The sequence below is a fragment of the Vicugna pacos genome, chromosome X, assembly GCF_048564905.1.
Source record: "Vicugna pacos chromosome X, VicPac4, whole genome shotgun sequence".
Taxonomy (NCBI): domain Eukaryota; kingdom Metazoa; phylum Chordata; class Mammalia; order Artiodactyla; family Camelidae; genus Vicugna; species Vicugna pacos.
In genome coordinates, this window is record NC_133023.1 from 28,885,415 (window position 1) to 28,957,503 (window position 72,089).

The 72,089-nt window shown below is 41.3% G+C and overlaps 1 protein-coding gene across 1 annotated transcript; it reads left to right on the plus strand.

Moving 5' to 3' along the window:
* Nucleotides 1-8,568: 8,568 nt before the first annotated feature.
* Nucleotides 8,569-51,673, plus strand: XK (X-linked Kx blood group antigen, Kell and VPS13A binding protein). Its single transcript, XM_006211840.4, has 3 exons — nucleotides 8,569-8,906; nucleotides 16,180-16,442; nucleotides 47,842-51,673. The coding sequence occupies exons 1-3, from the start codon at nucleotides 8,662-8,664 to the stop codon at nucleotides 48,666-48,668; spliced, it is 1,335 nt and encodes a 444-aa protein (XP_006211902.1). The 5' UTR covers nucleotides 8,569-8,661; the 3' UTR covers nucleotides 48,669-51,673.
* The last annotated feature ends 20,416 nt before the right edge of the window (nucleotides 51,674-72,089 follow it).

Here is a 72,089-nt window from a genome sequence, read left to right on the forward strand (position 1 = left end):
AAGTATCTGTGGCTAAAGAAAGGTAAGAACTGTCTTTGTATATTTTATGACTCTGTTTATGTTTGCACACATCAGAACAAACTAGGGCAAAATGGTTTTGAAAAGCTTGTACCTTTTTAGCTCATTGTTTCATTTTCACATCCTCAGATTCAAATATGTAAAGTTGGCCTCGGTTGTTCATCTTTGAACATACTCAGGTTGAATCAGTACCATGTATATAAACAGCTTTCAGGTGACTCCCAAAGTTGGGTTCCAGAAGTTCTTTTGTGAATGGTCAAGGACCTCTCAGAAAGCCTTAAGACAAAATGCCTTCTCCAAAGTAGTCTCCTTTTGAAATGATAGTGGGACCTGGTTTTCACCATCTGGTTTTAAATTCATGGCACCTGTCCCCTGTAGGGCTGAGGGTAATAAGCATTCAATGTATCGGGCTTTATAGAAGGCATGTTTTTTTTAATCATCCAGCAACCCTTCGAGGTGATTTACATAATTGAGCCAAAGTCTCACAGTTGGGAAGGGGCAGAATGAGGAGCCAAACCCAAGGTTTCACTTCCCAAGTGTATTCATTCAGTATTCTAGGCTAGAACCTGAGGATCCAGCAGTGAACAAAATCACCTCCAGAAGTTAGCTTCTGTTTCTGTTTGCTGACCCTTCCGGCCATTCATCCTGAAGACCTAAAACCTAAAGCACTAAGAAGTGATAATCTAGCTCAACATAGCAGTTTCATTTCTAGGAACTTCAGAAAAACTGAATTAATTGCTGCTCGCCCACCCTTTTAAGGTCCAGTAGGCTAACTGTGATGTTGTTGTGCTGACTATTGTGAAAAGGCAACCATTTTGTGTGTTACATCCAAGAAAAGGCCATGTTGGTGTCCTTTTGAATTGACACCGCGGTAAATTAGAAGCAAGGGTAAGCTTGTCTCGCACTTAAACATGTTGAGAGTTTTCATTTTTGTGAAAGAGTGGAATTAAAGGTTTGGGAAGGCTCTCATCTATCTTGTTTTCCCAAGAAAAAGGAAAGAGACCTTTTTAGTGTTGTTGTAGAAAAGTGTGGCATGTCACTTCTTAAGTTACGAACTTGTTCCCTTCTGTGTAATAACATTCTTTTTTGAATAGTGCTGAAGTGTGTTGCCTTTTGAAGGCTATGAGGATATTTTCACCATCACTAGTTTAACTTTAATATTATTTACTTTATGTGACACGAAAATTATAAACCCTGAGGTGACAGTGGAAATATTTGAGGATAGATTGAAATAATCTCTCAACAATGGGGAAGACTGCCTTATACTTGGAGAACAGGGAGTTTTGGAAAATATTACAACCCTGTGTATTTTGTTTCATTAACACAATTATGCACCTTCCCTTTCACCCCGCCCCCCAAAAAACTGTTATGTATCTTTATTTTGTCCAATCCCATTTCAGTCATCAGGTATTTCTTTCTTTCTTTCTTTCTTTCTTTCTTTTTTTTTTTTATTTGTAACCTGGTAACTGAGAATAGAGGTTTGACACCATATGTTCCCCTGTGCTTCTTCAGGTAATTGACTCCCCTGTGACAATAACAGTACTCACTTTCTGATAACTTGAGAAACAGAGTCATTTTCTTGGTCTGTGCTAAATTGAAACTCTTCCATGGCAATTTGTATCTTTAACTTTCTGTGACACACTTGAGACATTAATCAAGGTAGTGCTCAAAGTGCTTCAATGTCTGTAATGAGCACATCTCACTAATTTCAACGCAACATGCAAGTTTGTGATTTATACCCATGTTAAGGGAAAACATGATTAAAAGAAAAAACAGTACTGCAAAGAGCCCTGTTTTGGAAATCTCAAATCCTTGCTCAGCAACTTCCATGAGCCATTATCATCATCGTCGTCGTCGTCACCATCACCCTCTCCATGTCTCGGGGTGGTCAATGATAAAATGGATATAAGAGTTTTATAATATGTAGGTCCTTTATGTGCTTAAAGGGGAAGCTATATTTTAATTTCTACCACATGCATAGAAAATCATGCTCAACTATGACTTGAAATTAGCATTTCAGCCAAATGAAATCTCCATGTGTGGATGCAGTGTCCGGGGTCTGACTCATTTGATGGGTGAAAACAAAGTATGTGTTTTATATTCTAGAACCAATCCTGGCTGTAGCATTTGTGCCTCAGAAAGTTCTGATTCACTGGGGCTGAGTCCATAGGAATAGGCTGGTTTACTCGGGAGCTCCTTTCAATGCAAATATTTATTTTGCTTGCTGGAAACAAAGGATTGCAGTACCAGTCACTAAAGAAAAGCAGCTAGCTACAGGCTTGGCCTGCAGAGCAAAAAACAAACAAACAAACAAAAACTGGGAAATAAAGTCATTTGGGGTTGAGTTTGGTGTGCACTTTAATTTGGGCCTCAGAACTGCATGCATTGTAGTGATAGAAATATACTGTCAATGGCATATAAGGCCTCCCTTTGGGGACCTGGGTTATTTATTCAACTGTCCCAAATTAATAGCGAAATGACTAAGCCTTATATTCGCCAAGGCCGGGTGATTCTGGCATAAACTTGGCAAGGAAAGCAAATAAGAGGCAGGCCAAGGGGTGTGTGGGGGAAAGCTTACATGAGCTCAGCACCCTCATGTAAGTTGTGGAGGCACATTTAATGCCGCTAAAAGCCAGCCATCTTACTCGTTGGTTTTATTGCTTCCTGGGACCACTAATCCCAAACCACCCCTGATTCAGCAACTTCTTGGCCTCCTTCTCATCTTTAAATAGTACATTCTGATATGGATTTTTTTTTCCTGTCTGCTGAATCATGTGACCTCCTTTCGCCTGGGAGGGCAGGTTTTCTCCTTATCTCTTCCATCCATGCCAGCTAAGAGCTCCAGGCTCAGGAAGGCTGGACTCCCCTCTGGACAGAAGGGCTGACCTCACAGTCAGCAGCAGCAGGAGTTGGGCCCTTTTTGCAGTCAGATCACAGGTCCCAGACAGCCCACCCCGGCTAGGGGCAGCTCTTCATGAGAGTCAAACAGCGGCCACGTTTATCTGGCTTCTCCTCTGTAAAGAAACCAGTTATTTTATTGGTAGTTGTGAAAACAAAAACAAAGTTCATGCTACATTAAATACCTGGGCATAAATCTCATACTAGGGGTACCCCCTCTCTCCTTGTCTCTTTAATTGAAAGTGCTAATGAATGGAAGCCTGAAGGATGATGCCTTTGGGCTTGAAAATGTATTTGTTTTTATTTTCTTAAAGCATTGAACCTTGTCATTTCCACCTGGACTTCTCCACAAACGGCAGAGTCCCTTATCTGCAGAATTTCCTGTTCCTTTTTTGGCCTTTGTGTACCTGTTACCCCTCTGAACTGAATTTGAAAAAAAAATTTAAAATCAAAACCAAATCATCGATATTTTTATTCTTGGGGTTGGGGGTAGGGAGCAGCAAGGTTAAAGGAGCAGAGAACCCTTTCTTTTCTTCCCTTTCTCCTCCATGAATAATAGTCAGGAAAGAGAAGGAGGGTGGGAGAAAGGATACATGAGGCTTCACTGTTGGAGACTTGTGAAAACACAGTTTGCAAGAACTTCCTGTTTGTTTCCTGTTTGGTTTTTCTTAGTCCCTTGTGTGCATCTGTGTACTTGTGTATGTGTGTGTGAGAGAGAAAGAGAGAGAGACTGCCTGACTTATTACAGTCAGCATCACATATGAAATAAAACCGAGCATTTAGCTATTAGATATATCCGAGTGAACAGATATATGCACGCGTAAACGGATTTAGTGGGTCTTCGTGGTGTGTTAACTGCTCTCTAATAAATTAGTACATAATTAATGAGGGCCCTAGTTACACTTCTAGTTGTCTAGCTTAAAGTATCCATTTTCATTAAAACTTCTGCCAGGTTAAAGCCAATAGTAGCTATCTGGAAAAGTTAACAGATGTGAGTTTCACAAATAGAGCCGCAATGTGCGCCACATACGTAATTTTTACATTTTCCAGTAGTTGCATTAAAAAAAAGTTAAAAAAAAGCGAAATTCATTTTAGTAATGTAGTTGATTTAACTGTCTATCCAAAATATTGTCATCTCAAAATGTAATCAATATAAAATTAACAATGAGATATTTTACATTTTTTTGTTACTGACTCTTCAAAGTCTGGTGTGTACTTTACACTTACTGCACATCTCCAGTCGGACTAGCCACAATTTCAAGTGCTCGAGAGCCCCGTGTGGGTTGGCTACTGCACTGGACAGCAGGGCTAGCATCTCACAGCTGTTTTCAGTTTTGATAAGGTCTCCCTACGGTTTCTGTATGTTTTCGTTGTAACAGGAGAAAATGGAAACCAAACACTGCATGTCATTTGAGGACTGCGGTGTTTCCCCAAACTCGGAACAGTGGGACCCAGAGCTGCCCTGTGGAAAAATAGATTCGGTGATGAAATGAGTTAGGAAAGTTCTATTCTTTTACCCCTTTGGGAAATTTACATGGTGTACTAACATATCACAGATTCTGAGAAAACTCTCCTGCATAAAGGAAGCTGACTGAAGTTGCTGAGTTCTGTGTCTGGAAGGTTCAACCTCCTGATTGCGGCTGTAACCCAGCTACCCCTCTAAAAACACGGTCAGGCTGGCATGGTATGCTTATTTGATTTTTTCTACACAGGTGTTTTAACACCCCTTCCCCCACCCCTCACCCCCAGGCCCATTAAAGATACCAGAACAATGGTTGTGTCCCTGAGTATTAATCCCTACTAATTATCTTGTCATCACAAAGACCTGAGGTCATTCTTTACTCGACTTTTGGGGACAAGAATTCTGGAAATTGCCACAAGTGTCTCTACATAAGAAAAACTGTGTGTCTTCCCCTCCTTCACTCTTTTTGGAGCCAATCTCTACTTATTCAGAATCACCCAAGAGCCAAGATATGTCTTCTCATTCTAGAACCACCTACTAAATTGAAACCAGCAGATGGCTTTAATATCTTGCATGGGGACACAGACCTTCAGAAACTACCCAAATACACAGCTTCCTCTCATTCTTTGAGAAATTAGGAGCACTCTAAAAAGATTAGGGGAGAAACACTGAATGTGTATATGTATAAACAGAATACAGTTTCTTAAGTAGAGTAATACCGTTCCCGCTAATGCTTTTTAAAAAATAGTTTGTGTGTGGTGTTAATTTACATGCTTTAATGTGCACTGTTCTTGTAAAGTGTGTAAAGTAGCTGTGACTTAGCAATCAGTTTAAAGAAGCTATACACTATATTTGACAAGTGTCAGTCTTTAGCAAATGAGCTTTTTGCCTTTGTTTTAGTGGGGCTTCTGATGCTGCCCCGATAAGTTTTGTTTTATGATCTGTGCTTAAGTGGCAATTACCAATTAAGTAGCTTCTGTCACCGAATTTGGTCCAAGTTGACTATAGTAACCCTTATATATGGACGTATTCAAATAAGATTGATTAAAAAGATCAGTTTTGTCTCTGTTTTTTAGGACTTTAGTCTTTCAATATTAGAGAAGTCTTCTGAAGACTATAGCGGTAGTAGTATCCCTTTGCTCTTGAAAATGCCAAGTATACCATGAGTTTTATATAGACTTTACAGAAGTAGGAGTGAAACATTCTAAGTGCCGAAGTTTGGGTTTTAGAATCCGTCTGATTTGGAAGGGCAGTCCATTCTCTAAAAAGGTAAGAGCCTTCCCAACTTTGAATATCTAGCAGAGCTCTGCTTGGAACAGAAGTCTGAATTTTAACCTCGTGGATTTCATGGAGCTAAATTAACACAATGGGTTTTGTAGAATCCAATTATTGGGGAATCACTTCGCAAAGCCATATACTGGGGAATAGTTAAGCACCACATGTTAGTTTTGGAGTGTGCATTTCCCAAGTGAATAAAATTTACTTCACCAAAAAGACTTTTTACACAATCCACAATACTTAAACAGAAATATGATTGTATCATTGGAGGGAAAAAAATTTCACCTTCCTAATGATACATTTCACATTCACTGGTAAACTAGTGCAATTCCTTAATTATTTTGGGATGATACAAAAATAATCTGTCAATAGAATATAGTTGCTTATTCCTATCTAGGAATGAATACATGCTATTATTTAAAGTACTGTTGGATTTTAAAGAACTGCTTAATAAATTAGTATTATTAATAAAATTGTACTCTTTGCAATACATTAGCCTCAGCACAAACGCAGTTAAAGACAAAATTATTTAAAGATACATCAAATAATAGAGATTAGTTATTATTACTCTAAAATCTTAATTTATAGTAGCATTAAATCCAACACCAGTTATCTGCTGTATATAACTAAAATTTTGAAAGTCTTGCACACAAAATGAAAGGCTTCTTGAAAAATGCCTTTTTGCCAAAAACAGGTTCTATGACCTTTTGCTAATTATTATATTTCTTTAGGGGTACTTTCAGGCGCTTTGAAAGACATACCTGTAGCAGCTAGGTCTAAATTAAGAGCAGAACATTCTGTCAGATATTTTACTATTATCACAAAATGTTGTAGTACTGTATTTTATAATAAAACCAAATTCTCAAGTATCCTAGTATATTACATATTATTATACCAAAAAAGCCACTTTCTAGGAGTGTATTCTTGTGTACATAATTTTTTTAAAATAATGTTTATTTCAGTCCTAGCAAGAAAGTATAATGCAATACGTGACATTTAATTGATCTTTAGTCAAAATCCATTTAGGTATTTGACAGGAAAACTGGCAATCATAAGCTCTAATGTATAGATTATTCTCAAAGACAAAATGGCAAACGATAAGACATAAAAGACACGGTCACTGGGACAAGTTAGCTAGTATGCACACCGAGAAGGGTCAGTTTGCCAGTGCTTAATCAGATTTTAGCTTTTGTTATTGTTGTTCCTGGCGGGGGAAGTGCTACAGTCAGTTGGTGTGGCCTCCTTTTCATGTGGGGGATTTGCTCACAGCCAGTGCATGGTATAATGAAATCTCTTTGGAAGCAGGATTGAGTCAGAAGCTGAGAGATGCACCTTACTGTTTTTAAAACTGCTGTTAACAATGTTCTAAACACTGTGATCTTTCCAAATGTGTTTTCTGTATTAGTTTTGTACTGTAGACAATAATACGCCATAAACTGGACTCTATAGTGTTTAAAGCAATGTTACTTATTGGCTTATCACCTCCCGCATATTTATGTACAGTCTACTTAATCATAGAAAACCTGTGATAATCCTTTGCCTTAAAATAAAATCTAATGCTAAATATTGAGTGTGCTCTAATTAATCATTTTAAGCTACAAATTAATTTTGCCATTAAAGCTTAAGACAGTGTCAAATAAAATATTACACAAATACTCTGTGAAGTGTTGCTGCCTATTCTGTGTTTGTGACAGTGTGTGTATCTTGATCTAGGACATGATGACCTGCTGGGTTCTATAAATAGATATTAGTAATCCTTTTAGAGAATGGGCCTGGCACTTCTCAGCTGTGGGCTGAATCCTCTCCTTAACCCTTATAAATAGATTTTCCCAGGCCACCCAATAATGAAGAAAAACAGCCCTCCTCTACAATTTTTGTCTTGATTCCTACTGAATCTTCACATTCTATTTGTGTTGCCATCCTCTTCATAAATAGAAAAATGCCAGAGATGCCTGAAGATGAAATCACCTAATTTCAAAAGGGAAAGGGATCTTGTCATTATTAAAGTCAAATCTCTTATGGAACAAGTTAGAACCTGAGTTGTAGAGAGATTTAGTGACTTGCTCAAGCTGAGTGACAAAAGTGGGCTGAGCCCATCCTGATGTCCAAAAGATTGTCACAAGTCCAGTGAGTGAAAAGGAACTGTGTTAGTCTTGGGGCTGGCACACAGAAGCAAGCAGAGGGAGGTATGGCTTGGGCTAGAAAACTATTTCCTTATTAGGTCCTGATCTTCGCTCTGCGTTAGTCAGTTATAGAGGAATACATTTTGAAGGCAGTTGTTTTGAGAAAGAAAGCGTTGGCTCCTAAGGATTACCACTGATGCTCTTTCACCTTGGAAGCAATGCTTCAAAGAACTGTATTTGGGAGACGGGCAAGCTTACCTGGCCCCGTGAAAAGGTACATCCTGGGTGCATGACAATAAATACACTTGTACTTTGAAAAGCATCTGTGTGGTCTGGTTATTTTTAAGTGACCGGAAACGCTGGCCCTTTGAGGAATTAAGCGTCTCCTAGGCCCGAAAACTAGAGACTGGGCTGGAAAGGCATCCAGACCCTAATTCGGGACCCCGCGGGCTGCAGGTTCTCTAAGGGACGTGACGGTTTCGAACGCGAGCGCCGGCCAAGGGGTTTTAGGACCCAGCGGCTGCGTGCGGGGCCGGCGGGGCCCGCCGCCTCCAGTGGGGCTCGGTGCGGGCTATCTCCCGGCGCGGGTTCGCGGCCCGCCGGCGGATCGTCACCTCAGAGACGCGACGGGCATTGAGGCGCGCGGGCGGCGCACCGTGCGTGTGGGCGTGTCCTGACCGGGCCGCGCGCCCCGCCCCAGCCCCGCCGGGTCGCTCGCCCCCAGGCCCCGCTCCAGCGCTCCGGCCCCGCGCCCTCGGCGGGCGGCGCAGAGCGCGGGAGCTGTTGGGGCCGGGCATGCCGGGAGCCCCTGGAGCCGCCGCCGCCGCCCCCGCGTCCGCCGCCACCGCGTCCGCCGCCGGTGCGCGCCGCTGACGCGCGGAGATGAAATTCCCGGGCTCCGTGCTGGCGTCCGTGTTCCTGTTCGTGGCCGAGACGACGGCGGCGCTCTACCTGAGCAGCACCTACCGCTCGGGCGGGGACGGCATGTGGCAGGCGCTGACGCTGCTCTTCTCGCTGCTGCCCTGCGCGCTCGTGCAGCTCACGCTCCTCTTCGTGCACCGCGACTTCAGCCGCGACCGGCCGCTCGTCCTGCTGCTGCACCTGCTGCAGCTCGGGCCCCTCTTCAGGTGGGTGCGGGACCCCCGGCGGCGGGGGGCGGCCCTCCTGGGGAAGGCAGCGGTGGCCGGAGCCGGGGACCGGGCCCAGGCCGGCCCGGCCGCCTCCTCAGCCCCACCGTCCCTGTCACAGGAATGCGGCAGGATCCTGGGAGAGTGGGACTCAAGCCGGGGCGTACCGCCTTCCTGTTAGGGTCTAGCGCAGGAAACTGCCAGTAGTCCATTGAATTTGACCAACAGAAGGGTCAAGCTTTCCCTGAGATCAGGTGGGCAGGATGGGCTTGTGTCGTGACAGACCCTTGGGAAGTGGCTTCTAAATGGCCGTTAGAGCGGAAGCCTGTACAAGTGATTGAATTTAATTTAAATTGATCAAACACGTGGAGTTGACTTTGTGCCAGGCCCTGTTCTGAGCGCGTTACAAACATTAACTTATATAATTCTCAGACATGACCCTAGAAATCCACGCATCATTCTTTCCTCTGGGATGGTGGAACATACAGGGTTGTAGAGATGTCTTCGGGGCCCTGCCTGACTTCCACACGCACCCAGAGAAGCTGGAACACGGGTGCCGTGAAGACCAACACTTGGGGCGGTGTCAAGAAAAGAAAAACTATTAGTGACATTTCTGGAAATTTAGATTTATTAACACAAAGCAAGTAGAAAAATAACTTGCTGGTAATGAAGTAGAGTTTGGCTTATCTAAAGCCATGAAGAGAGTTTGAAATGTGTTGTTTTGATAGCTTTCATCTTTGTAGGAAAAGCAAAACAGAGGGTTTCTAACTGGATTAAGAACAAATTTATAATACTGATCTTTAGACCTAGATGGTACAGGAATTGGAAGAGGTAGAAAGGCCAGAGATGCACCCAGCTGCCAGAAAATTCAGCTAACCAGGAACCTTTCCTACCAGGAAATATCTAACCCCCACCCCAACACACCACACAAACACACAGACGCACAGACACAGTCATGCAGCAAGATAGATTTTACAGAGCCCTATTATAAAACTTTGCACTTCATGTTAGAGACAGTTGTCCCAGCTGACACTCAGAATACTGATTTGTAGTTTACACATAGTCAGGACAAACTTGGTGAACAAGTTTCCCAGCCTCCAGAAGCCACAGAATCCTAGAAAGAAAGAGGAAGAGGTGCACTGGCAGGAGTAAGAAGTTGCTACTGACATCCTGAGAGCAAGGGAAGAGTTAGGGGGAAAAGAGAGTGAGAGCAAGAGTGAAGGGAATTTTTAAAGTCCTGCAACCTGGGACCATAGAGGGAGAAGTTAGTTCTCCCTGGCCAAGTAGGCCACAGCTCCTGATCATATTCCCACTCAGTAAAATCATTGTGCTCTGACTTTGAACAAGACACACATCGTTTCTTAAGTTCATCTTGAGAAAAGAAAACTCATTGCTCACGATACTGAAGTAAAGTGACAGTGCGAGGGCAACCGGCTTTTCTCAAATGCTTCTTGTGCCATATGGTTTGGTAGGTAGGTGTTTCTGTCCCTCAGTTCGTTGAAGCCTCATCATGAAGTAGATGTAATTGTCCCCATTTTATAGATGAGGAAAATGAGACCCCCAACCACATTTGGAAGGCTTCTCAGAAATGGAGTTGGCTTCATTATGTGGAAGAAGGCAGAGGAGCATGGGGTATATTTAATCAGTAGTTCTATCTTAAATTAAGACAGTTTGATCACCTTGGCGAAATTAAAAAACACAGCCTAAGTAAGCATCTGGGTAAATGATAATATCCCATCAGTATTGCCATTGAAAGTGTATCTAAGTACTGATAGTGATTCAAAACAAAGCTAAGGACATAACAGTATGTATAAAAACAGAATGGCACACAGAGACCTCAGTTCAAGGAAATATACCAAGTTGTTAAGAGGGATAATTTCTAGATGGTGGAGTTACGGGTGATTTGCATTTTCTCCTGAAAAATATAGAAAAGTGCATCCTTTTCTCCTTTATTATGTGTCTCTACATTTTTTAGTTTTTACAGTAAAATATTTTAACTTTAAAGAAAGAAAAAGTCTGGTGCATTGGAGAGAGAACTTCTCGGCCATATATAAAGTTTCAACACCATAAAGAGACCTATTTCCAGAAAAATCTGAATGGGTCATTGTCTTCTGGGGGGAAAACAAAATAAAACATAAAAAACAAAGGAACAAAACACCCGCTTCCCGCTTCCGTCACATTCTAAGGCAGCTGATTCATTTCAAGAAGATGTTGGACCCATGTTGAGATACACAAAATGCAGTTCCAAGCCTCTTAGCTTCCAGATGAAAAGAAAAGCAGTTTGATGTTGTGTATTAGCATGGCTTTGATATCTTATTGGAAGTTCTTCCTGCTGACTGTTTCTGTTTTAACTCTTAAGATATCAGCTTTACATAAAGATCAAAATTATTTCCCCCAAAGGAGAGTCTCTTTTCCTTTCTTATCAATTGGACTTTGTAATATGTTGAAAATGTTTTTGGAAAATTTAGCTCTATTCAATTTTGGGTGTATACTAACTAGCCAAACTCCTGTTCTTTTCAGGTGAGATTTTTTTTTTTACATTACATTGTAATGATTATGGGCTGAACAGGACAAACTAGGCCCCGCTCCTTTTTTCCTTCAGGGAAGCATTGGGAGAGCATCATATTTCATTTCAATCAGTCTCCTGTTTAAAACAGTAGTTGCAGTTTGAAGGCTTGTTTCGTCATTAAGGGTAGGTTGGAATGACACGAACATTGAATAATGTCTTGAGTTAATTTTTTTTCTATTTTAAAGACAGTCTTACTGTGAATGATATTAGATATTCTGGAGAACCAGAGGGGGAAGAGCACCTCTTAACAACAATAACAAAATTTGTCATTTTTTTAGAATTATTATAAACTAATTGGGAGAAGGGAGAAGAATGAGTTACAGGTTCAAGGAATTTTCCTCCATTCTTATTCACTGATCTAAGGAGGAAAAAATGGTACATAAAAATCTGGCTTTATAAAATAAATGCTAAGAAGTTCTAGTAATTTTTAAATTGAAGTATAGTTGATATACAATATTATAGAAGTTACAGGTGTACAATATAGTGATTCACAATTTTTAAGGATATACTCCATTTATAATTATTATAAAATATTGGCTATATTCCCCATGTTGTACAATATATCCTCGTAGTTTATTGTATGCCTAATAGTTTGTACCTCTTAATCTCCTACCCCTATATTGCCCCCCTCACTGGTGACCGTGAATTTGTTCTCTATATCTGTGAATCTAGTAATTTTTTCTAGGACATTGCAAAATGATTCACCATAGTATTTCTTTCTATAGTAAACTTTCAAAAGACTTTAAAATAATAATAGCCTAAATTTGAAGAGCTTTTTTGTTGTTTGCAAAGTGCTTTTACATACAGTATTTAATTCCATCCACTGTAAAACCTTGTGAGCTGTCATTATCTTTTTTTCACAGTTGAGAATTGAGGCTCAGTAAGATTATGCAAGTGGCCTTTCAAAGGTCACATGGCACTTTCTATTTAACCAGTTTGGTTCTTTTTTTTTTTTAACCAGTTTGGTTCTTGTGTAGCTTCACAGAGCATGTGTGTCATATGAAGATAACGTGGCGTATAGGAAATCATAATCAGTATTCCTCTTGAAAACGTTTTTATTAATTACCTTAGAGGGTCTCTGGTACTGCAGATTATTTGTGCTGACACCAACATGCATGGTTTCAGCTAAAGGATAAACTTCCACTTTGGTACTTGAAAACAGGATAAAGTGAAAAAAAAAAAAAAAAGGATCAACCTGCTGATTACCTGCATAAGAGATCAGCAAACTATGCCCCACAGGCAAAAATCTCCCCGCTGCCTGTTTTTGTAAATAAAGTTTTGTTAGAACACAGCCATGCTCATTCATTTATGCATTGTCTATGGCTGTTTTGCATTACTGTGACCTGTAAAGCCTAAAATAAGTAGTCTTTGTAAATACTTTAAAGAAAATGTTTGCCAACCCTTGATCTACACAATACTGAAAAACTACCTTAAATGATTTTGATGAAAATAATTTATAGCTATATCTAGACAACCTCTCAAGCAAAACAAAGCAAAAAACAGATTTGGAGTAATTGGATGACTTGCAAAATTCCAAGAATAGTAGTGTATTTCTTACCAGTTTTCTTAACCAGTAGTGACAAATAGCAGAAATTTTTCACAAATGTATTAAACACCTACTATGTGTGATGCTCTGTGCTAAGATTTTTATTAGTTGGGAAAAACAGTGGATTGCAAGGGGATCCACCTGGGTTTCAGGGCCACCTCTGTGATCAGCTCATTCTGGGACCTTCTTTCATTTCTGTTGGTAGACAATGAAGTCTCGTTTTGTCTACAATTCTGCGGATGCTTTTCGTTTAACACAGCTCCCTCTTCAGCATCAAGAGAATTGCTTTCTCCTCTGAACCTTCATTTTACTCATTTAAGTCTTAGCATATGCTAGTGTTTTGTTTGTTTGAGTCTTTAAAAATTCTGAGTTTGATTTTATTATTCGGGTAAAACGTATTTCTTTTTCAAACGACAGAAGAGCAGGAAATAGATAAGCACAACTAAAAAAATTTAAAAGTTCTAATTTGACTCAAGAGAACAAGTCTTAGTGTTTTGTTATATATCTTTACTAAAATTTTTTTACAGCGGTAAGCTGGTAAACCATAAACTGTCTCTTAAGAAGGAAAAAGCCCTGATTTGCAGCATTTGCCGATTTCTGTGATTTACATATTTCCATTATGGCCTATGTCAAACTACTAAGTTGTTTAACAGCCGGCTTACAAAATTCCTATTTAACAGTCTCTTCAGTCAGTATGAGCCAGCTCAAGCACTCCACTATTTATGTGTGTGTGTGTGTATATATATATAATTTTCTTTTTATAAAAAATGAAACTTTCTATATATATAACTGAATCATTATGCTGTACACCAGAAACTAACACAACATTATAAATCAACTATACTTCAGTAAAAAAGAAACTTTATATATATATATTCTATTGTAATTTACCCTTTTCACTTACCAAATTAAGTAAACATTTATATATCAGTAGATGTATGTGTATACTGTTAATTTTAAGGATTGGATAATATTTGATTGAATACAAATATTAGGATTTATTTAATCATTGTTTTATTTGGGGACCTTGAGAGTATTCCTAGAATTTTGCTATTACAAATAATGCTATGATTCAAATTCTTACAGTAGGCTTTCTTTCTAAGTGAGTTAATATATGAGAACTATCTTAAAATCTGAATGTGCTATATAAATATTAGTTGTGCTATTTATTATCCTTATTATTTATTGGTCCCATTTTCCCACATAGATTGTGAACACCTCTGAACGCAGCAAGGGTATCCAGCTATCTTTGCATTCCCCACAGTACTTAGCAAAGTATGTCTGTGTTCATTCACATATTTGAGAATAAAGACAATGGTCAGTTTGTTCTGTCTTCTAATCCTTGTGATCAGTGGTCCAATGGTGTGAAGTTGCTAGACCTCAAACAGTCCTCAGTCATTTGAGTTTTTCCTTAGCAAATTCAGTTGGATCAGCTGGACTTCATTATTTTCAACTGAACAAGTTCATCCATGCTGTTTTACATGTTTTCATGTAATATATTAAAGTGCCCATGACCCCAGTGGACAAAATGTAGCACATGGTTGCCTCTCCCTCCCTCCCTCCCTCTCTCCCTGCCTGCCTCCCTCCCTCTCTCACTTCCTCTCTCTCTTTCTCTCTCTTTCTCTCTCACACACACACACACAAACACAGCCATGTATCTTCCTTCTCCCAGGATCAAATGAACAAAGATAACAATCAAAAAATATGTCCACTTTGTACTCCCTAAAGACGTTCCTGCATTCCCTCTCTTACATCAGGTTTTATTTTATTATTCCAAATTATGCATGTATTCTCGTTGCCATAGTTGCCTAGGGGTGAGAGTACAAAGTTAACAACACTCAGTAAAGTAAATGAAGCCATAAAATCTTCCAGCAATATTATAAGGTTATTATAAAAATGCAAGTTTGGGGGAAAATGTCCTTTAACAATTTTTAAACCTAAGTCCATGAGCATTTTTCTTATTCTTAGGAAAACCCCATTTTCCCCAGCATTTTTCTTATGAAAATTTTTGAACATACAGAAGCCAACTTAAAAGAATTGTATGGTGAACACCCAAGTCCTCACCACCTAGATTCTACAATTAACATTTTATTTCACACATCTATCTGTCTCTCTATTGATCCATCAACCCATTTGTGTGTGTGTATGTGTGCACACTTTAAACAGTACTCTTCCTCTCTTTGATATTCATATAATTATCGAAGAGGAAGATCTAAATTTAAAGCCAGGTCCTCTATCAGTCTCGAAATGTGACTGGTTAGGGCTCCATCCCTAGGGCAGGATTGAAATTCCATAGATAAGATGTAGCTGGCAGACCTCTAGGCATGATTGACTTTAGTCATATCTGTAAAGGCTTAGCAGAGAGAGGTGGAATGTGGTCATCCAGGGGAGTTCTAGAAGGGAAGTTGCTCTGTGCTAGGGGATCTCCCAACCATAGCTGCTGTTTTAACTGAGGTGATTTGGGGCATCTGTTGGATGTAGAAAAGATACATGTGCATATATGTGTGTATAGACGCACACACACCCCCATATACTGTATTATCTCCATAACAATGTGCCAAAGTAGGTTTTATTTGTGCTTTATAACTGAGAGAATGGGCTTGGATTAAATGACTTGTCTGGGGCTGCACAGCTGATAAGTGTCGGGAGGGGAAATTGAACCACTTCCCAGTTCATTCTCTTTTTGGGTTCCTTGCCTCAGTGGCCTTCGGTGTCACCTCCCAGTTGGTTCTCGCTCAGTGCCAGTTGGCCTGCTGGAGGGCCTCAAGAGGACTGTGTGCTCAGACCTGGTCCCTGGAGTAGATGATTTTAGAGTTTAGGATTTGCAGATACTAACTACTATATATAAAGAAGATAAACAGCAAGGTCCGACTGGATAGCACAGGGAACTGTATTCAATACTTTATAGTAGCCTATAATGAAAAAGAATATGAAAAGGAATAGATATATGTGTAAAACTGAATCACTATGCTGTTCTCCAGAAATTAACAGCATTGTAAATCAACTATACTTGAATAAAAAAAAAAGGAAGAAGAAGGGGCTACAGTCCAGAGTAACCAAGTCAAGGCTTTGAGAATCAGGCAAAATATAAGCAGAGTAACAGAAAAGACAACATCCTGTCCGCCTCTGATTATCATGACTTGCTGATTTGTTTCCAGGTGTTTTGAAGTCTTCTGCATCTATTGTCAGTCAAGCCATGTCGAAGAGCCATATGTCAGCATCACCAAGAAGCGACAGATGCCAAAAAATGGTCTCTCAGAGGAGATTGAGAAGGAAGTGGGCCAGGCAGAGGGCAAGCTATTCACCCACCGATCTGCGTTCAGCCGGGCATCAGTGATCCAGGCTTTCCTGGGCTCAGCCCCACAGCTGACCCTGCAGCTGTACATAAGCACACTGCAGCAGAACGTCACTGTCGGAAGATGTATGTATATTTTTTATTTCTACTTGCATTTGGGAATCAAAATGTAGAGCAAAATACAAGGTTTATTTTGTTTCAGGTGAAATTCGTTTATACGTGCATTCAATCCTGATTTTGTTCCAGTTACTGAGTTAAAAACTGAGTGAATTAAAATAATAAGGACATTTATTTTGCTTATGAATCTGCAATCTAAGCAGGGCTCAAAAGGTCTCACCTGTGCTCCACCGTGCATTAGCTGGGGTGGCTCAAAGATGGAGGTTTAGAATCCATTGGAGGCTCATTCAGTCACATTTTTTGTGGTTGATGCTGGCTGTGACTGGGGGCCTCAGATCTTCTAGGCCACTTCATCTCTCCATGTAGGCTAGTTTGGGCTTCCTCACAGCTTGGTGGCTGCTTTCAAGGGCAAGTGTCCTAAGAGCGAGAGAGGGCCAGGGGGAAGAGTAGCCCTTTTGTGATCCAGCCTTGGAAGTCATGCAGCATCACTTCTGCTGCATTTTCTTTGTTGAAGCAGTCAGGAATGCTGTCGAGTTTCAAGGGAACGATAAGAAAGGAAATTCTGACTTTTGTTGGGGAATGGTGGAGTTCTAGAAGTTCACTGCTGTGACCTTTTGGAAAATACAACTTGCCGTAGGCTGAAAATACAGCTGCCGGAGGCCTATTTGGATTTTGCCTTTGTCATTCAGTGATGGTTCTAAACCAGCAGTGACAGTTGGTTGTAGCAGTTTCTTTGTGGTGAATGAAGGTATCAAGAGTCTTCTCCTATCTTCTTGAAGTTCGATAAGTATCTTAGCTTTTAAAGGAACACAGTTCTCTAACCTATGGGCCACTCTGTCATTATCAAATCGAGGGCAGGTTTGATTAAGCCTGATTTCCAAAAACTGTACATGCGTCGGACACAAGTGAAAAATCTTCATATGATAAAAGGAAATAATCCCTCACAAATATTAATATTATAGGTAAATGAAAACCAGATACTCAGGTAAGTTTTGCTATGTGGATAAACAGAAATAACTTAAAAGCCTTAAGTTGAAAAAATATACATTTGAGGTGACACTGAAACTGGAATCTTGTAAAATACTCATATTAATTTCATTTCCCTTAATATTATCCTCTTCCTGCCTATATTCTAGGATGGCTGGTAAAATGTCTTAATTTATGGCTGAGCCACGGTATTTGCATGTCACAGCTATTTCCCTTACCCAGGTTACCTCAGAGTGACTGTGATTCCTAAGACATGTCAGGACTTTAAGTTGAGGTTTTGAACCTTGGCGGATTAACATTTATGTGAAAATGCCTCCCACAGCCCCAGGTGGACAGTAGGTGTTCAATAAATGCAGCAGCATCCTTGTTCTCTGAGGACTTATAACTGGAATGGGCATTGACCAAGATGAGTCCTCTGCATGCTGCTATATCCTTTTCCTGGTTCATTGCTTTTCCATGTGGTGGGGACACTGGGAGAGACCAGATGTGGTGATAGCCTTTTTGATTTCTATAAGTAAATTCAATTTTTTTCTCAAGTTATTGAAAATAAAGATTGTCTTTTAGTTCAGGGGTTGTCAAACAACAGCTTATGGGCCCAGTCAGGCACTGCTTGTTTTCATAAATAAAGTTTTATTGGAACACAGCCAAACCCTTCCATTATTTTTTTTAAACAGAGTTGAGTAGTTGCATAGGTGCAACAGAGAACGTATGGTCCACAAAGCCTAAGGTATTTACTATCTGACTCTCTACAGAAAGTTTGCCCACCCTTGTTACAGCTTTTCAGACAGAATTCTGTTCAGGAAAAGGAAACCTCTCATAAATGTCAGTGCCACAAAGAATACGTGACATGCCCTGACATAATGTAAGTCCTCTGAGAGTTACATGATAAATCAAATGTATATAAAAAAGGAAGTGGGCATGGTCCTCTTAAAACTTCATATGGCTGCCATTTATGTAGGTTTTGACTAACCCTAATCACTGTTTTAACATGTCTTAGGAAGAAATCCCTTACTCGCAAGGGGAAAGGTGGTTATAATTGGAGCACAGGCTGGGGTGTGCCACAAAGGCCAACATTGGTAGTGTCCATCGTATGATTAGGAATGCATTTTCTGCAAGGGTCAGACACTTGACTACAGGGTTAAACAACCTAGGGTTATTTTGCTCATCTAACAAGAAATCGGAGGTAGACAGTTGCTGGCATTGTATCAGCTGCTCATAGTGGTAAAGTTGATGTCCCTGCAGTTACATTGGCCTCTTTCCTGGGTTGCTACTGCATAGAATCCACCATAGCTTCATTCATGGTAGGAGGAGAGGATGAAGGCAGAAGGGTGACTGACTGTCTTTCTTCTTTTATAGTAAGTAAAAGCTTTCCCAGTAACCTCCCTAATAGACTTGATTTAGGGCTCCTTGAGCAGGACTGGTCACGTGGTCACCTCAGTGCAAGAAAGGTTAAGAAGGCTGGGTGGAGGACTGATTGCCACCAGTGGCTTAGAGTAACATTCCTTCAACTTCCCTGGTGATTAGGGTCACAGGAGGTGGGAACAAGGGGAGCTTGTTAAAAATGTACGCGTTACCAGGCTTCATTCCTGGAAATTGTGGTGTGATGAGTATGGGATAGGACCCTCAGATATGTCTTTTGACTTTATTTCTCTTTTGTTTTTTTTTAAACAAGTGCTCCAGGTAGTTTTTTATCATCAGCAATGTTTGGGAATACTGGAGTAGACTAGTCACAACCTCATTCAACATTCAAAGTCTATAACCTTCTCTTCTCTCTGGTTCTCTGCTCACTGAACAAGCAGTTATGAACTTGGCCTTGGCAGAGCTTGCAAGACAGGTGGAGCTGGCCACATGGTCCACTGGAGAGTTTTTTTAAATTGCACTATAATGCGTATAACATAAAATGTACCATTTCTAAGTGTACAGTTCAGTGGAATTTAGGATATTCACAATGTTGTGCATCACTACTATCTAATTGTAGAATATTTTCGTTACATTGACAAGAAATCCTGTTCTCATTAGCAGTCCCTCCTCATTTCCCCTCCCCCAGCCCTTGGCAGTCACTGATCTACTTTCTGTCTCTACGGACTTGCCTATTGTGCATATTTCATATCAATGGAATCGTACACTATTGGAGAGTTCTTTTTTTTCCGATAGTCAGTGAATAATGGATGCTGTCCGTGAGCTTCAGTCTTTGAGTCAAGTCAGCTCTCAGCAGGCGTTGATCAAATCTCTGGACCTTAGAGGAAAGGTTGGTCTGAGGCCCAGGTGAGCACACCAAGGTTACTGTGTTCTATGAAGGCCCCTGTAGCCTGCCACTTGGCCAGCCTGGATCTCAAAGTGCCTGTGTCTCTTCCACTCAAGGTGGGAATGTTGGTAATAATCCTGACTGTTTCTCAAACCCTTGCTTTGCGCCAGGCACCATGATTGGCCTGATTGTGTTTCACGGTCACAGCATCCCTGTGAGGTAGATATGATTACCTCCATCTGACTGAAGTTGAAAATTGTACCCATGTACCAGAGGAGGCAGAATTTGGGATTTGATTTATGTGAATTCATTCATGAATTCAGTGAATATGTATTGAATATGTTCTGTGTTCCTGACCTCATGCTGGGCTCTGAGGATAAGGTGGTGAATAAGGTGAACAGGCCCTTTTGGAACAGGATAGACGACTGGGAAACAAATAATTAGTCATATATTTATTTTATTTCAGGTATATCTTGCCAAGTGAAGGTCCCGTGTGAGGGTATATTGGGGGAATTTCACCAAGTCTGGGAGATGAGGGAAAATATTCCCAGAGGAACTTCAGTTTAAACTCAAATCTGGTAGGTGAGGAGTAGCCAAGTGAAGGAAAAGCAGGAAAGAACATCCTGGGATTTCAAACTTTATCCCAAAGGCAATAGGAAATCACTGATGAGTTTTAGACAACACAGTGTCATGATCAGATTTAGTTTTAGAAACTAATTACTCTGGAAAATGGATTAGAAGGGAGTGAGAGAAGAAACAGAGGGACCAGTAAGCGGGCTGCTGCAGTTGTCAAGGTGAGAATAGTCATGACTTGGGCTGGAATAGCAGAACTGGGTTATGGGCGCAATATTAATGATGTCAAAGTGGAACAAGGTGATGATTGATTGGGAAGGTGAGGCAGAGGGAGATGTGAAAAATGGCTCCCAGGTCCTGACATGGGCAGTCGTAGCCATGGATCCCCATGTGTGTTGGTCAAACAGCCGGGAGAAGGAGCAGGCTTGTAGTGTATGCTTTTGCTTTCAGTTTCAGACTTTTTTTTTAATAAACACATATAAAAAAATTTTTTTAACTTGTGAGAAAATCAGCAGATGTTATAACCAGCTTAAAAGGAGAATCCAAAGTATGGAAACAGGAATATTGACTAAGGATATTGAAACCAATGTGTATGTAAATGGAAGTAAAACCTGTTTGATTACAGCATGAGTAAGGTGAGAGTTGAACCTCTGTTGCATTAGGGGTTGTGCATGTCAGTCAGTGACCTACAGCTTACAAAGGGATATAAATGAACTCAAAGACAATGCAGGGCTCTAGTCAGGTAATCTGGAGTGGCGTCATAAAGACAGGATGATGTTTCCATGGAAACATTCATTTTTCTTGCTAGACTGTTAAAAAGTCAAGTAGGAAGTTGGAGTTCTCTGAAAAAGAGGGTCCAGTCAACAGAGAGACTGGGTTCCTATCACACATATTTCTAGTCCTGTCCTGATCAGGGCCCAGTTGACACTGATGACATCACAAAGTCTGAGTTGTCACAAAGGCAATGACCAATAAGAGGCTGGTGCCCAGGGAGACAGCAGGCAGAAGTTCACTGGCATCTCTAGAGGTCAGGCTAGGGGGACAGTCTAGCTAGATCCATCTGAGCAAAACATGCCAAGACCATGTTAGTCTTAAAAAGTAGGTAGATTTTCTCCTGCTCTGTAATAGCTGCGCTACAGGGTTCCCCAATAGCTGTGTGGACCCAACACCTGAGCTCTTCCGCCCGTCTTCCTGGCCGGCATCCTCGAGTACCCGAAGGCCAACACCCAGAAGCTGACAAGCATGGAGGCCCGCAGCAACCGCGAGGAGGCCCGCGGCAACCGCGAGGTGCCCCGCGGCAACCGCGAAGTGCCCCGCGGCAACCGTGAAGTGCCCTGCAGCAACCGTGAGGTGCCCTGCAGCAACCGCGAGGTGCCCCGCAGCAACCGCGAAGTGCCCCGCAGCAACCGTGAGATGCCTCGCAGCAACCGCGAGGTGCCGCGCTGCAACCGCGAGGTGCCCCACAGCAACCGCGAGGTGCCCCGTAGCAACCGCGAGGTGCCCCGCAGCAACCGCGAGGTGCCCCGCTGCAACCTTGAGGTGCCCTACAGTAACCGCGAGGTGCCCTACAGTAACCGCGAGGTGCCCTGCAGCAACCGCGAGGTGCCCCGTAGCAACCGCGAGGTGCCCCGCAGCAACTGCGAGGTGCCCTGCTGCAACCTTGAGGTGCCCTACAGTAACCGCGAGGTGCCCCGCTGCAACCTTGAGGTGCCCTACAGTAACCGCGAGGTGCCCTACAGTAACCGCGAGGTGCCCTGCAGCAACCGCGAGGTGTCCTGCAGCAACCGCGAGGTGTCCTGCAGCAACCGCGAAGTGACCTTTAGCAACCGCGAGATTCCCATCACCCCCGAAGAACCTGCCGAGGGCAATGGGCAACCACCTGCAGAGGGCAGTGGGCAACCATCTGCAGAGGGCAGTGAGCAACCACCTGCAGAGGGCAGTGGGCAACAAGTACCTCTGCCACCTTTTCCAGCCAGATGCCCTCAGTTAGGTCACCGCGATGCCTCTGCCGAAGGAAAAGTGATGCCTGCGTCCCAGGGCCCGCCTAGACCTCAGCGACTGCCTCATCTCACCCCCAGACTACCCACAAATGAGGGAGGCCTGAACTTCTGCCGTCATCACAGCCATTAAAGCATTTGAGTCATTGGCTGTGCTTGTCTCCTCTGTGTTTGTCATACAGTTGAGGCGTCTGTGGGACATCCAGGAGGGGCTGCGTCGTGGGGGGTTGGGGGTGGAAGGTGTGGTCAGGGTGGGATGCTGGAATCCATGATTTCAGGGAGCGGTTTCCAATGGTGACGGTGCGGGGAATGGCCCTGTTGGGAGGAGCTGGCCGAAATTGTAGGGGGATAGGACAGGCCTCTGAGGCCGGGAGGTGGGCGGGGATTCCTGGGCACATTGAATTCCTAGAGTGATGGTGGTAACGGGGGAGGGGCTGAAAACGGTGACCCAGGTGCTGAAGGCTTTATTCATGATAGGGACCATCTAGAAGTGGGAGGTGATGACAATGGGGGGGGGGTGGAGAGGATTCTCACATGACTTCTGGATGCCTGGGCCCCTGGCTGTGAAAACCATGGCCTGCTGAACCTTCTGGGGGGAGGTTTGGCTCATCACTGGAGTACAGCAACACCAGTATTGGTGTGGACCCTGTTCACTGGATGCAGAGGAAGAAGCCAGGGCTGTATCTGCAAGCCATTCAGTCCTCATTCTGGTTTCCTCTCTGCTCCCCTCTGCCTGATGACAGCCTCTCTCTGCCTCCTCCCACCACTGATGGAAGCTGGGAGCTGGCTTAGCCTTTGGTGGCTTCACAGGAGTGTCCTGAGAGCAACAGTGTCAGGGTTGTGCTTGGAGCTCGTTGGAGTAGGTGCTTGTATAAATCCAAGAAACCTTGCTTGACACCTAGTGCCCATTCCACCAAATGTCTGTAGAAACCTCCTTGTCAGGATGCCCGCCCCACACGTTTGTGTTGGTTCTAAGAGCCGCAAAGCCCTCCGGGCCTCAGCCACGTTCCGCTCGTCCTCTTCTGTGCGTCCGAGTAGCAGGCAGGCCTGTCCCCGGCAACTGCAGGTGGAGAGTCGCCTGGACCTGGTCACACGGTGGCACCAGCAGTGCCGCCCCATCCCCGAAGTGGAGCATCTGTGTGTCCAGGCCGTGGTTTCCCGTCTTCCAGTGTCCTTCAGCCCCAGGGCGTGCCCCCAGGGTGGGCGGTGCCAGGGAGCCAGTCATTACACTCAGACCCTGACGCGTGGGTTCAACAGCTGTCTGATTACTGAAAGCTGTTTGTTTTGGCTGATGGCTGTGGCTTGTTTTAGCACAAAACATCGCCTCCTGGATACCTCACCAGAAGTCACACCAGAGGAATTCATTAAAGGCCAGGGAAGTCATAGTAGGTGGATGGACCGTGTCGGGTGAGCAGGTCTGTGTGCTCGGGTGGTCACCTTACCGTCCATGCTGTAGTCAGCACTCCTGGTCCCTGTGACGCCTGCAGGGAGCCAGGCTCCCTGGGCTCTTCCAGACTCTGTCTGACGTCCAGGTTTGGAGGTTGAGCTTCCTGACCTTGTGATGGTGGAGTCACAGAGACGTGGGAGAACCAGGCAGAGCTATACCGCCATCCCTTTACGGATCAGACTTCAGCCGTGCCTGTGGATTTCACAGGAGACACGGGGCCACGGCCAGCATGTCATCACTGTAAATGTGACACCCTGCCAACCCCCCTCCTCCATGTGCCCAGGAACCTCCACTCAGGAGAGGAAGGCGGCAGAGGGGGAGAATCCCTGCCCTTGGGAAAGCACGAGCCACACCAGTTTAGGCATTTTGTGCATTTCAGAAAGGTGGGAGGGGGCAGCTGAGGAGGATTTGTTCTAACCTCGGCCCTAAGCAGAGGACACCACTGATGACCGTGCCCTGTTGGGAGTGAGCACAGACGGGGGCTGGGGAGGCTGTGGCTGCCAAACCAGGTCTGTGATCAGAAGCAGTGTCAGGGAAGCCCAGGGTCAGACATGGGTCATCATGGCAGAAAACATCACATATGAAATGAGGCAAGCTCAGCGTTGGAGCCTGAGAGGAACTTGGAGGGTAACATAGGCTTGGTATTGGCATGAACACAAGGCTTGGGAACAAGGCTGGACTCCCACTGAAAACAACCTGTGGGAAGAGAGGCGTTTTGAAGGCCCAGATTCTCCTGGTCCCTGAGGCTTACTGGTCCTGCAGGATGTGGCCAGGACTCTAGAACAGGCCTTTTGGACCCCACATTAGAATTTGAAAATGAGGGACCTTCTAGTAACCTCTAATACGTTATTTCCTAAAGCATAAATTGCAAAGTGGCAGCTCACAGACCTAATCTGAATGGCACATGGGTTTGTCAGTCCTACGCAGACATCTTAAAGTTAATAAGCCGCTGACATTTAAAATCAAGAACTTTTTACCTGACTATCGGATTTCTGGCTTCTCTCATGAAATCAAAATGTCTGGGTATACATGTAGTTCCAGTCAGCTGGAGCGACAAGGGGCTGTCCCATTAAGGTTGGGCTTCTGGTTTGCCACGTCTCTCTTTTGGATTTCATGTCTGACCCACTTCACTCACTTATAGCAACTAGCCACTACAGAGACTTGAATTTGGTACTTGCACCACAAAGTAATTCTGAGTTCACAGTGTTCAGAAGGATCAGTTCTCTCATTTAAGTTGAGAATACTATGATGTATTATAGTTTGGTGCTTCTCAAACAGTCTTTCATATAGGGCCAGTATTATCTGTTCTTGTTCTAATTCCCTGTGAACTGATAGGAGGTCCTTTTGTGCACGGCTAATACACAGCTCCCATTTGACTCATCACTGGAGTACAGCAACACCAGGACTGGTGTGGACCCTGTTCACTGGTTGAGCCCACTCACTTAAATATTGGGGCAAAGCCAGATAGCTGTTCCTAAATGCTGACTCTCAATTTCCATTTTTGGAGTTGACCAGTAGCAAACCATTCCTTGACTAGTACCAGTCCATGAACCACAGTTCAAATAGATTGGGATAATGAATTTGTTTTATTTTATTCTTTGAGGAATATGGTTTTGATTTGAGGATCTGCATTTGGTATCACTTCAGTGTTCCTCCCTTACAGTTCCTCATGAACACAGAAGATTGCTTTCTCTAGTATTTAGGGTTCTGGAATCACTGTGGGGAAAATATCTCTAAACTTCTGTTAAAGCAAAATCTACTAAAGGAAACCAGTTTGCAGCAGGGAGGCAGGTTAGGAACTGTGGCAATGGGAAGTTTGTGCTCTGAAATGTAGGATGAGAAGAATTCACCAACTCAACTGTGGAGGAGAGTTTTCATGACACAAAGGGACAAAACAGTGAAAGAGGAGGGAGGGAAATGGGTTCTAGGGTTCTGGTCTCCCCTAAGTGTAGTTTACTTGGGGCACGTCAGCTTCTCTGGCTATAAAATGAGGCCGTTGGACTGAATTATTTCAGAGGTCTGCTTAAGGTGTACAATTACCAGTCTGTGATCTTTTCCTAAGAAAATTTCTCTACTGACAGTGGCTGAAGGAGGCACAAAGAATTAGTTGGGGTCTCTATTTTACAGCTGAGGCCACTGTGGCCCAGGGATGCTAATCAGCTCTCCCAAGGTCACATGGCACATGGGTGGCACAGTCGGGAAGGGAGCCCAGCCCTGCTGCCTGTTGTTGAGGCTCCTCATCTACTATATCCTGAGAAATGAGTGGTCTCGAGGTAGGAAGGGTTTAATGATCTCTGGGAAAAAGAAGCCAAACTCTTTAATACAGAGATGTCAAGGACTCTTGGCTTTCTAGGAAAGCATTCTCAACAATTCATTCTCAAGAATTTTCACTTGTGTTTTATTTGGAGGCCAGGCAGGTTAGGATCCAAGGACTGACTGTATAGTAAAGGTCTTCGGACTTTGCAAACCTAGGTCTGGTCCACTGCGCGTTGTGATAGCCATGTCATGAATCCATCTCCTTCTCAATTAAAGCATTCTTGAAATTCTGGCTCTGTCCACTGAAATGGTCTTAAAGGTGATTATGTGATGACATCAGAAGCCCGTGTTCAAGAGCTTATTCTCAAAGTACCTGAGTTACTATCCTTTTCCACACAGTTCTGAGACCATCCTGCTTTTTTGAAGACAAGATCTCTGTCCTGTAGCTGATTGTAGGGCCTTCAGGATAGTATCAAAGTAAATAAAAAACTTTCTGGAGATGGCAGAGACTTAAAATGTCTGTGGGTCACTTATGACTTGTAATTTTCACAGGTGAAAAGCCTGGTAGGAATGAATAATAAAATAATACAACTGAAGAGGAAATTTTTTGTGACATGCAAAATAAGATAATAAAGCCAATCCAAAAAAAAAGAGGTTTGGAGAAAATATCTATAAGCATAATGATTAAGCCTATTTCAAAGGAGTCTAGAGTAGATTTTAAAATCTGTATTTTAATAAAGCTTCATAGACAGATTTGATGTGCTTCCTCATTTGAAAAGCACTGGTCTGGAAATTGCTGGTAAAATGTAAAAACGAAGGTGTATCCAACTATTTTTTATAATTTACTGAACTATGACTGAAAGCACTAATTCTGTTACCTATCATCAGGGAAACCCCCAGCAGGACTCTGATAATTAGAAACATATAATGTCGTAAGGGTGCTGACAAATATCCAAGAACTTCAGAAACAACATAGAACTAATGAAATATTGATATTAATAATACATCCCTATTCAGGCTTAATCTAGCGAAGGCTAATTCCTCTTTCGATTTGACTTTTTCTGGTGCAGCGGATCGATATTAACATAGGAAATAGAGCGAATTTTTCCTAACACTTCTCTGTTTCTAAGGTGAAAGAACAAATCTTTTTTTACTTTCTAGGGGCCTCTGGCAAATTTCAGACAGTTTTAAGTACTAAAGATGCTATGAAGTTTTATTTCATTTTTCATTTTGGATTCAATGTTGAAAGGCAAAATTGAAATATTTCCAGGAGATTTGAGAATTGAGATAGGATCATGGGTGTCTGAGTACATGAATGATTATAACTTGTTTGTTAAATAAAGTAACAATTCAGTATTTAAGTAAACACAGAAGATCATTAACAGTTACAAATGCAGAACTTCTATTGTTTCTTTTACTTTAAAGAGAATAATCAAGGGCATAATAAAGTCATAGCAAAGCATTACTGTGGTGAGATCCGGAATCTGCTAATTGGACAGATTATGTAGAAGGTAAAGTGGGAGGCTGAATAACAACCCCAAAGATACTCAGTTTCTGATCCCTAGAACCTGTGAACTTTTTATGACAAAAAAGGACTTTGCAGATAAAGAGAGTGAGATGGAAGAGTATTGTGAATTAACCAGGTGGACTCCTAATGTAATCACAAATGTCTTAAGAGAGAGGCAGGAAGAGATTTGATTACAGAGTGAAATGATAATGTGAGGACTGAAGCAAGATGCTACACTGCTGGCTTAGAGATGGAGGAAAGGGCCACCAGCCAAGGAATGCAAGGTGTGCAGCTCTAGAAGCTGGAAAGTCAAGGAAATGGATTCTTCTCTCAGGCCCCTGGAGGGAGCATGGCCCTACTGACACCCTGACTTTAGCCCAGAGAAACTGATTTGAGACTTCTGTCCTCCAAAACTGTAAGAAAATAAGTGTGTGTTTTAAGCCACCAAGTTCTGGTAATCTTTTACAGCAGCCAGAGGAAATTCATACAGGTGCAGAGTAATCTTTTATAATCTCTTATTAGGAGCAGACCAAATACTCCAAGAAAAGTCTTTCATTTTCACAGGGAACAAATAAATTCTAGGTTTGCTTCAATGTAATATTTGGTTCTAAAGGACCTACAGTCTCTTTTTGACAATCTTACAAGTTAACCTATCAAAACTGAGCCAGATTTGGCAGTTTTAACACAGATTTGTGTTCCTTTTTAGATTCTCTTTCCACAAACTTACAGCTTTCTATATTCATTCAGGCTTTTTTCTTTACTGGTCTTTCTCTTTCCCATTCTGGAACAAATTATTTTACATCAGGACAAAAACATTCCCTTTTTTGCTCTTAATTTAAAAAGATCTCATTATCTTCAGGCTCCTAGTAGAGACTCATTCATGTGGAGTCTCATTTACATATATCAATTATAACTTTCAAGTACTTACTTGTATTTCCTGGAGAAAACTAGGGATGGATAATTGTAAATTTCTGTCATTTTAGCAGAGCTCATGAATACACTCAGCCCAGCTTTATTCAGCCACACAATTCCTTTATATAGTTTCCCAACATGGCAGAAATGAGCATATTCATTTACAAACCCCAAAATATAGCCCCTTTGTAGCATATACAAATAAGAAGCAAAAGTATATAAACTCAAATTATGCTTAGTAAGCAATGTATTAGTATTCTATCTTAGAAATTTTCTAGGCATCCATTGAGTGCTATTAATTATCTCATAATATCAATCCAAGGTCTTCAGTTATCTGAAGATTTTGGAAATGTTCTTTAAAGTGACACTACAAAACCTCATCAACTGTGGAAAATACATATTTATCAGAACAATGATTCAATTTGCTTAAACATAAATTGCTTTTTCTCATAATCTTAAACCTTTAGTAGGAGTAATTCTAGCTCACTTGATCTTAAACCTGTATAAATTTAGGAAAAATATACCCAAGAGACCTAAAAATTTATGCTTGTATTATATTTAACAGTGATAGAGAAGACCTAGTTGTTGTCATTAAACCCAAAATATTATACTAGTTGTCATTGTCAAAGATTTAAATAAATCATGTAAGTTTGGATTATTAAAATATTTATAAATGTAGCACATTTAAAGTATTAGTAATTCAGTTTTTATATTTTAGGAAATTTTAGTTATATTCAGCTTATATAAGCAGTTATTTATGTAGATATGCCCATCAGAACAGAGTTACTTTAAATTAAGAAAGACTTTCTAATCTAATATAGTAATAGCATCCAAAGGTAGGAGTATGTTACATATTCACGCAATCAGAAATGAAGGAATTTCTGAGTTACAGACAGGCATACAGCCACAGAGAAAGAGCTCTGATTCTACAATTTCAGTCATGGATCAAGAGTAAAACCACAAACAGAAAATCTTCCCAGTCCAGATTTCAAATAACTGTTTTCTTCCCAAAGAACATGACGTTTTGAATTGATTTGAACTAAAAAATGGACTAACAAATAAAAAGACTGACAAATCAGATTCTCTGTGGCCTCACACCCAGCAAGGGGCCTGAATTTTATAGGCCGGAATATCTATAAACCATGAATCCATTTCATGAATCCACTGTCTTCCTCATTTGTGCATGCTCAGTTTGGCAGAGATGGTGGGCTCTCAGTATATGGTCAGTGAATGGTGAAAAGTAAAAAGCAGGGCAATTATATTAATCTCATTTTCACAAATGAAAAAACAGGTTATCACCTAAGATACTGCAATCACAAGTGATAGAAGACCTAGCTAAAAGTAACTTAGATTTTTTAAAAAATATTACCTCATATAATAAATTCAGAGACAGAGCAAACCCATGATTGTCTAATTGATCATCATAGCAATGTCATCAAGGACCTAGGCATTTTCCATCTTTGTGTCTTTCTCCCCTCATGATTGCATGAAGACTGTGTACCCATTATATATTGCTATATAACAAACCTTGGTGACTTAAAATAACAACAGTCATTTCTTTTGCCCACAGATTTGTAATTTGGACAGGTCTTGGCAGGGCCAGCTTGTCTCTGCTCCATGTGGCATCAGCTGGGGCAGCTTGACTGGGGGCTGGAGAATCTGCTTCCAGGGTGGCTTACCACATGGCTGTCAGTTTGGTCCTGTGTGTCCTACTGGTTGCTTAGCTGGGGCTGAGGGCTGAACGCCTTGGTTCCTTTCTATGTGGGCCTGTCCTTAGTTTTCTCATAGCATGGCAGCTAGGTCTTAAGAGTGAATGTTCCAAGGACATGAAATGGAAGATTTCTCTTTCTTAATACGTTAGCCCAGAAACTGGCAGTTGTTTTTGCCATATTCTGTTATTCAAGCAGTCAATAGATCTCAGATTCAAGAAGAGGAGACACAACTTTACTTCTTGATGGGAGGCATATTAAAGAATTTGAGGGGCCATCTTTTAAAACATTTACAGGTTTTTCTAGGTCTAGACATCACATGTAAGCATGACCAAGTCAGGAAGAAGACAGAGGTTTCTTTCTGTGTACTTCTTTTTATTAGGCAGGAACACCATTTCTTTCAGCATAATTCTACTCAAGTTCCATTGGCCAGGCATGGGTCACATGTGCATGCCAAACCAATCCCTAGCCATGGGAATAGACAGTAGAGTTGGAGATGCCTCTAAGGTCTAGATACTTTGTCCCTACAGAGCAGCTGGGCAGGGCTTGGAATGGGTAGATCAACTTCATCCAATTACCCCAGTGAATACACTTGTAAATATCTTTTTTTTTTCTATTTGTGACACAAAAAAATTAGGAGATTGGTCTTACAAGAATCTTGATTTACTCCAGGGGCTGAACCTGTATCATCTTTCTTGAATACGTGGGAGGGTTAGCATGTAATCAGAATTAGAGTTTTGCCTTCAAGGAAGAATGGAAGAAGGATTCCAGTTAGGTGGAAGGCCCATAGCGTCTGCAGTACCAAGGTTCGGGAAATTTAAGGGCCCAACTTAAAACCAAGACTAAAGCCAAGACCACCACCCAGGTTTTTGGGTGCTTGACCCATAGCTAACTTTTTAGCCAACACTGCCTCTCATAGAATTGTATAATATTAAGAGGTGGAAGAGATCTAAGAGATCATCATGTCTGACTTTTCACTCTATGTAGAAATCCCTTCTTTGGTGTCCCTCAAGTTGGTCCATCAGCCTTGGCTTGGACGTTCAGTAGTGGAGCTCTCAGTACCCAAAATGTACTATTCCATTGATAAAACATTCTTGTTAGAACATTCTTCCTTGTATAATAAGTTAAGTGGGACTTTTCCACCAGAAAGGATAATATCAGTCTCAGATGCTGGATATGCCACATTCAGAAAAAAAGCCACTAAGAATTGGCCAGATTCCTCTTTTCAGGATTTTCCAAGAATGACAAACCAGCCCTACCACAGTCAACCCCCAACATCCCCACTCTCAGACCCTATAAGGAAATACCTGGGGGAAGGGGTGAGTGAATAGGGGCTTCTTATACTATTTATAATAGGGGCCACTCCCCCTCTCCCAGAAGCCACCTAAAGTGGATTTGAAGATGAGGGCCGCTCACAATATGGATGGCCAAGCACTTCACTCCCTGCCTTCTAAGCTGGGGGCCCATAGGCTCACTCCACTGCTGGTTCCCTCCAAGATAGCTATTGTGTGTACCCTGGAGTTTAGGAGCATTCATGAGCATAGTGACTGAAACCTGCTTCTCATTGTAACCTTCTTAAGGAGGGAGACTTTTGGGAATAGCCTGGGGTGAGTAGAGTCTGTGATACTATATGCCCAGAAAGGGGACAAGATGTCTCCACTGTATCAGCTAGCTGTTGTGAGTAACAAACTGTCCATGACTTAGTGGTTTAAACAACAAGTATTTATTGTTGCTCAATAGTCTGCAAGTCAGTTGGACAGTTCTGGTCTGGGCCTGGCTAGGCTGATCTTGGCTGAGCTCACTCATAAGTATACACTCACCCTGTGGGTCAGTTGGGAATAACTGGTCTTAGGATGTCTACACTTGGAATGGCTCACTTCTCTATGGTCCCTACTTCCCAAGCAGGCTGGCCTGGTGGTGGCAGGGCTCTGAGAGAGTCAAAGTGTGCAGAGCTGCAGCGCCTCTTGGGGTGTAAGCTCAGAACTGGGACACTGTCACTTCTTTCACATTCTGTTTCCACAAAGCACAATTGAGAGGAGATTGGGGAGAAGATGAAATCGCTTTCATGATAATACCCCACCAAGCTGACACTACTAAGTAGAGCATTTTCACTTGTATTATATGGAAATTAGCCTCCTTTAATCTTCGGTCTGATAGTGAGACCTGCTTTTTCCCTGCTAAAACAACACTAACACCACTGCTTCCTCTCACCACATGGCAGGTCTCCAGATATCCACATATTCACAACTATCCTGTCTCCTTTTTCTTTTCCAGTCTCCAGACCCTCCAGTTGTTTCTCTAATGGCATGGTTGGTAGCAGTCAAGGTCACTGTACTTGAGATACAATATGGATTGTCACTTTTTTTCTTAAAACATGGCATTCATAACTGCATGTGTTATTGCAGACTTATTTTGATGAACTTGTAGCAGCGAGACTGTTTTGTTTTATTTTATTTTTGCTTTAATCTGAACTCTGTGATTTTATTTATGTGCCCAAATGTAGCATTTGGAAGAGCTGAATCACACAGTTGGTTTATGTTCTTTCTTCATACTGAGAGCAAACTAAATCAAGATTTACCCATCCTGTACCTGCACAGTATCTTTTTAAATATATAAAGGTAGGGCTTGATATTTTTTCTTGTTATATTTCCTTTTCTTGGATTCAAGCCCAGGATATCAGCCTGTCGAGATAATTTTGAATCATGATTCTCTTGTCTTCCCAGTTTTGTCCCAGCTATAAGTTTATGTCTTCATGCAGTAGCTGACCAGAAAGTGAGACCAGGACAGCCCCAAAGCCACAGCCCTGCGCACTCCCTGACAGTTGCCCTTTAGCCTGAAAGGAAGTAGTGAAGCATGTGAGTACAGATGGCCTATCCAGTTGCAAATCCATCTGCACTGCAGTCGTATTAGCATATGCATTTTCTCTGACTTGTCCACAAGGACATCGTGAGAGGGCTTTTTTTGTTTGTTTTATTGGGTTTTTTTTTCTGGAGGCCTTACTGAAAACCACACATGATGTCTATAATAGCCACTCACTTATGATATGTTTTCTTTGTACATTAGTGAAATGTTAAAGCATATAGACAGAAATAAAAAATATTGTAACAAACACCCATGCCCCTACTCACCTGCTTCATCAAATATTCACATGACATGTTTGCTTCAGAATTATCTTTTTTTCTCTTTAAGAAATAAAATGTTGCTAGTACAGTTGGGGCACCCTGTGAGCCTTCCTTGTCATGATTTCAGAGTTTATCATTCTCATGCATGATTTGTAACTTAACTACATATGCACTGTCTCCATGAATATTATATATTGGTTTTGTAGGCCTTTTAACTTTATCATACTGCAAATATCATTATGTAATTTGCATTTTTGGCTCAACATCATATTTCGAGAACTGTACGTGCTGATGAACATAGTACTAGTTCATTCTTTTTTGTGGCTAAGTGTTCTATTATAGGCAGCAACTTTCTGAAAGGGACAGAGAGTAAATGTTTTAGATCCTGCAGGCCATCTATGGTCTGTGTCACATATTCTTTGTTTTTATTTGTTTTTACAACTCTTTAACAATGTACAAAACACTGTTAGCTCTTGGGCTGTACAAAAATAGGACTTAGTTTGCCAACCCCTGTCCTGCTGTATGACTCTAACACTATTTCTCCATCTCCCTTTGATTTATATGGCTTCCTACGTCTCAGGTCCTTCTTTTATAAAGCAGAAGTGACAATGATTGTCTTTCCTACCTTCTTAGGAGCATGGGAAGATAAGACAGACAATGGATAAGAAAGTGCTTTGAAATTTAAAAAAAAAAAAGGCTGTTTTATTCCTTCCCTCTCTTCTCACTTCCCTTTTCTTTCTTTTTCCTCCCTCTTCCTTCCTTTTTGCTGGCCTATTGAATTTCTATGAAGAAATGTGGGAGCTGAGGAATCTAGGTGGCCAAGACACATAGGAAAACACTATTGGTCATTTGGGGATTGAGGAGGCCTGAGCCCAAAGAGTGTAATAGTATATTCTTGTTGGAGGTTCCTCTACATCTCGGGGCCATCAGTGGCTGGGAAATTCTCGGTAGCCTGTTAGGATAACAGAGCTGTTAGTTTGTTTAAATGTTCTGGGACTAATTAAGGTCTGGGCCAATGGTCTATTCTGCCACCTAATAGCTGTGTGATCAGTCTAACCTCACAGACCTCTTGTCTTTTCATCTATAAACTGCATCTGTCAGTACAGGTGAAAATTAAACGAAATAAGCTAAAAGTGTTGGTATATGGTGCAAGCCCTTGGTGAAATGCTCATTTGAGGTTAATTTACTATACTTTTACTCATGGAGGTTAATTACTATAATTTACTGTATTGTTTACTTATGGACAGTCCCCTTTTGGGGTCACTGCACTAGATAGCAAGTCCACAAGGAGCATGTGCCTGCTTTTTTCTTTTTTGTATAGTATTGGTAACTTTGATGGATTTTTATGAAATTTGTAACCTTACGAAAGGTGAGTAAAGTGAGCTTGAATTAGATGTTTCAACACCTTCTCTGGTCTTGATGCAGAGCAGTGATGAATTAATTTTTCTTTGTGGGAAGGTTTTGCTAATAATGTAATTTCTTTAACGGCTAGATGTCTATTCAGATTTTTAATCTTATCTGGTGTCACTTTTGGTAAAGTGAATTTTTCTAGCAATCTGTCCATTTCACCGAAGTTACTGAATTTATTGGCAAATGTTGTTATTCTCTTAGACAATTTAATGTTTGTAAGACTGTAATGATATTCCTTCATTTCTGATGTTGGTAATTCATTTTCTGTCCTTTGTTTCTTGATCAGTTGCTAGGTGTTTATCAATTTTGTTGATCTTTTCAAAGAACCAACTTTTGTATGTCTACCTTTAAAACTATCCCAAAATAGGAACTTTAATTTGAGAAAAATATGCATAAATAATAGCATCCCTCATACATTACTACAAATACGTTTTTTAAATACCTTAAACACATGGTTAATAGTACATAGTCTAGTGACAGGCATGCAGACATAGTAAAGACTTTTTTAAAAAGTTGAACTGAATTCACATTTTTATTTCTCAGGTGTGACATACTCAATCCTTCTACATCCTCTGTAATCAAAGATCTCCTTACCCTTAGGTTGGCTAAGGAGATCTTGGAGGTCTGCAGATGGGCAAGGGGAAAATGGGGAAAGGGTCCAGCTGGCTCATGCAGCTATATTATGATATGGATAATCGTCATTGGTGTTGCTGGCCTTCCCTTATTAAGGCTGATTCTGCAGTTTTTCCTCATATAGGAGCCTGAGAAGGAAGATTTAGATAGCCAGTCTTTGTATTTCCAGAGATAAGTAGTTTTTAATGCTTGCTTCAGATTAAAAGCTATTTCTGTATTTCTAATTGTGCCTCAAGAGACCAAAAAGTAATTTGGACTCTGTGGATAGAATGAAATTGAATTTTCTCTAGGGAAGATAATATTACACATAAATTCAAAGCATCTTATAACAAGGTTTTTACAATGGCATATGTTCACTATGTTTAGGAAAAAGTAAGACAATAAATTCATGACTTTAGAACTTCTGAGAATTGGCTACCCAAGGACGTGCAGTTGTTATCATCTGCTTCTGTAAACATTTTCTGAGTTCTTTTATAGGTGGACCAGGATCCAAATGTCAGGGTTAATTAAAGGAAGTGTGCGTGTGCATGTGTGTGTGTGTTTCTGTGTGTAAAGTGATTGCTGTCTAGAAAGAATCTAGAAAACTTGCTTAGTCTTTTATTTCAAAGTTTTCTTATTCATTTCTAAACCTTTTAGAAGTGCATTTGAAGAATTTTAGTTAATGCTTAGTAAAAAGGATGATAATACACTGAGCAGAGAGTGGGTTAACCGATTTCTTCTCTTTCAAAGTAAGAATGACTGGCAGAACAAATGTGTCAAATGTGCCATGAAACTCAGTTAAACAGTCCAAAGGGAATGGAGTCTCCTGGGCATTTGATTTTCTGGTAAACATGAGCCATCCAGAAATATATTTTTCTTGTATATTTTTCAGCCTTATATTTATTATCTTTATGCCTTTCTTTGGAGAAGATCCCATAAGTATTAGAAACATTCTTCAAGGATTAAGGTGCACCATTTGAAAAATGTTTGTAGCATATGGTTTGATAAATGAAAAACCTGTGTAACACTGGCTTGAATACAGTGTTTTTTAAAAATTTAATAATAAATTCTTGTTATCAGTTAACTTATACAACAAGTACTTATTAAATACCCACTATGTGCCAGGCCCTGTACTTGGTGCCAGGCATCAGTGAATAAAACAAAATCTTTGTTTTTATTAAGCTTGTATTCTGTTCTTTTCAGGATATGAAGTTGATATATTTCTCTTTTTCCTAAAAGTAGAGCATTAGTTAATGGGAAATTTGGTTAAATATGGGCTAATTGAAGTTTGTGGTTATTTTAAATTTTAGTTACTAAAAATTTTACTTGCATATGGCCAAACTCTTGAAATTGTACACATTAAATATGTGCAGTTATTTGTGTAAAAATTATACCTCAATAAAACAGTAAAAATTTTACTGTAGTTTGTTTTCTTCTTACCCTAAGGTTGATTTAGGTGTATTGTATTGACTGCTGCAGTACGAAAGTTTCTCAAACCTCTGCTCCATGTGAGATGTCTGGATTTGGACCCTACACTGCTCTCATCTCCCTACACCCAGATGAATTTATTTGACTATTGCAAATCCAAAAAAGAAGTGATATATATATATATTATATATATATATATATAATATATATATAATATATATAAATATATATACACACACACATACATACATATATATATTTGATTTTTAATATTAAATATAAAATATATTTAATATTTTTCTGCACCAAAGGGCATATTCAGCCATACTCAGTGTAGTAGACACAGCTGCTGTAGCAATCTAAAGAATGGTCTATATGAAGGTGTAATGGTGAATGTCAATGTGTAAGACAATATGAAGTGTGCAAGACTTGAGGGTGAGTTCACATCCATTCCTCCTAAACTGAACTCACCACCAAACGCACTAGGGAAAAATGCTTCTGTATACCACCACCACTTTTCATTCAGGCTTGGCTTTTGCCTGGGTATAGGCTCCAACTTTGTTTTCTGGAGTCTGGGGCCACAAGCTAGTGGAAGTTACCTAATGCTACTCATGGGAAGACACACACACCCCTCCCCACCCCCCATGTAAGTGGGTTATCAAGGCTGTACTTGGGTTCACTGGAGCATGGCAGTGCCACTTACGTAGCTTCTCAGATTTCCTTCTAGAGCCTATGTTTGAAAAATCCAGTACAGGACCTTCTGATTGCTCACTCGTATCTCTGTAAAGTAGGTAGGTCTGGGTGGTGCAGTTTAGAGTCAGGCACGTTGAACAGGTACAGTCATATTCAGGAGAGCGGAGGTCTTCTTTACAAGATCCAAGCCATTTATTTATCCACTTTGAAAATTATTTATTTCGTACATATTTCTAAAAGATTTTCATGTTGCTTATAGCCATAAACACATATAAAACAAGACTATTAAATAAGAACAGAATAAAGCATTTGAAAAGAGGGAATGGAAGATAGATTTGGGGGAAAATTATACTGAGAATTATTGTGGGAGTTGAAAAGACTAGTGGAGGTAAGGATGTGTGTGCACATACTTGTGAAGTCTGTGGTTCAGGTGTTGGCGAAGGCAGGAAATGTAAGAGATTATTTCAGTTGTGGCTAGTCAAGTGGCCATGCCTGATTATTTACAAAGGTCACTGTACATGAGTAACTGTTCTAAGAAGGTTTGCTCTGCCTTGCCATAGATGAGAATCTGTAGCAGAACTTTCGTCTTGGGGGTTTTGAGTGGTCCTGCTACTGTTTTGGTGTTAGATAACCTGATAGGGGGCCGCCGCACATGGCTCAAGGACTGGCTTCCTTTGTCTGGCTCTGGAGGGCAAGGGTTTCCTTTTCCGTAGCTCACCTCATCGATGCCTCTTCTCTCTGCCTGAGGCAGGATGATAAGGAAGTTGGCAGGGCAGATAGAGGAGCCTGCCCCTCTTCTTTCTGATCATTGCTTGTGCCTTGGGAGGCGGTTCTCAGAAACCAGCTTAGTGCAGTGAGGCTTACCCACACCTAGGTGCCTAGACAGCATGATTTCAGGAAGTCTTTATATATAGAATACTCATAGAATAGAAAATAGATAGGAAATTGGGGCTCAATGGAAGTAAGAATTGGACGACTCCCCAAAATACTCAGGGCAGGGGATTCTCCAGACTCCGTGAAGCCCTGGACAGTTTCAAGGGTAGCAGACTCCTGATTCTTGCCTCCATTGATAAAAGAGATAAAAAATAGAGCTAAGACCACTGCTAGGGAAGTAGACCTCATTAGATTTAATATTTATTTAGGCAGAATTGCCTACTGGTTAAGACTATAAGACTCTAGAACAAGGCTGCTTAGGTATGAATTCCAGCTCTGCTAGCTGAGTGATTTCTGAGAAGTTATTTAACATCTTTGTGTCTCTATTTTCTCATCTGTATAATGAGGATAATAACAGTATCTACTTTATAGAATTGTTATTAGGATTAAGTGATTAGTACCTGTAAAGTGCTTACAATAGTCCCTGGCATGAGTTAAGAGTACAGAAATTTTTTTGAGCATGAGAGGTGAGCTGGAAGAGATTTTTATTATCCAGTTGCCTTAGGTAAGAAATCAAAATACGTCTGGGAGAAAAACAGCAAAATCATTCAGCATCTCTGGGGATTGTCAGGTAGACAGTAATAATCACATCACACGTGCTGTGAATGACGTGCCATAGTATTTGTTCTGACAATTCTTGGTACTAAACAAGATATAAATATATATTAAAAGGAAAGTCCTCAATTTCTGACTAAACATCTGGTAAACTGGCAGATATTCAAGAGACATTTTGGTAACAGTAAGGTCTTAGTCATGAGAACTTTAAGATGTGTTTTACAGTATTAGGATGTCATTCTGGTTACATCCGTAGAACCAGTTTTGCTATAGTAATTTAAGTAGAGGTTCAGACTATGTTTGTTTTCTACATGGCATTTTGCCAGGGTAGGGAAGGAAACTATTCCTGAAACAACTTCATTACAATAATGAAAGAGTAGTCTTTTACCTTCAAAAGTTCAATTTAGTAAACATTTATTGAGTTGCCCAATAAGTATAGTAGTAATGCACCTAAATGTTTTTAAATAAACATTTTATTGAGGTGTAAAATGATACAGAAAATTATACTCATCATATGCATGAAGTTTTATGAATTAACACAGAGTAAACACACCCATGTAGCCCTCTGTGCTGCTCAAAAAACTGAAGAGTACCTGCACGCCCAGAAGCCTCCCTTGTGCCCTTTCTCAGTCACTTTCCCAACCCTTCTTCCCAAAGGGTAACCGCTAAGCAGAAAGCAGACTTCTAACATCACAGATTAATTTTTACTATTTTTAAAAACATTTTATATAAATAGAATCGGAGGTCTAGCTTCTTTCATTCAACGTTATATTTATGGGTTATTTTTTAAAATTTTGTATAAATGGTATCAGAGGTCTAGCTTCTTTCATTCAATATTATCTTTATGAGAGTTATCTATGTTGTGGCTTGTAGCTTTGTTCTTTAGCATTGCTGTATAGTATTCCATTGTGTGACTACACCACAATGAATTGATACATTCTTCTCTTGATTAATATGTAGGTTATTTCCAGATTGAGATTATTAAAATAATGCTGCTGAAAATCTCCTTGTACATGCCTTTTAGTATACAAATGTTTAGTATACAAATGCAGTTCTGTTACAGCTATACTCGAGCGCAGACTTGCTGGGTGGTAGGGAACTCCTATGTTTAGCTTTAGTAGAAACCACAAAAGTGGTTATACCACTTTATACTCCCACGAGCTGTGTGTAAGAGTTCCAGTAGCCCCACAGCCTTGCCAGCAAGGTTTTACTTTCAGTAATAGAGTGGGTGTGTAGTAGTGTCTCATTTTAGTTTGCATTTGCACTTCCTGGTGACTAATGAGCTTGATTTTCTTCTCAGGTCTTTAGTGACCATTTTGGGGTGTGTGTGTGTGAAGTGACTGTTTGAGTCTTTTTGCTCATTATAATTATTGAGTTCTATTTATCCCTTTGGTCCCTGTTCAGACCTTCCTGTATCTCCATGCTTCCATTTTCATTGGGTCTGAAATACTACCTTTAGTATTTCCTTTAGAGCAGATCTACTAGTGACAAATACCCTCATTTTTGTTTTGTCATCAGATGTCATTCTTTTGCCTTCATCTTTGTGTATGGAAGTCTAGGTCAGAGGTTATTTTCTTCCCACTTTGACGTCATCATTCTTTGTCTTCCGGCTTCCCTTATCTCTGCTGAGATGCCGACTGTCCTTGTCATTGCTGCTTCTTTGACGTTCATCTGATTTTTGTTTGTTTGTTTCTAACTGCTTTTTAAGGTTTTCACTTTTGACTTTTCAACAATTTTAACATCATGTGCTTCGTTGTAGTTTTCTTCACATTTATCCTACTTGTGTTTTAGCTTGATACTTTAACAGTTTGGGAGAATTCTTAGACTTTATCACTTTAAATATTGCTTCTGACCCATTCTTCTTCTCTTTTTTTCTTTCTCTCTCCCCAGTAGTTTCACTTTTTCTTAAGTCTCTCATGCTTTTTGTTTCTCCATCTTCTTCTGACTTGCCTTCTGCTTAATAGTAATTATCTTTATAGCTATTTATAATCTGTTAAACCCATCTGTTGATTTCTTAATTGTACTTATTATCTTTTTCAGTTCTAGAATTTTCATCTGAGTTTTTAGAATAGTTTCCAGTCTCTGACAAATTCTCTATTTTGTCAAAATTTCTTGAACATATTAGTTATGGATATTTTTAAGTCAATGTCAGGTAACTCCAATATCTGTATTTCCTGTGGAAATATTTTAATTCTTGGATTTTGATCATTTTTTTGTTTTTGTTGTTGGCATGCTGTGTTATTTTTAATTAAATGTCAGATATTTGTATTTTAGAAATAGAGATAATTTGAGGCTCTGGATGAGTTATCCTTCTCCAAGAAGATTTTACTTTTGTTAATGGTAGGTAATTGAATTAGATACAGATCAAATTGATTCAGTCATAACTTGTGAGCACTCATCTACTTCTGGTCACCCTTACTCCTGGGGTCTAGTCTTTTGAGTTCCCATCAGAAAGCTTTGGGTATATCCAGGACCATTACAGGGCCAGAATGTCGATATTTGCGCCCACGCCCACCGGCTTTGAGAGACGACTGAAAGCTGTGTTCAGTTTCTTAGTCTGTTAGTACCCACTGTCATAGGCAAATGTCTCAAGGGGAAAAGCAGCTTCAGAATTTTCTCTTAGAACTTTTGTTCTCTTTAAGATCTTGGCCCCGAAGTACTGACTGCTTTGGTAGATCTCTGATGCCTTTGAACAGATGTTTGTCCAGTTGTTCTTGGCAGAAGTATTAGACCAAAACAAGCTAATCTGCCACTGCGAGCATGGCAATCCTATTTTTTGCTGTTTAATGTCTTTTTAAAGGGAATTTTAAAAGCATGAGAAGGTAGAATTGTACTTTTTTTCATTTTAATGCTCATTGACAGCTGTGAATAAGGGTAATATATTCTTCTTAAATTAGTCTATGCAAATCTTGCCTTTGAATCCTGGCAAAGTTTTTGGGATACATGTGGGAGAATGTGAAGTGTATTACGAGTTTGCTCCATAGTTAAGAATCAAGCCAACTACGAAGATACACAAATGGCCAATAAGCACATGCAAAGACGCTCAGCATCATTAGTCATCAGGGAAATGCAAATCAAAATCACAGTGGGATACCACTTCATACCCACTAGGATGGCTAGAATCAAAAAGGTAATAATAATAATAATTCAAGTTAACAATAATAACAAAGACTGGTGAGGATGTGGAAAAATTGGAACCCTCATACACTGCTGGTGGAAATGTAAAATGGTACAGTCGCTTTGGAATTCAGTCTGACAGTTCCTCAAACAATTAAACATAAAGTTATCATAGGACGCAGCAAATCTGCTCCTGTAGACCCAAGAGAAATGAAAACATATCCATACACAGATGTTTGTAACAGCACTATTCACATTAGCTAGAAGGTGGAAACAACACAAATTTTCATCAGCTGATGAATGGATAAACAAAATGTAGTAAATGGGATACTATTTGACCATGAAATGGAATGAAGGACTGATGCATGCTACACTATAGATGAGTGTTGAAAACGTTATGCTAAGTGAAAGAAACTAGTCACAAAAGACCATGTATTATATGAGTTCATTCATATGAAAGTCCAGAATAGGGAAATCTATAGAGACAGCAAATAATTAGTGGTTGCTTAGGGCTGAGTGGGGGAGGGGGTTGGAGGAATGAGAGTTAAAGGGTACAGGGTTTCTTTTTGAAGTGATAAAAATGTACTGAAATTGACTGTAGTTTTGGTTACACATATCTGTGAATCTACTTTTAAAGAAACATTGAATTGTACCATAATATGAATTGTATGGTATGTGAATTTTATTTCAATAAAGGTGTTACAATAAAGGACCAAAGCAATATTCATAATAGCATTGGGGAAGGAAGGTGGCAGATGTGGATACAAGTTCATGGTGATGATGATCTCTCTCACTTTCAGTCTCTTCATTAACAGTTTGCTGACCTGTTGCCAGGGCCTGGGGTGGAACTGAAGCCGGATACTGGGTCCTATAATTAGTGGTCAAGAATAACTCAAGCAAGAGTAAGCCATGGAATCTAGCAAGAACAGTGATCTGGATAACTGATCAGGAAGACGACACTGCCGACATAATCTAGGCTTGTCTTAATCCTGGTTGGGCCCCACATCCTGAAGCAGTACTTAGCTTCCTTAGTTACTCCTGTGGTTAGAAAATACTGCACTGTTACTAAATCTCCCGGTTTTGCAGGCCTCTCATGTACCTAAAAGAGATTTTCTTAAGAGTTTACACTTAAATCTCAAAGACCTTTTCTAATTTGGATCCTACTTCTCTGGAAGTGTTGGAAACAGGTGCAACTGCTTGATTGAGAAAGGCCCATAAAGCAGATGTATATGCATGGGAAACCCATTACCCCAGAAGTCACCCTCTGTTCCAGGGCTTTAAGAGTTCTCATTGCTCGCTTCAATTATGTCTGTTAGAGATTTGGAACTTCAGTTCCTCATTTGGTAGTGAAAAAAGGCAGTTCACAGATTGTGCAATTTTTAATTCATTTATTCAACACACATATATTAATTACCCACTTCGTGCCAGTCACTGTGCTAGGTGCTGGTGATAAAAATCTGCATGAAACAGTAGCTACCTCTAGGAGATTGCACTGAACCGAGGGTACCAAGTGATGAAATGAAGGTTTGTGCAGGTGGCTGTGAGTTCCCAATAGATTGACGGTTAACTGAGCTTAGAAGAGTCTTGGAAGCATTTAGCACAAGTGAATAAATGTAGTTGAATAAAGGCTGAGAAAAGGCATTATTGATGAGGTAACACTTTGACTGAACCTTGAAGAACAAGTAGGGTTTATGCAGCCAGGCAGAGAGAAGAGGAAGGCTGGTGGCGAAGAAACACATGAGTTCAGACACTGTGGCAGGAGCCATATGGGAGTTAACAAGTGACAGAGCCAGAAAGGGAGGAAGGCTTTAATGGTCATGCAAATCACCTGGAAAATCGTGGTAAAATACAGATTCTGACTCAGTGGGTCTAAAGTGGAGCATTTCTAACAAATCCCAGTCAGTGTCAGTGCTTCTGGTCCATGAGCTACACTGAGTCGCAAGAGCTTAGAGATCTATTTGAGTGTGATGGGAGAGGAGAGTGAAAAGTCCTAGTTAACATGTAACTTTCTGGATAAGATGATCTGGAGTGATGATGTCATGAGCTGCTAGAGGAAAAGTAAAAAGAGATTTTCAAGGAAATATAAATCTTGTTCTGTCTGTGTTTTGTTTTATTTTGAGGCACCTGTATCTAGGAAGAGAAATCTGGTAGGCCCTTGGATAAAATGAAAAAAGTAAAGCCATGGTTTCTGAGTGGAAGAGAAAGATGTGACTAAATGTAGTTGAGAAGGGGCTGCAAGAAAAGTGAGAGGATGATTAGGAGAAAACAGCATGATCACTTCTACAGAAAAAGTTTCAAGAAGGTAGGAATGGACATTGTCAAAATGTTGCAGAGAGATCAGGAAGGAGAAAGACCAGAATCCAGACTGCGAGGAGTTGAGGACTGGAAATGAGTGTTTTGATGAGAGCTAACTCAAGAGGGTGGACTGAAAAGCGTCAGAGAGTGTGATAGTAGACAGAAAAGAGCACAGGGTGAAGGGAGGGGTCCTTCCTTTTTCACTCCCTCACCCTTTTTTTCCCTTCCTTCTTTCCTTCCTCCTTCCCTCCCTTCCTTCCATCCTTCCTTCCTACCTTTTTTCCTTTCTTTCTTCCTTTTGGCAGTATTATTATAGAAATTTTCCAGTAAATCTCCATGTACGTCACACAGCTTCAACAATTATGTACATTTTTGCCAGTGAAAGGTGATTTCTTAGATGCAGCTGACTTAGATGTATTCATACACTGAGGAAAAAGAGCCAAGACAGAGGGAGCAGTTAAAAATTTAGGAGAGAAGGATGATAATTGACAGAGCAAGATTTTTGAGAAGTGGCAAATGATGGAGTGTACTACAGGTAGAAATCTGGGCTCCAGATAGTAAGACACTGTCCACTGAGGTAAGTGAAAAAGAGGCAGAAATCACTGGCCCTCAGAATCTGGTTGAAATTTCAGTTTCTAGAATCTTACTGTGCCAAGTTCTCCAGTTTCCCTCTGCCACTGCACTCCGCATCCATGCAGACTGCCTCAGTTGCTCCCTTGGAGTCATTCACGAATTTTTTTGAAGAATCGATTCCACCCAAGCATTTCACGAGTTCACTTGTTTTGCTGAAGATCCAGTGTCTATGGAGAATAGTCACATTACAGAGAACAACCATTTACCATTCTCCGTCTTGGGAGCAGCCTCTCTTTCTCTCCAAAGCCACAGAAGCCACTCGCCTTGTCCTGCAGACAGAACTCCTCTCTTGAGGAATAAAATGTTCTCCATCACTTAACACAAAGATTAAGTTTTTGGTCTCAAGTCAGGAAATGAGCAAAGTCATCCCTAATAACAATTAATTTCTCTGTGAAATAGGATGAGGATTCATTTGGAAGGAGCTCATTTGGCTGGATTGAAGAGGGAAGAAGATTTTAAGTGTGGCAAGGGTGTGGAATATTGCCAAAGCCTTCTTTTTAGCTTTACCTAAAATGATGTCTTGACTTCTAACAAAAGATAAAAACAGCAAAATGCCTCCTGACCCCCACCTCTGCCCCACAGACACTCATAGAAAGTGACAATAGGGTTATTAGGGGATGTTAGACTTCTATGAAGTGCCACTTAAATGGGTGGGACTGCCAACTAATCCCCTTTTGTGTTGACTGTGGGAAGAGAAGGTTGGGAAATGATGTCAGAAACTTTTCTCCATTTAAGTCTGAATAAGTAGACATTTGCATGAGCATTATCCTAGCCTTTCATTAGATAACAGCTTAATTCTAGAGGTAGAAATGTACACTCCAAGTATTTTATACAAGTTTCTTGTCTCCCAAGTATATCTCTCTTCCTGGCCCCCTTTTTGCTGGTGACATTTTGCAGGGAGTACCCAACGGTCGGAATGATGATTGAAGTCAGTGATTTCAAGATAATTTCTTTGCATTCTCTAAGGCTTTAGCAGTTGATTGCTGTTCAGCACCAACTGGGTAAAAATTGGCTAATTCTCTTGATAGAGAAAAAGATTTAATTGGGAAATAATTGACCTAAAAAGAGAAAAATGGATAGATGCTTAAAAAATTGTTTGGGTCATTGTTAAAAGTAGTAAGTAATTTGGAGTTAAAGTACCATAAATATAACAATATAAATACTGTATGTGTATGTTTACATAATTTACTTTATAATTATTTATGCTTAGCTCATTTTCTGCATTTGAAGTATTTTTCTTATAGTGGAAAAAAAACATAAGGACTAAAAGAAAAGAATCCAATACTAGATCCTTAAAGTCTGTAGAAATTTGTAACTACACATATAAAAGTATATCAGCAATATGAATTATCCTCTCAGGAAAAATAACTCAGTCCAACTACTTCCCAGTCTACTCCTGTGATAGTATTTTTCTTTTAAATTTGATTAGTAGATGACAGTTTTTCCAGTGAATGATATCGATAATTTAAATCCGTGCTAAAAGACTGTGAGCAAAGTTGATGCTCTGAGTAAAACTGAGCTTCTCCCAGGTAAATAATACCAAAGCTTCAGAGTTTTTATGCCCACCAGGTATAGATGTTTCCCATGGACTCAGAACTTAAATAAGAAAAAAAAAACACCTTGATTCCCATGTATTTTAAATTATACATTTAAGTAAAGACAATTATGTTATATGGCCACTGTATTTTAAGAGGCAGGCATGGGAGGTATTACCATCTGGATTTTATGGATGAGAGAGCAGAACCCAGAGAGATTGCCATTTCCCCAGGGTAGACTGGAAAAACAAGAGTAAAACCAGAGCTAGATTTTCAGTTCCTAACTCCAAGCCCTGCCTCCTGACCCTCCTTGCTCCAACATCTGGAGGTGGCAGCAGCCTGTAGTAAGTGATTATAGTTCAGTTTTGACCACACAGTCTGTGCTCATGGATTGGCAGTACATTTTTTAGATAATAGAACTCAGCCACCAGAGTTAATGCTGTCAAGCGTAGTACCATGATGCTCCATTTAAATGAGCCACATCTTGTCCCCTACACTGCTGCTTTGTATAAACTGGGCCAACCTATTAGCCATACGTCATTTTAAAGAATAAACAGCTTGAGTTGAGACTTCTTGAAACATTAAGGCCTTTTAGCCCAAGACAGATTGATTCTCAGTAACAAGTGAGGGTCTTATTTCTTCAGCAGTCTCCAGAATTTAAGAATATAACTGAAGAGTAAAGAAAAGTGAGCAATCTGTCATCAGTGTATACATTTAAAAGGTTTTGCAGATAGAGAGAAATTCATGAGCAATTAATTCTTGAGTGCTGTCTGTGTTTCTCGTCCTGGTATATGTTGAGGGTATCAAGAAGACAGATGTGGTCACTCTTGACCCCTCAGGATCTTATAAGCTAATTGAGGAAACAAAATACACCAGGCAAAGGACTCTACATCTTCAGACAGAGCAAGATATGGTCAGATAGGTGTTTCAGTTTGGGTTGACCCCAAAGCAGACTCTGAGACAAGGATTTGAGTGCATGTCTTTTTGGAGGAAGGTGTAAAAAGCGTGGGAGAAGGGAAGTGAGACAAGGAAGGGAAGGCAGCCAGTAAAAGGAGAGTTATTAGACAGCGGTCACCGTAGGTGACCAGAAAGTAATCCTACAAGGAAACACTGGTAAATGGCCTAGAACACACACCTCAGAGTTATTCTTCCCAAAGAGGAGGGGAACTCAGGTCATTACATTGCAGCTCTTCTCAGGGCTAGACTTGGAATGCGGAAGGGCTCTCCCAGGGTATCAATTCCTCCAAGCTTCAGCTGGCCAAGCACCTGGGCAGAGCATGCTTCTGGCACCATGTGCAGAGACTGACAGCTGGAAGTCAGCCTGCATGTAGAAAACAGAGGAGTCCCAGGAATATGGGGAGGGAGGGGGCTGACAGCAGCTGCCACAGTAGCTTTCTCGGTGGAGGTGAGACATGAGGGTCCTCTTTCTCTTCTCTTCTCAGGTCTATTCATGGTCCTCTCCCTCTTGTCCATTGTGTACGGAGCCTTGCGCTGCAACATCCTAGCCATCAAGATCAAATATGATGAATATGATGTCAAAGTGAAGCCTCTGGCCTATGTCTGTATCTTCCTCTGGAGGAGCTTTGAGATTGCCACTCGTGTCATCGTCCTGGTCCTCTTCACCTCCGTCCTGAAGGCCTGGGTGGTGATAGACATACTCATCAACTTCCTCAGCTTCTTCTGCTACCCCTGGATCCTCTTCTGGTGCAGTGGCTCCCCTTTCCCCGAGAACATCGAGAAGGCCCTCAGTCGGGTGGGCACCACCATCGTGCTGGGCTTCCTCACCTTACTCTATGCCGGGATCAACATGTTCTGCTGGTCAGCTGTGCAGCTGAAAATCAACAACCCTGACCTCATCAGCAAGTCCCAGAACTGGTACCAGCTGCTGGCATACTACATGCTGAGATTCATTGAGAACGCCTTCCTCCTCCTCATGTGGTATCTTTACAAGACTGACATCTACATGTATGTGTGCGCGCCTCTGTTGATCCTGCAGTTGCTCATCGGGTACTGCACGGCCATTCTCTTCATGATGGTGTTCTATCAGTTCTTCCACCCTTGCAAAAAGCTCTTTTCGTCTAGCGTGTCTGAAAGCTTTCAGGAGTGGCTAAAGTGTGCTTGCTGTGACTGCAGGCGGCAGAAATCCTGTGAGTCTGTCGAAAAGACAGATCTGAGGTTTCCCGCAGACAGAGAGGAAACACCTTCTAGCAGTAAAATAAGTTCCATGCCCAGCCAGATCTTGAACACCGATGAGCTCTGTTCTGCGTAATGGGACCCAAGTCTCTTGGGGCACAGACATATTGTTTTCTGGGTTGTACCCTGTTCTTCATACATGTGATGGGCCCTGCGCAGTTAACAAAGCAGGAAGTTAGCTCTCAACTCCTTGTGAGTTGCTCCCCTTTAGAGAGCTCTTGGGCAGGCATGTGGGAACCATGGAGAGAAGCCAGGGAAAGCCCTGCGTGTTGGACGGGCAGCCTAAGGCACCACCATTCACAGTTGACCATGTTCTCCCAGGCGTTACTGGCTTTTTCACTGACACAGTACTCATGATATCTGAGTTGAGCTAGTTAGATCCATCGGGTAGAATGAGGGCAGGGGCTTTCTTGTTTCCTAGTTTTCTGGACTGCTGGTCTGGGTAGCCTAATGTTTTATTATCCCTGAGCATAGTTTTCACCCAAGAGCTGTCTGATGACTAGAGATGGTTACTGGGGTTTTGCCACCAGCCAGATCATTCCTGTCAGAGTTTTCAGAGAGAGCTGTTAAAGTTTGGTTTTTGAATAGACAGATGATCCATTTTCATCCCTAGGGCTCTTTCTGCATAACCAACTGTCACAGCCTTGGCCTGATATCTCTAATTGATTCAAAAGTCTGGACTTAGAGACTTCATTCTCAAGGATCCATGGTTGCAAAATTGGATTCTAAATTAGCTTGTGGACTTCCTCGAATTTTAGGAAAGTTGTGTTCCTTCAGTATGTTGAAGAACTTCTGGATCAAGAGGGTTGTTAAAACAGCATGATTTAGGCATTTGTAAGCTGAATTCTTACCTTCTTGTGGTGGTTAAAGATGTGAATCTGCTAGAAGGTAGGCTTAAACCTCTTCAAGTTTCAGTCCTGACAGTTCTGAGAGATTTCTAGGAGAATTAACTTGGATTTGCCTTCTTAAGATAGAAGAAAATAAAACTAATAGTCTTTACTCCACCTCTTCCTTGCCTGTCAGGACAGTTTTAGAGAAGAGTTACTTTGGTTAACTTAACTTTTTCTAGAAAGCTCCACAGAAATTTCTCACCTAGCACAGGTATATAGGGCATTTTAATTTTCATTATTTGAAGGAAAAAGGTTTCCCCCCTCAGTTAGATACTGACTTCCAGAAACTTTTAAATTTTAGAAAGAGATGCCGTGACCAGAAGATTTTTATCTTTAACTGAATGCATTTTAATTTGGCATGATTATGAGTTAATTTGAACAAGATCTCCAATTTTCTCCTAGAATCTCTTATCTTCAGTATAATTTCTCTTTTAATCTGAAACCCTATTTCTTTCATGAAAAAATTGTGTAGCATATCCTCAGTTGTCTTGGAAAAATGCCTGGATCTGGTACCATTATTTCTACCATAAAAACCTTGATAATGAAGTACCTGGGAGCAGGTGACCTGTCATTGATGAGGCTGGACACTGCAGGTGGATCAGGGTTGACAGTCTTAGGACCCCTAAGGGTTGAACTTTCTGACCCATCCCGTTTCTAACTGTCAGGGTTAAAATGGTGAGTTTGAGCAGAAGTTGTGGTCAGAATTAGATAGGGACGGAGAGACTGGTACTTCCCCCGCCGTGGTTTAGAAGCCCGTCTCAAGAACCATTACAAAATCTGAGCCTTCAAATACATTTAAGATCATTTTAATGTAGAATATAGGTACACATCTTGAATGGCCCCAAACCAGACTAATACTGATGGCCTGTCTGACTCCCAAAGCCCAATTATAAGCCACATTTATAAGGATAAAGAGGTTTGGTAACCAAACTGGACATTTTGTCGCCTTTAACTCTTGATATGCAGAGACCCCCACTTTGGGGCCATATATGTCCAGTAACTTTGGGGGAGAGAAAGCACTGCTCTTTTTCTTCATGGTGAAAATTTAAGTCATAGTGAACTGAGAACTTTTGTTTTAAAATTATTTATATTATACCTCTGAAATGGCAAAATTATACTTCAGACTGCGGAACTAGCTTGCCATAAAGGCAAACAAACCAGCAAATTTCCTCATATCTTGAGAGCTGAAACATGTTTTTCAGTTATAATTCCAATTTTTAAAACTCTCAGTGCTTTGTCTAATTAATTACATGTCATAACTTGTCATGTCAGACACTCCAGCTGAATCACTATCATTTGGCTGGTTGGAGGCAAAGTATTTCCTTGAAATATATTGAAATAAGATCATCAGATATGTTTAGACTTTCTCCATAACTGGAGACAGGACAGTATAGAGGTCAGCAATTCCCTGTCCAACCCTACAAGTTACTTAATTGCTCTGTGCCTCAGTTTCTTCCACCAAATTTGCATGATGTACTTGCCCGGCCTACCTCACAAAGTTGTCAGGAAGATCACATTAAATAATAGGTGTGAAAATGGTTTGAGAATATTTTTAAAGTGCCATGCATGTTTAAGGAATTGTTATTATAGTTATTCAAGCCCATAAACAGGTTATTGTTCTATTTTTACTGTTAGAAAAGAAACAAGTAGCATCATTCACATGAGTGTCTTGAGTGAATACGTCGGCCTTTGGTCTTAAGGAAGGGCAAGCGTAAATGGTCTTTACTCTCAGAGAGAACTCAGCAGCCGCCCTTTCTCTTACCATCAGTTGCTTATAAAAATTAGCACCCAAACATATGTTACTTGGAGGAAAAAGACCCACTGGAATCTGAGAAATTGCTTTTGATAGCAAATGAGTTTATCATTTTTGTATCTGTCATCGTTCATAAAGGACATAGCATCTTTTGTTAATTTTGGTTTACAGTTTGAATGCCTGATCTTGCTAGACTTTAACTGAATGTGGGTATAATCTTTTCAGCCTTGTAAATGGGAAAATAAAAATTAAAATTGGTTGTCAAATACAGCATTTCCTTGGAAACCACGTTAGAACATGAGTGCTGTGATTATGAGTGTGTGTGTCAGTACTTCTCAGCCAGCACATTGTGGATGTGAGCTTCTGCAGGCTGCTTCTCTGCAGCCATTCACTCTAATAAATATTGTGTATGTTTCTTCATATAATAAATTAATTTTTCGTTTTCTCCTTTTTCATTCCTTATACAGTCCTTTCCTGACTTTTTGACTTCAGGGACTATTATAGAAACAAATTTGAGGAGGGAGGGTATAGCTCAGTGGTAGAGTGCACACTTAGCATGCATGAGGTTCTGGATTCAATCCCTAGTATTGCCATAAAAAAAGAAACAAATTTGAAAATGATTTTGTTGTGATTAATTATGATTTTGTGACTTCCCCTGGAAAGTTTGTCTGTAGGATGAGAAATTTGAGAGTGCTAGTATTCTGCTTTGCGAGGCACCAACAGTCCATGGAGTCTCCTCTGATTGTTTCATAAGCATTTACTCCATGGGTTAAAGCTACACTGATAGATACTAAAATTCCACTCAAACACAAGTGGTATACTGGTCCAGAAATATAAAATACCAGATGAGCAAATCAATATTAACATAAACAGATAGCCAAAGGTAAATGACAATCCATTCCTGGAAAAAAATCAGGTTTTTTTTCCATGTCCAAATGCAATATTTTATTTTTTTATTGAGGTATAATTGATATATAATGTTATATTAGTTTCAGGTGTACAACATAATGATTCAACATTTGTATCACTGCAAAATGATAACTGCAATGATTTGATTTACCATCCATCACCATACAAAGTTATAAAAAAATTTTTCTGATGAGAAGTTTTAAGATTCACTCTCTTAGCAAATTTGAAATTCACCATGCTGTATATTACATCCCATGACATTTATTTTATAACTGGAATTTTATGCCTCTTAATCCCCTCTACCGATTTCTCTCCCCCCCCCAATTCCCCTCCCCTCTGGCAACCACCAGTCTGTTTTCTGTATCTGTGAGGGTTTTTTGGTTTGTTTTAAGAAAGACAAATACCATATTATTTCACTTGTATGTGGAGTCTAAAGAACAAAAGAATCAGTTATTAAAGGGGTCATTTCAGAGCGTGAGATAGACATAGATTGTTGGAATAATTCCTTTTCCTCTGAAGGTGGCCTTGCAATTTGGAAAGACTTAGCTAGAAGATAAAGTCTTTTGAAAGAGATCCATTGGTATTCAATCAACCCCTTGAGAAAACTGGCCATCAACAAGTGTAGTGTTTAAGTAGGCCAGTCTAAAATTACTTCACTTAAGGGAGGGTACGGCTCAGTGGTAGAGTATATGTTTTGCATGTATGAGGTCCCAGGTTCAATCCCTGGTACCTCCATTAAAAAACATTTAAAATTACTTCATTTGTTGTTTGTAAGTGTTTTTTCTTTTGAAATCATTTCAAGCTAATAGAAGAGCCTTAAGAATAGTGCAAGGACTTCCTTTATCCTTCACCCACTTTCATGTAGTAATATTTTGTCACATTTGCTTTATAATTCTTATTTCCCTCTTTTGCCCTTTTATACCTAAATACTTCAATGTGTATTCTCTTATACACTGAACAGAGGCATTCTCTTACACAGCCACAAAACGATGATAAAATTCTGGAGATTAAACAGGAATACAATAATAGTATCTAATCTAGAGTTTATATTCCATTTAACAATGGTACCAATTACATTTGTTTTCACAAAACTTCCTTAAAATGTGATTCTACTCCGTTCTCTTCACTGGGGTCTCTTTATTTAAAGTTATGAGTAAGTTTTAACTTCCCTATGAATGCTGGGAAAACTATGGCAGACTTTGAAAATCTGTTTGAAGAAAACTCACATTATCAGTACTGACTAACAGCTTAAAAGCATAAATTTGGGATGTTTACTGGTGAACTGTGGGTAATTCTTCATGGATATTCATTTTAGGCATCAAATGTTTGCTGCTTAATATGTGAGCCTGTAGTTCATGCCTCTCCCCTGCCCCACTGTGATGGTTCTGTTTTACAGCGTTTAGGCCCAAGTTTGCAACGATGAGGAAGAGGGTGAGGGAAGTACAGTATATATTATTCTGCCATGACCGTATTTCCCCAGTGCCCCCTCCAGGAGACTGTATTCTCTATGAACATCTTTCTAAGTGGGAAAGAGCTCAGAAATACCAACTAGACACTAATGAGTGACATTTTGAGCCTTTTCTCTTTTTCAGAAAAAGGCACTTCATCTCAGCAGAGATTTGTACAGAGCTGGGAATTCAGAGACATCCCCAATCCCTTCCTTCCCAGCACACAACAAACCCTATCAGACTAGACCCTTAACCCGCTAAGAAGGTGTGTCCACTGCAGAAGCCTGCCCGAAAGAAAGCCTCACTCCTCCCAGTCACCCTCTCGGCGTGGTTGTTGCTCTGGAAATTACTCCAGGAGGTCTAAAACAGTGCTGGTTCAAGCAGGGTTTGGACCTCAGAGCATCTCTGAGGATGCACAGCACGATGTAGCAGCGTCTTTTTGCAGCAGGTTATCAGGAAACGTCCCACTCAGACTCCGCTGCGTGAGGTTGCAGGGTTTGCCTCCTCCCAAGGATTCAGCCAGAGAGGTTTTGAGATTCTGCCTGTGCTCCTGTTCCCTCCCTGCCTCCCATCCTGAATTAATTCTCTCTCTCCAAATGATGAGTTCCTGATTGAAGCCTGATTAGCCTGCTTCCTAGAGCCCTGGGACATCAGCCTCCGTAGACATCTGCATTATGCATACCGGGTTAATTTCTTATCAGTCGGCTTCCTATTTTAATTACCTAACTCGACAGTTAATGAGGCGGGTTTTCAGGAGCGATAGCACTCAAGAAACAAAACAGGATTTAGAGATTCTATCTGGGAGCAATGCTGCAGGACCATCCCCGCCACCACTCCAGTGGAGAGGAGACTGCTTCCCTGGTGTCGCCTTCTCCTAACAAGGTGACCTTCTTAAGTGGACTGGCAGAATGTTTGAGAACAATGGCGCCCAGCTGTAGAGCTGCAGACCTCCAAGAATTACAGAGGCATTGCGCTCCTGTCCACTAACTAGAGATGCTTGACACTATCTGGGGATTCCTGACACACATCTGTACACTTGTTTTTCATACCCACGGGGGTGCTGTTGTGAGTGATAAAACAGGACTGATTAAAAGTGTCACTGTATTTAAAGTAACTTTGTCATTACCCCCCAGGCCCTACCATGAACAAGTGTTAAAAATTCAATCACTATCATGTGGGAAGTGACCTTAAAAGACCTCCTTTGTCATTGAAAATGTTGGGAACTACTACCCTAGAAAGTTTTTTCACCGATGGACTATTTTCTCCCATATACTTAGAGTATATTCTTTTCCTTTTATTTTTTTTTAATTGTTTATTGAAGTGTAGTTGATTTACAATGTTAGTTTTAGGTGTACAGCAAAATGATTGTTATACATATACATGCACATATATTTTTTCTTTTCAGATTCTTTTCCATTATATGTTATTACAAGAAACTGAATATAGTTCCCTGTGCTATACAGTAGGTCCTTGTTGTTCATCTATAATATATATAGAAATTTGTGGCTGTTAATTCCCAACCCCTAATTTATCCCTCCTGGTCCTTTCCCCTTTGGTAACCATAGTTTGTTTTCTATGTCCATGAGTCTGTTTTTGTTTTGTAAATATAATTTGTATCTTTTTTTTTAGATTCCACGTATAGGTGATATCATATGATATTTGTCTTTGTCTGACTTACTTCACTTAGTATGATAATCTCTAGGTCCACCCATGTTGCTGCAAATAGCATTATTTCATTCTTTTTTATAGCTGAGTAACATTCACTGTGTGTGTATATATATATGCATATACATATATATACACACATACATATATATATATATATATATATATATATATATATATATACACACACATACATACACCATCTTCTTTATCCAGTCATCTATTGATGGACATTTAGGTTGTTTCCAAATGAGGGTTGTTCACACGTGAATCACTTGGCTTGTCTCATTCCCAGCTTCATTCAAGAGATGATAAAATCTTTTTATTTTAAAAATGTAACGTGAATGTTCTACCTTCAAAAAGTAAATTATCTACCTTTACACAAAGTATGTCATCAAGGTGAAATGCTTTTACAATTTCAAAGCACTAAAAAAAAGTTATGTTATTATCATAATAACCATCAAAATAATTAAGTGATTGCTACACCTTCTTCAATTCACCTCCCAATTCACTTCCTTGGCCTTATCAGAAACTATATCAAAGTGTTTTCAGCTACAATTTGTAGAACAACTGATTAGAAGTGGCTTAAACAAGAGGATTTTGTTACCTGACCTAACAAGAAGTTTGGTTGCTTCCTCTTCACATTTGTCTCTTTACCATTACAAGAGGGCAGCCTGGGCTCCCGGCATCACATCTACAAAACTGAATCCAAAATTAGAAAAAAGGATTTCCCTTTGGGTATCTCTGTTCTTTCAGGAGGAAAGTCTTTCCTAAAATCACCTACCAACTGCAGCAAAATTCCCCAAATGTCCTACTGGCCGGAGTTGAGTCGCTTCCCTACCTCTAAAGCTGTCTCTGGCAAGGAGAATAAAACATGGTCGTGGTTTCCTATGACTGCACAGCGTTCACCCCTCGGGGCTGGCCAAGAGGCCACCACCTTTCAGCTTACAGGAGGAAGAATCCCCACAGAAATGTGGTTCTGCAAGCAACAAGGAGTGGGGGAAATTGCCATTTGCTGAGCAACCTGACATTTCCCTGTCATTTTAAAAACTAAAGCTTCAGCTAGGCTGATGAATTGGGGAAGAATGTGGAAGTTCCCTACCCCTCCCCCCACCCAAAAAAAGTCCTGTACTTCCTTCATCTCCTTTTGCATTATGTGTCCCTGGTTAAGAAGTTCTCAGGAAGAAGTCATATATTGAATAAATATGGCAATTACACCCAGCTATCTTGTGAGAATGCCTACTAATGGGATTGTCTTTGTGTCGCTGGAGTGAAATTGTAGGTCTGTGGGTATCTAAAGGAGTTAGGAGGAGAATTCTCAGCTCTGAAGAATCAGGAATCCTAGAGGTTAGAAGGGGAAACCAGATAGTCATATTAGTTCAACAGACACTTCACGAGTGCCCGCGTCTGCCAGGTGCTGGACTCGGCTCTGAGGGTAGACTGGCAAGAAAGACACCAGCTCTAGTGTCCAGAACTCCGAGTCTAGTTGAAGAGTCAGACCTAACCTGGTGATCTTAATGCACTGAGGTAAGAGTTATGATGAGACTAGAACCCAGGAGGTCCCAAGGACAGAAATAAGGAGCCCAGATCTGGTCTTGGAGGTTCAGAGAAGATTCACAGAGAAAGTGATATATAAAATCTGAGACAAGAGCTGAATTTACCCTTAAGTTTATAAAGCTAAAGCCTCAGGTCCCCCAGTGAATGTGGGGAGTTGTAGCATATTCTAGGCGGGAAGGAGAAATCAGGATGCAATCAAAAAACACATTTATTAAGTAATTCTGCCACGTTGTCCAAAGAAATCACAGAAGGAAGGGACCAGAATCTCTAAGGCACCCGTGATTTGTTATGATTTTCTTTTCATTCTGAATATTCTTTCATTTTGTACCTAGTTTTGAATTCATATTTTTTATCTTTTTTTTCAAAGCCTCTCCCTAGACCAAGTTGTCTAATTTTCAGGCCCCATAAAACCTAGATCTGCCCCTGCTTGAGATCTGAAGCATGAGTAGCTGTTTGCCCGGTGAAGGCAGTGGAAAGAATATTCCTGATAAAGGGAACACCACGTGCAAAAGCCCGGAATTAGTAAAAAAGGACATTTATAATCAGGGAACAGCTCGTAGGTCAGTGTTGCTGGAACATGGGAGAGAGGTGAGGGGCCACCCTCCTCTTTTCCTGGAAAAGCTGATAGGACTTATCAAGGCCAACTAGTGAGGTAGAGCACATGTGAGCCTAAAGCCTGGTTTATCAAGTCTTATTTTTTGTTCTTTGGAACCAAAAAAGTTACCACTGCTTAAGTAGATAAATTAGACAGAAAATACATTTTCTTCAAACTGATTTTTTAGGAGGGAGACTCTGAAGTGCTCACATTGTGGAGGAAGACAGTTTGGCTAAGGGGTCATAGTCACATGGCATTTGATGGTGTCAGGCCAGGGCCCAAGAAAGACGGCTGTCCCTATCCAGACCATCCACCTCTTTATTCAAAGTCCCCGAGGACAGTGTTTCCTGAAAGAAGCAAGACCCTTTATTATCTCCCCCCAACCATGATGCAAAACTCTAGTCAGCTCTTTGGACACATCTGAAAGAATCCTTTCCTCCACACCAGAAAGGTTCCAGTAACACTTAACAGCAGGGTATAAAACCTACCCTGTGTACTTTATGTTACTGTCAATACTCTGCTCTTGGAATTACAGGACCACTGGGAGGAAAATCTCCATCACCTGCTCCAGTGGGTACATCTTTCACCTGTAAAGGGCTTAACTAAGTGGACGAATCCTGGCCCTGAAATCTGACCAATTGGACATCATGGATTATAGAAAGGGTCCAAAGAGTTACAAAAGGAGACAGAGTGGTCTTCATTCATTCCTCAGGGTCCTACATCTCTCCTAGTACCGTGTGTTACAGGAAAAGACAGGGAGATCCTAATTCCCCTACCTGAATGTTGACCTCCCTTTTCAGGTCGTAGAACTTCTTGGAATTGCTTTATATTCACCTCCCAGACTGCATCCATTCTCTACTTTCTCTGAAGAACTGATTCTGAAGGAAAGAGATAGATAAGGTTTCTATTAGGTCCCAAAGAACTACTCAGGGGAGACGGGACTCTGTAACCTGACAGGGCTACCTGGGATTACAGGAGGAAACAAATATTGTAAAAGACACATCAGATTTCTAAGACTTAGTACAAAAAAAATAGAAAATATCTTAATAATTTTAATACTTGATGACATGTGGCAATGATAATATTTTGGATACATTGGGCTAGATATGGGATTTTTAAAAAATTGATCTTTTTTTACATTTTTTTATTGAGTTATAGTCATTTTACAATGTTGTGTCAAATTCCAGTGTAGAGCACAACTTTTCAGTTATACATGAACATACATATATTCATTGTCACATTTTTTTCACTGTGAGCTACCCTGTGCTATACAGTATAATCTTGTTTGTCTATTCTGCATATGCCTGTCAGTATCTACAAATTTGGGGGAAAAAATTAATCTCACCCCATCTAGTTACTTTCAAAAGGTGGCTATTAGGAAATGTAAAATGTCATGGGTGGTTGGCATTTGTGGTTTGTGTTATACTGGACAGTGCTGCTTTAGACATTTGGATAGAGAGATGCTGTTGCCAGTAGATGTAGCCGGTGTCTAGGTTCTTGTCCCGTCCCAGAAAGAATTCAGAGGTGAGATGCAGAGGTTAAGAAAGTAAAATGAGGATTTATTAAGGGATGGATAGTACACTCTCAAGGGGAGAGCTGGCAGGCTCAGGTGAGCGGCTGCCCTGAGTTTCTTTGGTAAACTGGTTACATAGAGTGTAAAAAAGAATGGGCAGAATATTCATTGCGGAGGGAGGAATTTAGGATCATGTTCCCTGATTTTCATCCCAGCTCCACCTTCCCAAAGGGAGGAGGGATTTTTGTCCTTATTTAGTCTGGATATGAGGTGTCATGGCATCAGTGCATGATGGGTACTTCTGATGTGCAAGGCTAATTTTATTGAAATGAGGGCATAATGAGCAAAAGGTTACATTCAGACCCTGGAAATTCCTTCCTTTTCCCACCTTTCTTTGTCGTCTCCAGGCCACTCATCACCCCAAAAGGTGTGACCCCTTATCAGCCCAGAGGTTCCTGCTTTTCTTTCTCTGCCCAGGGACCCCTGGTGCTTACATAATGCATGATTTCCTGCATTTGGCCTGTGCCCCTCCTTTCTGCCCAATTCCTGCCATTTGGTCTGTGTCCCTTTCTCTGCTCATATCTAGCTATCTGCCTGCTCTAACAATACCCTGAAGACCTGCTTTTCTACGAAGAAGGCTAAGTGCACCACAAAAATGTCATTAGCCAGGTCTCATTCTTGGATATCATTTTTATCCTCTTGTGTCAGAAAAATTATATTTACAATAAGAACAGGTATTCCTCATTCTATATTTCTATGTTCAAAGAGAGTGTTCTGAGCAGTGGGGACAATGTTTTCTTATACCTTGGTTCTCAACCTTGGCTCCCCATTAATCACCTGAAGGCTTTAGAAAATTCTGAAGTCAGGCTACACCCCAGGCCAATTAAGTGGTAGTATGTGGGAGTGCGACCTGTGGATCAGGGTTTTTCTAAATTTCCCCCAAGTGATTACAATGTACTTGGGAGCTCCAGCCTTCCAGAAATCTTGCTTTATAAGAAAGGCAAGTGTCTGGGGCTTGACAGCAGGTGGCTATTTTATCAGATATATGTGTCTGAAGGTAGCAGAGTCACTGACTCCCTTACACTGTGCTTAGATAGCCAGGTAAAATGTAGCTTTCCTTATTCCAGAATGGATCCAGGCTTCCTCATGAGTCCCCATCCGCATTTGGCACACATACAAAAAAACCTCAGACAAGGCAAAACCTTGCTAACCTGGTATCTTTATCTCTGCAAAACTGAATAGTTTCTCTAGAATAACTGGCCATCTTAGATGTAAAATGCTCTTTCGGAACCCCTTCCCCACCCTCCTCCTTTACTAAGATAATGGCACTCCAGTGTATGGGAGACACCGAGTGTGCGCCACCTCATGGCAGAGGGGCGGCTGGACCTTCCGGCCTGAGGCTGGTCCTGGGGCCAGGCCAGGCCAGTGTTAGCTCACAGCTGGGCCCTGCACCGTCTGCTGAGTCTGCGCCCTGGTCTGCAGCTGGTGGGGCCCGTCCTCTGCTTTCTTCTTGGGCCTTCCTCTGCTCACTGTGAGCTGCAGACCCCGGAGCCCGCGCCAGTCCCTCCTCCCGGCCCTGCACCTTGGCTGTTCCACAGAGGATACAGTGAAGGCTTTGGGCCTCGGCCTCTCGTCCCAACTCCCCTGGGCAAGGCTGGGCCTCTGGGACCCTGTGGTCACAGCAGAGGGCTAGTCCCTGCCCTTCTCTGTCTGACCTCTCCTCCTTGCTAACTCATGATTAGGTTGGGCCTAGGACAGTGTCCCTCAGAGAGTCACCAATGGGAAGAGAAGCACAAGGCCCTAAACCATGGGCATGCTCTTAACTCATTCCATCTGTCTTCCCACGCTGAGGTCTGAGGGAGGGACTTCAGGAAGCAGGGGGCCCCCTCCTCCCACAACCCCTCTCCCGAGGGCCCACCGCCCACTTCCTCTCCCTCACAGCCTGCCTTTCTCTGAGGCAGCAAGTCTGTCCCAGGTGACCCAGGCTGAAACAGTGTCCTCTCTGCTCTGCCAGAGCAATGTGACCTCAGCCCTCTAGGACTGGCTTTTGATGTGCTCAGTGAGAGCCAAAGAACTTAGACACCAGTCTTTTCTCACAGCCAAGTCTGGCTTTCAAGATCCTGGCTTCAACTCAAAACATCTTCTTTTTGCCAACCTCCAGTGGAAACACTATCCTCTTCTCTTAGATTCTACCCTAAATCACATCCCTCCATTCCCTCATCCCTGGCCGATGCTGCCTCAGGATGACTAGGGACAGGGCCAGCCACATGGAAATGCAAAAGACAAAAGCCCAGTAATGTGCATTTTAAGATATGATTATTACTCTTATTATAATTATGTAGGACCAGTTTAGTGAGGGCCAGACCCTGTTGGGTGCTTTCCCTGAATTAAGTCATCTAATCCTGATTATAATCTAATGAGCAAACAGGCACAGAGAGGTTAAGTAACTTGCCCAAAGTCACACAGCTGTCAAGGTCAACCAGGAATTTGGATCTAGACCAGCTCCAGAGTCTATATTCCTAACCTCTTCCCTCCCTTCATGAGGCCCCTCCCCTCTGCACACTCTCCACTTGTCTTCTAGAGAGACACAAAGATGAAGAGCTCCAAGAAAACATTCTTTTGACATGAGAGGTCTAGGATATCTCGCTACCAAAATGCTTTTTGGAAGGGGTTGGAGTACAATATTTAAAAAGTAAATATATGTGCAGGAAGACATGTCAGTTGGGCTTATTATCAATCATTAAAGCTCCCTGTCCCAACAGTATTTAATCTGTCTCTGTGGCGTCCAAGTCCTTGCTTCAGGCTCTTTTGAATTCTGGACATTAACCTAGTGTGACTTATTGTAAAGTGCTCTTAGCCTCACTCATTACTGCCTCCTAATTCCTTTTGTCTATCAGCTATTCCTGCACAATTTGCATGTTCTGATGTGATTATATATTGCTTTCTGATTGCATCCTACACGTATATTCTGTTTCCCCGACTTGTCTGTGAGCTCCCTGAGGATGGGGACTATATTCTCTATCAGATTCACAGCCCCCACAGTGCTAGCACAGCAGGGAGCACAGAGAAGGGGCCCAGTAAAGATTTGTGGATTGATTCACTTGGGGAAAAGTTAATTATCTCTCCCTGCTTACTCTTCAAATCTTTGAAACTTAAACTTAACCTCTGGCTTCCTTTATATTTCAGATATATGCACTGGCCTGTGTACTAAACTGCCTGGGCAGAAATTTTGGCACTGCCTGTTCCTTGCTGAGTGGCTTTGGGCTTGGTGCAGTCACCCTCGATGCCTCAGTTTCCACAAATGCAAAATGAGGGTGTCATTGCACTATCTTATAAGGTTGGTGTAAGGAGTAAATGAGATAAAACACATTAACCAGTTAGACTAGCGCCTGGCACATTGTAAACATTCAATAGATGTCAGCTATAAAAAAAAATGGATGCATGTTCCTCGTTTACCTTATAATCTCACTTCTACTGCCATCTAGTTTCTATACCCCAAGCACACAGTTACATGCACATGACAAAACATAACATTTTAAATATTTAAAATTTTCTATCCATTCCCCCACATCCTCACATTTTTCAAATACTGTGTGATTTTCAAACTAACCCCTCAACGGTCACATTGTTTTGGCCACCAGGTGGCGGTGTTTGTTCAGCCAGGTACTGAGTGTTGGAAGTTGCCACACACTGGGGCTGGCTGGGGATGAACTTAGGATGCTGTTTCAGAATTTGCACAGGTTCTAATTTTCTCCCTTCCATGCACTTTCCTTGTCCTATGACTGGCTGTTTCTTTCCTTCTGCTTCTTTTCCCCTCTGCTGCCTGACCCGCCTCCATGATACATCTGACCGCCTCCTCAAATAGGCGCCTTGTAGACTGTGGACTTGCAGAAATATGGTTGAGGTTTCCATACCCTCCAGCAAGGTGCTGACCAGAAACGATGTTTTTTTAAAAAAAGCCACCTGGAACATCCTGGAAGACTAAAGGTTAAATCACTAAAGGGGCAGGAGAGGTAAATGCCCAGCTGGTCTCCCCCTCTCCAGTCTCTCCACTCCTCTGCACTCCAAGCCCAGGGCAGGGTCGTGGTGACCAATCCTGACATTTGGTTGCCACCCTGACATTCTCCATGGCTTTAGAGCCCTTCCCAGCACAGCTCTCCTTGAAGTTTCTGGTAACCAAACCCGTGTTTGCCGTCCCAGGTAGAGCGAGTGTCTGGGTCCGAGCATCTGGGTCCGAGCTATACCTGCACTGAGCTGCCTCCCAGAGCCACTGCCCAGGCCTCCACACCATTTCCTCTGCCGCAATATGACAACAGCAAGGCATTAGTAAGGGCAGCCACGGTCAGTGAGCCCGTTCTATGAGCCGGGCCTCAGTGATTCACAGACGCCATCTCACTTCACCTCCAGAACAGGGCTGAGCAGGAGCAGTTACACCTGTGGAAGCCATGGGTGAGGATAAACAACTGGTCAAAGTCATGCAGCCCCGAAGTGGAAGAGCTGGGTTGAGTCCAGACCACTGGCTTGAAAAGCCCGCTCCTCCCCTCCCACTCCCTTGCGGTCCCCCGGGACATCCTATGCTCTTGCTTCAGCAGCTCAGAGTGGAACAAGGCCACCGCTCTCACACCCACCCCACACCCACAATTCCCAGATGTCCCTCCCCGTCACCACCCACAGCTTACACCTCTGCAGCAAACAGACTGGGCAACTTGACCTGCCGCTCTGGAAAGACTGTGGCCCTTCACTCTGGGGTCCCACCTCCAGCAAGCTGAGAAAGAGCCCCTGTGATACCCAGACGGACCGGGCAGCCCCATGACAGTGGTAGCTAGGTACATGATGAGAGAGGTGACAGTCACCATCTGCAGTGCTGGAGAAAGCCGGTGAACTGGGGAATGAGGGAAACACGAAGGGAGGCCTACAAGGAGGCCTGTCCTCTGCCTCTGAGCTGAGGTTTGGCCTCTCCGGGTTATGAGGAATTCCTCCACACCCTGCGGAGGGGTCAGCTCCTACATGGAGAGATTCTCCTGTGAGGTGAGGGCAGGGGTCGGCGTTTCCAGGGCCCAGGTGGGACACGTTGACAAACCATTTCTGGGCCATGAGGCTTCCTATAAGACACGCCTGGATTCTGTCTGAGGGCGCTGGGGACGGACTCCCCATTCCTGCTGCTTCAGTTGTGTGCGGCCCTCGCATCCCCATTGTGGTGAAGAGAGGAAGGGGCAGATTGCCCTGACGGTTTTGGTTCATTGCACGGTTGATTTTGTTGGCCTGAGAAATGGGTAGTCATGGAAACCAGAAGGCTTATTCTGGAAGGGCCCTACTAGCCTTGTGTTTCCATCTTACGTAATGCAGTTTCCAGAATTCTTCCCCCTGTTGTGTAAACCATGAATGGATCCCAAAATCAGTTTAGTGGATCACAACCAGAATTTTTTTAAAAAAGGAAATAGAATTGAATACAAAGGAAAATATCAGAGTGCCTTACACATATCAAGTCAGTTATTCTTTGGGGGCATTTTTATTTCAGTTCTATACATTTATGAGTGCAGTGGGTCACAGTATAAAATGTATTCTTATTGGAGCTGTGGTCCCAGATGTTTATAAACTGCTGCTAACCTGAGTCTCACCTTGACAGAAGGGAAAAGCTTGCTTTTATTTTTTTCAAGAAGAAAAACATTTCTAGTAGTCAAAAACTGGACACAACCTAAATAGTCATCAAAGGTAGAAGAGATAAATAAATTGTGGCATAATTACCTGATGGGAATATTATATATATGGCAAAGAAGGTGAATGAACTATAGCTGTATATAGTAACATGGATGAATTGTATTAACATTGTGCAGAACATAAGAAGCAAGATGAAGAAGAACACATACTTTATGATTTAGCTTATATAAAACTTTTAAAAGGAAAAACTAAAATCTATAGTTTAGGGATATATCCATAGGTGGTAAAAGATATAAAGGAAAGTGACCATATACATGAAGTCAGGGATATGGTTACCCGAGAAGGGAAGGGGGTTTCTTAACCCTGCTGATGCTTACCTGGGAATTCAGTTTAACATTATTAGTTAAATTATATGTCTATGTTATATGCATTTCTAGGTATTCATCATTCATAGCTTTTTATTTTTTTAGGTTTTTTTGGGGGGTGGGGGTGGGGGTGGAAGATAATCAGGTTTATTTATTTATTTATTTTTAGAGGAGGCACTGGAGATTGAACCCAGAACCTCAAGAATGCTAAGCATGCACTCTACCACTTGAGCTATACTCTCCCCCGTTCATCATTTTAAAAAAGATTGTAAAAGTACAGTGATCAAATTTGTACCTTTCAGTCTACATTTTTATTAGTTACTGGTTTTAATCACTTGCTGTAAAACATCTTGTCAGTGAAACACTCGCAGAAGGAATTATAAATTAAATTATGTCGGGGCTCGTTAGTTCTAGACCAACACCGTCCAATAGAAATTTCAGTGATAAAAGAAGTGCTGTATATCTGTGCGGTGCAATAGGGACTGCACTAGCCACTTGTGGCGATTGAGCATTTGAGATACTGCTAGTGTGACTGAGAAATTCAATTTTATATTTTATTTAAATTTAATTATTCAAATCTACAAAGCCACATGTGCCTAGTGGCTACCATATTGGATAATACCAGTTGAGGCCAATTTGCTTGGTATAATGAAATGTACTAATGCTTTGTTTTTAGACCAGCCTAAATTTGAATCCTATGTCTGTTACTACCACCATGAGACTTTAGGCAGAATACTTGATTTTTCTGATCCTCAACATATCCATCTGTATAATGGGGATATGACGAGATACTTCTTAATCTTGATGTGAGTACTGTATTAAATTAATGAATGCAGACCACCTGTCACAGACTCTGCCAGCAGTTGACGCTGAAGAAACGTTGGTTTCCTTCCCATACCTATGTGGCCATCTTGGAATTGTGGGAGCTCCAAATAAGGGCTGGATGAGAGAATTCAGATGACTTGGTGCAATCTACACCACATCTCTATTGTCAGTTGCAAAGATCTGTCTTCAGGGCAGCAGCACCATCATTGCAATTCTTTAGCAGAACTTCTTTTATAGCTCAAACTCCAAAGAAACAGTTATGTCCATGTTTCCAAGAAGAAACACATATCCAAACACCAGCCCACCCCTTAGATATAGAAAAAGACCACCTACCCACACCAAATTTTGTTTGCTTTTGCCTAGTTTTGTTTCTTAGATTCAACAAGTGTATACATTTTATTGTTAGGGAGCAGGATGCATTATTTATTTCTTCCCTCAGTGAGTAATTCTTCAGTATTTTTCCCTTTTGGTATGAATATTATATTGTATTATTATATTATATATTATTATTCATGTTACTAAAACTTAATTTATGTTCTCAACATGTTTTTTTACTTCTGTGTGTTTCTAACGTGTCTTAATATGTAACCAGAAACCTTGACGAATTTGCAGTGTTTGAAAAATGGAATTCTCATTTACAACTGATACAGGCTGAATTATGTCTCCCTCACCTCCAAATTCATGTGTTGAAGTCCTAACCCCCAGCACCTCAGAATTTGACTGTATTTGGAGATAGGGTCTTTAAAGACGCAATTAAATTAAAATGAGGTCCTGAGGGTTGGTCTTATTCTAATATGGTTGATGTCCTTCTGAGAAGAGATTAGGACACAGGCAACACACAGAGGAAAGACCATGTGAAGGCAAAGGGAAAATGACCATCTACAAACCAAGGAGAGAGGCTTCAGAATGAAACCAGTCCTGCTGACACTCTGATCTTGGACTTCTAGCCTCCAGAACTGTGAGACAATAAATTCGTGTTGTTGAAGCCACCTGGTCTATAGTACCTCATTATGGCAGCTCGAGCAAATTTATACAACTTTCCTCTCATGAGGTTTCTCAGTTTATATATATCTGGCCAGATATTTTTTATCAGCTACCCGGACTCAAATGCTGCAGTTTATATTAAAATGTGCTGGTGGTTGAAATCAATTGCACACTTCTGTGTGAGCCAATAACGTGAGGCAAGTCTTTAAAAGGGTAGCACAATCGGTCTGAGATTGCACCATAGATATGCTATCTCCAAAACATGGGAAGTCAAGATCCCCCCTCCTTTTTTCCCCTTTTTTAAAATTTGAAGTATAGTCAGTTTACATTGTTGTGTCAATTTCTGGTGTATAGCATAATAGTTCAGTCATACATATACATACATATATTTGTTTTCATGTTCTTCTACATTATAGTTACTACAAGATATTGAGTATGGTTCCCTGCACTATACAGTAGGACTTTACTGTTTATCTATTTTATATATAGTAGTGTGTATCTGCAAATCTTGAATTCCCAATTTATCCCTTCCCACTCCCTTCCCCTCCTGGTAACCATAAGTTTGTTTTCTATGTCTGCGAGTCTCTTTCTGTTTTGTAAATAAGTTCATTTGTGTCTTTTTTTTTTTAGATTCCACATGTAAGTGATATCATATGGTATTTTTCTTTCTCTGTCTGACTTACTTCACCTACGATGATATCTCTAGGTCCATCCATGTTACTGTAAATGGAAATATTTCATTCTTTTCTATGGTTGAGTAGTATTCCAACTTCTTTTTCCAGTCATCTGTCAATGGACATTTAGGTTACTTCCGTTTCTAGGCTATTGTAAATAGTGCTGCTGTGAACATTGGGGTGCAGGTGTCATTTTGGAGTAGGGTTCCTTCTGGCTATATGCCCAGGAGCGGGATTCCTGGGTCATATGGTAAGTCTATTCCTAGTCTTTTGAGCAATCTCCATACTGTTTTCCACAGTGGCTGTACCAAACTGCATTCCCACCAGCAGTGTAGGAGGGTTCCCCTTTCTCCACAGCCTCTCCAGCATTTATCATTTGTGGACATTTTAGTGATGGCCATTCTGACTGGTGTGAGGTGATACCTATTTGTAGTTTTGATTTGCATTTCTCTGATAATTAGTGATATTGAGCATCTTTTCATGTGCCTATTGGCCATTTGTATGTCTTCATTGCAGAATTGCTTGTTTAGGTTTTCTGCCCATTTTTGGATTGGGTTCTTTGTTTTCTTGTTATTAAGTTTTATGAGCTGTTTCTATATTCTGGAAATTAAGCCCTTGTCAGTTGCATCATTTGCAAATAGTTCTCCCATTCCGTAGGTTTTCTTTTTGTTTTGTTTATGGTTTCCTTTGCTGTGCAAAAACTTAAGAGTTTAATTAGGTCCCAATTGTTTATTTTTGCTTTTATTTGTATTGCCTGGGTAGACTGTCCTGGAGAACATTGCTAAGACATCAGAAAAATTTTTGCCTATGTTTTCTTCTCAGAGGTTTATAGTGTCTTGTCTTATGTTTAAGTCTTTAAACCATTTTGAGTTTATTTTTGTGTATGGAGTGAGGGAGTGTTCTAACTTCATTGATTTACATGTGGCTATCCACCTTTCCCAACACCACTTGCTGAAGAGACTGTCTTTTCTCCATTGTATATTCTTGCCTCCTTTGTCAAAGATAGATTAACTGTAGGTGTGTGGATTTATTTCTGGGCTCTCTGTTCTGTTCCATTGATTCATATGTCTGTTTCTGTGCCAATACCATGCTGTTTTGATTACTGTAGCTCTGTAGTATTGTCTGAAGTCTGAGAGGCTTATTCCTCCAGCTTCATTCTTTTCCTTCAGTATTGCTTTGGCAGTTCTGCGTCTTTTGTCATTCCATACAAATTTTAGGATTTGTTCTAGCTCTGTGAAAAATGTCCTGGGTAATTTGATAGGGATCGCATTAAATCTCTAGATTGCTTGGGTAGTATGGCCATTTTAACAATATTTATTCTTCCAATCCAAGAACATGGAATATCTTTCCATTTCTTAAATCCTCTTTAATTTCCTTTATCAATGTTTTGTAGTTCTCCATGTATAAGTCTTTCACCTCCTTGGTCACGTTTATTCCTAAGTATTTTATTTTATTTTTTGATGTGATTTTAAGAGGGATTGTTTCTTTACTTTTCTTTTCTGATATTTCATTGTTAGTGTAAAGAAATGCAACTGATTTCTGTATGTTAATCTTGTATCCTGCTACCTTGCTGACTTCTTTTATCAGCTCTTGTAGTTTTTGTGTGGAGCTTTTAGGGTTTTCTATATATAGTATCATGTCATGCACATATAGTGACAATTTTACCTCTTCTCTTCCAATTTCCCCCCCACTCTTGACCCATCTGACCACACTTAGAACATTTTTCTCTTCTTTTTACCCCATTTTAAAAGGGGGGTAGAACTCATGCATTGTGCACCTACTATGTATCAAGCACTGGACTATGTGCATTGTGTACCCTTCATCTTCCCACCAACCCAAGGAGATGGGTATTAATACCTCTCTTCCATTATACAGGTGAGGAAGCTGAGACTAAGAGAGGTTAAATAGATTGTCTGTCCAAGGTCATATATCTGATAAATGGAGGGTCAAGATTCAAACAAATTCTATGTAATTTCATTAAATCCCTTTGCAATGAGAGGAGGGCCTTCATTCTGTGTGACTTCAGTGGATCAGAACCTTGCCTCACTATTCTTTTGGCTTCTCATTCAGAAATCTTCCCGTCCCTCCATTTTAGCCACCCACCCCCATAGCCACACTCTGGACCTGATCATCTGTCAGAAGTGCACTGTATTTAAAATCTCCATCTCAGACCTGCCCCTCGGAACACTACCTCCTCTCTCTCCCTCATTCATTCACGCCCAGGATGACTGTCCTTCAGCCTCATCAAGACCTTTGGTTTCTTTTCGATGCTTTGGCTTTGCTTCCCTCTGAAGTTCACTTCTTGGAGTTATACGCATCTTAGACTCTGCTGTCCATCACTTCCACTTGCACATGTCCTCGGTTCCTTCACACACTGTCCTTCTGTACCCTCTGCCAGCAAAACCCAACCCCGATCACCTCAACTGCCTTCTTCCTCTACACTTGCATGTGAGTTAGTAATGAAAGCTATGTCAATTACCCACAGATTCATACCACTATCAGTTTATGATCTCAGACTCAACTGCATTCTTAGCTCTCTGGAAATCATTTTGACTTCTACAGTCAAGCCCCACTTCTCAAAAGCAGACACAAAACCTGAAAACTTTCTTAATTTTCCTGAAACCTCCACCTACCACTTCATTTTCAACAGAAGACCTTTCCTGCTCTTTCACAAAGGAAATGGAAATCACAAAGAGGAAGTCCCTCAGCCTCCCGCCACCAGCCCTCCAGACCCTCCTGCATCTGCACTCTCCTGCCCTCCTTCTACAGAGAAGAGGCCCCTCCTCCTGTCAAGGGCTCCTTCCACTTCCTTCCTTCCAAGGGCTCAGGAACCTTGCTCTATCAAAGAGTGTCCATATGTAGCTTCCTCCTTCGCCCTACCTCTTCTCACCAACATTTACAAACTCCTATTTTAAAACGAAACGAAACCAAATCTGTCTGCTGTTTCCACATGCCTTCTTGGTTCCAGCCGTGCTCCCTCGTCCCTGTCACAGGCAGCCATTTTGAGGTGACTCACCTCCCTCACCTCAACCTGTCACCATCTAGCTCCCTTCCTTGCTGTCCACTGAAACCTCTTACTGAGGTCCCTCATGGCTGCCTTATTGCTGAATCCAGGGTCACTTATTAGTCTGTGTCACACCAAACTCTTGGCATCAAATGGCTGGTGCCTGAGACTCCAGTGGCTGCCAAGCCCCATAGCTGCAGATGTGGCCTCTCTTCTCCAACTGCCTTTCCTCTTGTCAGTTTCAGATGCCTCCTCTTCTGCTGTCCTTCCAAGCAAGGTCTCCAAGGAGCATCTGGCATGGGGCCTCCTCCTTACTCCTGCACTCCCCCAGGACTTTTTTTTCCCCTAACCTTCTACATGTTGATGCCATCCACACCTGTGTCCGCAGTCAGACCGCGCTTATGAACTCCACGTTTGTACATCCAACTAACCAGCCAACACCTCCCCTTGGAGATCTTGTCTCCCCTTCCCAACCCACCTAAACTCAGTCCTGTGTAAAACTGAATTCATTACCTTCTCCACACAATGGTTTTCTTCCTGGCGTTTTTCTCCAGGAGATGGTGTTTCCATTAACCCAGCTCTCCCAGCCAGAAACCTGAGGTCAGCCATGACTCTTTCCTGTCCCTCAGCCTCATCCAACTAAGTCTTCAGTCAACAAATCCTGGCAGTGTGACTTCTGAATCCTTCTGTTTCTGTCCCTTGCTGTCCTTTCTAGTCTAGTCTAGTTTAATTCACATCACTGCCATCTCTCACAGTGGTGGCCTTGTGTATATTTGCTGCACTGCTTGAGAATATTCAATTTTGCTGTAAAAGGCAAGAGAGCAAATGGGAGGCATGGAACTCAGAAGGTGTGTTGGGCATGAATAAGTAATTTATTAACCTGGAAGATGCATAAAATAAGCCAAGTAAGAAGAGCATATTTGTGTGAACATGGAGAAGGGTGGAAAGACCAAAGATGCACGAATACTCTTGATATATACGATAAGTAAGCCTGAGGTACACGAGGCATACTGCTTTTATACCAGGCTCATGCAGCACTACAGAAGTCTTAATTCAGGCACTCATTTGGTAACACCCATTCTAGCCCCATGTGTCCTTTTCCTAAGAAACACAAAGAAATCCTTAGCTGTTCAGCAGACTTATTGACAAGCTAACACTGTGGCCAGGTACACTTGTCTCTGCATCTCTCAGAGGAAGTATGTGCCATTGATCCCAGGCCCTTTCTGTCTGTAGACCCCTGGTTCAGACCTCAACTCTGATGCGCGTAACCACACCATCAGCAGGGAAGGCTGTTGCGGCAGAGACAGAGAGACAGGATGTGTGCCCACTGTATGCTCCAGGATTCAGGAAGTGTAGTACTTCTGCTTATTTGCACCCTCTGTGCAGTGTATAAATCTACCCCATCTCTTCCCCTTTGCCGTTTGCTGTGTGTTATAAAGTTTGCTGATAAAACTGTGTGATTCAAGCTTTTTCATGGGCAGTGCGTCTTTGTTTTCTCTGACCTCTTATGTAGCTCACCTGGTCGTGTCCTTGGAGGCTACCATTGCGTTAAAGTGATTTCCCACATGACAGGTGGATTGCACTCATGGCCTCAATCCTTCACCCATCCCTATATGCACGGCCTTTGTCATGGGACTTTACGGCTCCTCCTCTCAAG

Coding starts and splice junctions, on each gene's coding strand:
- XK (XM_006211840.4), top strand. CDS start 8,662: ATGAAATTCCCGGGCTCCGTGCTGGCGTCCGTGTTCCTGTTCGTGGCC. Junction 8,907..16,179: donor CAGCTCGGGCCCCTCTTCAG/GTGGGTGCGGGA, acceptor ATTTGTTTCCAG/GTGTTTTGAAGTCTTCTGCA. Junction 16,443..47,841: donor GAACGTCACTGTCGGAAGAT/GTATGTATATTT, acceptor TTCTCTTCTCAG/GTCTATTCATGGTCCTCTCC.